The sequence below is a fragment of the Pyrus communis genome, chromosome 15 (assembly GCF_963583255.1).
Source record: "Pyrus communis chromosome 15, drPyrComm1.1, whole genome shotgun sequence".
NCBI lineage: Eukaryota > Viridiplantae > Streptophyta > Magnoliopsida > Rosales > Rosaceae > Pyrus > Pyrus communis.
In genome coordinates, this window is record NC_084817.1 from 9,206,575 (window position 1) to 9,264,009 (window position 57,435).

Here is a 57,435-nt window from a genome sequence, read left to right on the forward strand (position 1 = left end):
GTGTGCGAAGAAACTAGTTATTTGTTATTGAAAATGGACTTGTAGATGAGAAAGAGCGGGTGAAAATATTAGTTAATGGTAATCGCGAATGAAGTTGAAGAAGGAAAACCAAGAATGCAGTTAAAGAAGGACAAGAGGGTGGGAAACAAGGGTAGTGCTAGGGAAATTAATTTTTTAAACCAAATTACATGGTTGTTGATGATTGGATTATTGTTTAACTATTGATCAACATGCTTACTTCCTATTGGTGTTATGTTGTTATTTGGTTTGCAAATTTAGTATAAAAATTTGGTCTCCCTAACATTATCCGGATAACAATCGGAATAGGAGGTGACAAAGCCCATAAAACGCATCGTTTGAATTATTTCTTTCGTCTTTTGAAAATTTGGACGGCTTTGCCATGATTTTGTCCACAAGGTAAAGCACTTTTCTTTTGCTGAAATACAAAATTAAAACAATAAACTCCATTATTGCTCTACTACTGAAATTAACTTACGAAATCCAACGTTAAAAGAAGTGTGTGATTGAAAAAGCCCCTTGCACATGAGTGAGCAAGCAAGTGCGTGCGGAGAAATAAATTTTTGGTCATCCAGCATGCACTTGTATACAAGAGAGCGTGTGCGGAAAAAAAAAAAAAAAAAAAAAAACACTTGTTATTAGTTATAGAGAATGCAGTTGAAGAAAATTTAATTATTAGTCATCGAGAATACACTTGTATATGAGAGTGTGTGCAAAAAAAAAACTAGTTATTAGTTATCGAAAATCAGTTAACGAATGAAAGGTGTGTATCTAACCAAAACAAGAAAAAGAAAGACAAGTGGGTGGGAAACATTGGAGAGTGGCGGAGCCCATAAAATGTGTCTTTTGAATTTGTGGTATCCCGTCCCCAAAATTATTATTTTATTTTATTCTTGACGTATTTCGAAGATTTGATTGGAACTAGTTCTTTATTTCTCCAAATTTAAGAAAACGAAGTGAGGGGTACTTTAGTCATTTCTAATTTTCTCGACCTTTTCGGTCAACTCTTGAATTGGTTAGGTAGAGTTCGATTCCATGAGCGCGTAGGCGCAAATAGATCTTATTTCCGAGTCTGAACGGAGAAGTTAGAGTCGTTTGAAGTTGGTGGCATTTTGGTTATATTACCAAAATGCTATAAATTGGGGGGATTTCAGAAAATGGGAGGGGAAACTGCACAAAACCGTTTTAGGGGGAAATTTGACCCATAAAACCACCAAACTTGACCCGCTTGTATCTTTTTCATCCGAGCTCCGTTTTGGATGATCTTGGTGTCCCTAGAAAGCTCTTGACGAGCTCTACATCTCTGTGATTTTATATTTTCCCATTTCTTTTTCCATCCGGGCAGTTCGAGGTCGCAAAGTCCACGACCTTACCGACGGATTTATCATCTTTCCGGTGATTCCGGCAACGATTTCCTTCGAGTGAGGTATGAAACTTCATCTACTCTTCATAATCTTCAAGTGGGTATGCTTTCGTATTCATTTTAGAGTTGGGTGTTTAGAACAACTAGAAATCCGGTTTTCTCCGGTGAAATTGGACTGTTTCCGGTTAGAATTTATCGCCGGCCTAGTTGTGAAAAGTGTTTCCCTTGTTGAGCTCTAGCTACCACGTAAATTTGAGCTCCTCTAGTTAAGGTTGAAATTCGGGGTTTGTAAACCCTCCATCTTGGCTTCCACCGCGTGTGGCAGTGCGTGGGATCGTTCCCGAGTGTTGTCTAGGTTTTAAATACCTTCTAGTGACCATATGAACCTATGTCTAGCTTGGTTTCCAAAGATTCAATTGTTGGGTGTGTAGATCAAATTTCTTGATCAAGGGTTTGGTTCAAAGGTCAATTTCTGGTTAATTTTGAGTCATGTTAGTTTTGGATGTTGTGTACATGACTTCTGGACTACCGGGAAGTATTTTGGGATGTGTGATATGAATTGGAAGTGGGTTGTTACGTAAGTTGCAGAAAATTGATTTCTTTGCAAAGAAAACTCAAGTTTCGAGTAGCCTTCTTTGGCTCTTAATTTCTAGGCCTTCAAGTGCTCCTTTGGAGAAAATTTTTAGTGTGTTGAAAGTATATATGCTCATGATCATAACCCAATTGGTTTCACTCAATTTCGTTGAGTTTTGGTTGATCAAAACCTTCTTTAAGTTTGGGTCACAGGCTGCCAAACAGCAGCAGAAAATTGGGTTTCCAGTTTCAAGACTCCGTTTTTCCTTTTGGCATAACTTCCAATTTAGAGCTCCGTTTTCTACAAACTTTGTATGCTTTTAAAGTACAGAACACAAGCTTCAAAACCCATATAATATCACATGATTTGGTTTAGTTTGGAATGTCCCAAAGGGAGCCTAAACTTGGTCTAATAGTGCTGTTTTCTGCAGATTTTGTGGAGAAGTAGAGTACTTTTTTTTTGCCACATCTATTTTCTTTTCCAGTTTCCTTTCTAATCTTCTTTACTACTAATTGAGTGATATTATTTGAGTGGTAGATTCCATAATCAGTGTACTTTCTTTAGATAATATTAATTTTGTTTCTTTGAAGAGCCTAATCGGAACACAAAAGTACAATCAAGAGTATAAATACAAGTAGCACACATTACTAACCAAACTAAGCTATTAAAATGTGATTTCTTTTATAATTGGCCATCGATCTATTTTTATTAAATGTGGTTTGATTATGGATGGGTAATATTGTGGAAAAGTGATTCGAATTGCATATTGAAATGTGAATTATATATATACATACGCCATAGACCTATGTTAATTAAATGTGAATTCTATTGAAGTGTTATTTTATTTGTGGCCAGTGATCTATTTTCAGTAAGTATGATTTGACTTGTGGATTGGAAATATGGTTTGTATTGTATGATTGGATTGATGTGATGAAATGCGAGATCTAGTAGTGGACCTTTAATCCATTGTTATGGGGTTTGTTGCTTCGAAACATGTTTCAACCCTCGTGTCATTATTCATTCTCGTTTCATTGAGTCTTTGTACCTTGAGTAACTTGATCCATGTCTTGTTTTATCGATTGGTGTTACACATTCTACTCTGCGAGTTCGTTGAGTGATGGTCCAAAATCGTATCCTGGTTTGGATTCCGTTGAGTGATGGTCCGGAATCCTTCCTACTCCACTCCGCGATTCCGTTGAGTGACGGTCCGGAATCGTATCTTGGTTTGGGTTTCGTTGAGTGGTCCGGAACCCAATGTTGTTGGATTCCGTTGAGTGGTCCGGAATCCTTGCTCTTGTTCATTCCGTAAGGTGATTTAGAATCCTAAATTCGAGTAGATGGGAATTACCCACAATAGATATTGTGAAAATAAATTAGAATTACCATGTTATTATTCTTAACCCAAATTGGGAATTATGTAGAGTTCTTTAATTAAATTCGTGAAATGATATGTTATCTCATTGATTGATTAACGTAATTAAATGTTAATATTGTACTTCGTGATTCCTTGATATGTTACAAGCTATGTATTGAAATATAATGTTGGAAGTATAGTGATTAGTATGATGAAGTGAAATGTGATGTAACTTGGGTATTGGAAATGGTTATGACACATGATTGTAATGCATATTGAATTGCTTGGGAGATGTGAGGCTAGTAAATGACCGATGACCCATTGTGATGTGGATTTTACTCAATTATTGCTTTGTTTCGTTGAGTTTCGTGAATTGGGTAACTTGAATCATGTCTTGTTCCTTCGAGCCGTTGTTATGTTTCTTGGACTTCCGTTCAATTCGGTTGGGTGGATTGGAACTGAGTTCTGTTTGGATTCCGTTGAGTGATGGTCCGGAATCCCCTTTGGAGCCTTGGTCCGTTGTGCAGTCCAAAATCCCCTTTTCCAAAGATGTAGTCTTCAACTGAATTGTGTTGCTCTAGCCTTGCGTTTCGACTTGTTGTATGTGTTATTGATTGATGTGATTGTGGAATGACGTTGGATATGAGTGGAGTTATCATGAGTATTTTAGTTGATTAATGTTTCTAGAGATTAATATGTTCTTTGTTAATTCTTAAATATGTTACTCGCTATGAAACGCGAATTTATGCGGGAAACGTGAGGAATTTATGTGAGGGTTGAAGTGGGATATGTTAATCGTCATGTGGGATTGTTATGTTGGATACCATGGTTATTGTTATGACTAGATTTGTTGATAAATGTGGCTAGAGAATGGTATTATACATCGTTGATTCTTTGAAATGATATATGTTGTGAATTGCGGTATCATGTTGTGACATAATGGCCTATATATTGTTGGAGGGGAAATCATGATTTTCAAATGGGTTGTTATGTAACCCTGAGTCTAGTATTTTCATGCTTGTCAAGTTCTATTGACTGATTGAGAAATGTTATACCTTTCGACTTAATCGGACTGTGTTATATGTCAATTATTGTGCATGACGAACTACGAATGGCTTGATCCCTGTCTAGGGTACGTAGGCAGTCTAACAGGGAGGTTAGATGCAGCCATAAAGCATACGAAAATAACTATGTGATTCGATTACTGAGTTGTGCTGGGCCATATCCCGGAGGTGGGATATGATAGATACGGATTTTTGTTGACGCCACGTGTCAATTCTGGACGTATGTCGGGATTGGGGCGTGACAGAATTACTTTGTTCGTCTTTTGAAAATTTGAGACGTCTTTGCCATAATTTTGTCTGGAAAAAACACTTTTCTTTTGTTCAGATACAAAATTAATTTAGCTTTTTAATGTTAAGTATGTCCCTAAGAAAATGACAAATGAAAAAACACTCTAAACTGGTTTAATAATGGGGTATGTTATTCACACATTCTTATCAATTTTCGACGGTCGAATCAGATAAATTGAAGAAGATTAAATAATAAAAATTAACACGAAGTGTACGAAAAAAAAAAAAAAAGTGTGAATATCACACTCCTTTAATAATTTCTTCTAGGCGAAGTTTCATACTAGATTACATTTCAGGTATACCCGCTGCAACTCGATCAATCTAATACTAATGTTGGTATAATATGATGCATTCGATTTCAGCTTTTGTACATTTGAGTTTCACCTTGAAAATGATCTGAATCTTGCTGTCTTGATCATCTATCCGAATTATCGCTTGTGCAGATCGCATCAATTCATTTGAAATTTACTCTTGCGAACATACTTAAGAGGCGGGTGCTGAGAAGTTCTTCTTTGATTAAAAAAGAAACCCAATGCTATTGGAATTTCGAAGGGCAGAATTTGGTTGTTGGGAGTGAAAGTAGGGGGAAGACGGGGAATATATTGATAAGGTAAAGGTTTCGTCCAAAAATAAAAATTACATAAAAACTAAAAATCTCCAAGTGGTGGATTCCACAAAACGCGTTGCATTTTCCAACTTTAATATTTTAGCATCAAAACAAAACTTATTGAAACATTCTAAGTGAAAAAAGTCGACTGAGATCTAAAAGCATGCGAAAAAATTATTTAGTTTATAGAACATAGTTGAAAATGGGTGGAAAACAGTGGAAAGTAATGGAGCCCATAAAACGCGTATCTTTTTTCGTGTTTTGAAACTTTGGGACGTCTTTGCCACGATTTTGCTCGGAAAAAACACTTTTCTTTTGTTCAGATACATTATTAATTTAAACTTTTTAATGTTAAGCATGTCCCTAAGAAAATGACAAACGAAAAAACACTCTAAACTGGTTTTTTTTTTTTTTTTTTTTTTTTTTGGTCGACACACTCTGACCTAGTCTAGTAGCAAAATCAAAGTAAAAACTCATCCCCAAAATCCACTCTTTCTTCATCTTTCAGTTTCCTATCCAACCCAAGGCGCGGTTGCGAGCATGGCTGAGTTGGTGGGCGGAGCTTTTCTCTCTTCTTTTCTCTCTGTTTTGTTCGACCGGATGGCTTCCCGTCCCGTCGTCGACTTCATCTCTGGGAAGAAAAACAACAACGAGCTGCTCATGAGGGAGTTGAAGATCAAGTTGCTCACTGCTAACAAGCTGGTGGATGATGCCGAGGAGAAGCAGATGACAAGCCCGACCGTGAGGAAGTGGCTCGACGATCTCAAAGATGCTATCTACTGCGTAGGAGAGTTGCTGGACGAGATCAACACTGAAGCTCTTCGACGCCGGCTGGAAGGTGACGATAACCATTCTCCTGCAGCTAGCAGCAGCACAAGCCGGATCATGAGATCAGTATTCAAGTCTTCTTCTCCGTCCGATGAATTTCACAACTCTCTCGAATCGAAGATATCAAACATTCTGCGCGTGTTAGATCTCATTCTCAACGAAAAAGATGTTCTTGGTCTGAAGGAAGGTTCTCCAGATAGACCCCAAGAAAGAACTCGTCAAACTACTTCTCGATTCGATGAGTCTGGCGTCTTCGGAAGGGAAAAGGACAGAGAAACGATCCTTGAAGCGTTACGTTCGGATCATCCGACTGGCCCTAGGATAGGAGTGCTTCCCATTGTGGGCATGGGAGGGATCGGAAAGTCCACCCTTGCTCAACTGGTGTACAAAGATGTAAAGGTTGACTTTGGCGTCCAAGCATGGGTTTGGGTCGGACAAGAATTTGATATTCTTCAAATAGCACAAACAATATATGGGAGGATCACGGATCAAACTTGCGGGATCACAGATCTGGATCTGCTTTCTGAAAAATTGGAGGCGATTTTGACAGGAAAGAAGTTCCTCTTCGTTCTTGATGATGTCTGGAGTGAGGATTATCTTCGTTGGAATGACTTGATGGCTCACTTCAATCGTTGCGGAGTACATGGAAGTAGGATCATTGTTACAACACGCCTCCGACGTGTTGCATCTATCACCGGCACTCTTTCAGCACATTATCTGTTGGAGATATCCGAGGACGATTCTTGGTTGTTATTTGCAAAGCATGCCTTCACGGATGCCAGTGTTATTACTGCACATCCGTATCTTGAAGTCATTGGAAGGCAAATTGTTAAGAAGTGTCAAGGCCTTCCTTTAGCCCTAAAATCATTAGGGGGCCTATTACACTCTGTTTTGAATCCAAAGCAATGGGAAAACATATTGAACAGTGATTTATGGGAGTTGTCAAACAATAGGGTTTTGCCGGCTCTATGGTTAAGTTACCATTATTTGCCTCCGCATCTCAAGCGTTGTTTTGCTTACTGTGCAATATTTCCTAAAGGTTACGCATTTCGATCTGCAAAGTTAATCTTATTGTGGATGGCTGAAGACCTCTTACAACCCCACGATAAGGAGGTATTGGAAGATGTTGGAAGTCACTACTGCGATATTCTATTATCAAGGTCTTTCTTTCAACATTCGGTAAACGAGTATGGTCAGTCATGTTTCACCATGCATGACCTTATCAATGATTTAGCAAAGTTTGTATCTGGAGAGTTTGTTTTGAGATTGGAGGACGACCATCGGACAGTCAATAGAAATATATGCAGAACTCGTCATGTTTCTTTCATGGGGTTTGCCGATCAAAGCATTCAGAACTTCGAGGCGCTATATGAGGCTAAGCATTTGCACACCTTTCTACAACTACGTTCAGCAAGTCCTTCAGTAAGTTTTAATGCCAGCCATAAGTTGATGCTGAGAAACGAACTTGTAGATCTATTGCCAGTTCTACGATGTTTAAGAGTGCTCAGTTTATCAAAAAGCAGTATTGTTGAGTTGCCTAGCTCAATTGGCAACTTAAAACAATTAAGGCATTTGGACGTGTCTTACACTTCTCTAAGAGAATTACCTGAGACGGTGTGCACCTTGTACAATTTACAGACCATATTCTTGTCCTGTTGTTTTCAACTTACTCAACTACCAACTGAACTGGGGAAACTAATCAACTTGCGCCATCTCAGTATCAGAAGAACAAATGTCAAAAAGATGCCTCCAGGGATGTGTAATTTGAAAAATCTCCAAACATTAAGCGATTTTGTGGTGGACAAACAAACAGGTCAAAGGACTGGAGAGTTAAAAGAGCTTCAGCATTTGCGCAAAAGACTTGCAATCTCAGGAGTTGGTAACATTCACCATGAGGGAAATGGTTTGGAAGCAGATATCATGAAAAACAAGGAGTATCTGGACCAACTTGTTTTGAGATGGGGAAGAGGTGATGCATACTTTTTGAGATGGGGAAGAGGTGAAGATAATGACACGAGTGATCATGGTCCAGAAAATGACAGAGAAGTGCTCAACAACCTCCGACCTCATACAAACCTCAAACAACTTGAGATTGAATCTTATGGGGGTTTAAGATTTCCAGGTTGGTTAGGAGATCCATCTTTCTCTAAACTATTTTGTATTCGACTTACAGATTGCAAACATTGCCGCTTATTGCCAGCACTTGGGCAATTACCTTACCTCAAGAAGCTTTGTATTGAAGGGCTGAAGAACGTGGTGGAGATTGGTAGTGAGTTTTACGGTACTGACACTTGTGGGATTACTCCATTTAGATCTCTAGAACAATTGTCCTTCAGAAATATGTTGGAGTGCGAAAAGTGGTCATATTATGATGGAAGCATAGGCAACACCACAATAATGTTTCCCAATCTTCGTCGGCTTGAACTGAAACTTTGTCCCAAGCTGACTGAGATGTTACCGTTGGAGAAGCTGCCAAGGCTTGAAAGGGTAGGATTGTGGGCGCTGAAATCCTTCAATGGTTCACTTTCACATGTGGAATCGACATGCCCTAAATTCCCCTCCCTCAGTTACTTGCACATTGAAGGATGTCCAAATTTTGTATGTTTTCCAGATGGAGGGATGGATGCACCCCAATTGGAGTATCTGCATATCAATGGATGCGAGAAATTGAGGTCATTGCCAGAACAAATGCATACGCTTCTACCGTCTCTTCAGAATTTGATGGTAATTGGCTGTCCAGAAGTGGAATCATTTCCTCAAGGAGGGTTGGCGTCAAATATACAAGACCTTTCTTTTCAGTGTTGTAGAAAACTCGCTGCAAACCGCTCACTGTGGGGTTTAACAAGACTCAACTCTCTTAGACATTTGAAAATCAGATTCAGTGAAGAAGGTGGAGAAGAAATGGGATGTTCGTTTCCGGAAGAGGGTTTGCTGCCCGCCAGTCTCACTCGTCTCTCCATCTACAATCTTCCGAATCTTACAACCATCCAAGGCAAGGTTTTGAGACAACTCACCTCTCTTGAAGTTTTCACGATACACCAATGCCCTGAGCTCCAGGGCTTTCCAGAAGAAGCGCCCAAATCTCTGAAAAGCTTGACTATTTGGGAGTGCCGTAATCTCGGGAGATTGCCAGGAGAATGGCTTCCCAAATCTCTTTCTGGACTGAAAATCCAGCGGTGTCCACTGCTAGAAGAACGATTCCGAAGAGAGACAGGGGAAGATTGGCCCAAGATTGCTCACATCACCAACATAGATATAGAATGTTCTTGAAGTTGGTACTTGCTGAATTCTCTCTCTCAGGTGTATGTATGTGGGTGTCTATATGTATTTACATATCATCTGAATGGCCAAAAACACTTTAGTTGGGTACTATTCTGATGGGGTTTTTTTTAGTATGTTGGGTTAGTGTTCCAACTCCAGGCTCCAGCAGCACATGCTCATTATCATTGTATGTATCAAGCTGTCTCGATCCATCCGATTTGTGCCGTCAGTTAATCAAAGGCTATTTATTTAGACTTGAATCAATTGATAGCATCTTACATTTGACATCTTAATTGGTCAGACTTATTGGGTAAGGCCTTACACACACCCCTTCAGATGCCACATTGGCGGTCCACACCAATAACACAATGTCATGTGTAAGTGACATTGTTACTTTGAGTTTGATCTATGTAATTAGTGAATTTTTTTAGGGCCAAGCCAAACAATGCTACCAAAAGAAAATGATGGAGAATTAGGAATAGAAGCTCCTGCAGTAATTTGTGTAAGGACTTACATGCACCACGTCGGACGCCATGGTGGCATTTCAGACGGCATAACACATTGTCAGGTAGAAGCGTCTCCAAATGGCATTACGTTATTAGTCTAGGATAGCATGGTAGGGGCAAACCCGATGCAAGTAAGTCCTTGTAAGAAGGTAAACCTCGAACACAGAATGAATCCATTGCCCACTAAGTATCACTCTTTGGTTACACTGTTTGCTTTCTTTCCAAGTCCAACAATAATTCACACACTATGCCTACAGCTGAAATCGATCTCTGGATGATCAAACAAAACCAATCATTGAAGGAAATTCGAGAGGACTTGTAATTTTCTCCAAATCTAATGTGGTAAAAATTTCATGATTCACTTACAAAAGCTCGAAGCACCATATTTTGGATCCTCAGCTCGTCGCACTTTTTCAAGGGGTTTGCTTCTGAAACTCCTAAGCAGGTTCATAAAGGCCTAACCTATGCCCAACAAATACATTGCATGGCAGCAACCTGTACCACGAAACTCTTACTAAAATCTCTGCACCCAATGTAGCAATGATATACGAACAAATGATCACAATGGTTTTGTTTAGAAATTTAGTCATCACCTTGCCATGGACTTCATATTTGATAGGGCCATCAAGTTTCAGCTCCTAATGCCATCAACTTGGTCACTGTTTGATTAATGGCTGGCACTGTGAAGGACAAAAGTGAAGAGTTTACATTCGGCATCGCATGATCCCTGTCAAACTTTAACCATCAGCACATGCCAATTTCATTGAAAACGCAAAGCTTAAATCCAATTACTGCTCAACTAAATCCACGTTACCAAACACTAGCAAGAATCATAAATCCGAAAAAAACCCAAGAAATTCGAAGTTTCACGCTTACAATCCACACAAACTTCACTGGGGCTTACAGAAAACACAGCAAACAGTATAATTTGTGGCAAATTATGTATAAAAATCTGGTTTTGACAAATCATCAAACACGTGGTGTGCATCGAGCACCCAGTCTCAGGGAAAGGAGAGCGACCGAGTTTACTTGTGCAGCTGATGATGAATGGGTCCGGATTTACATTCTCAGCTCATAGTGGTTTCACCTCTGAACTGTGTTGATAATTTTTGATATACAAATAATTTTCTTACCCGGACGTTGATGTTTGAAATTCATCCGACTTCCACGGCCGATCAATCGGCTTGTTACATTTTAGGATGAAAGTTACGCTTTAGTGCTCGTTTGGACGTGCTACTTTGTAAAATGCTTTTATTCACGAACGTTTTTTATCGTATCACTTTTACTAGACCTGGCATTCGTGTCGTGTTTCTCGTGTTCGTGTCGTTTTCGTGTTATACCCGATAGCTTAACGGGTCGTGTTGTGTAATACCTGTTAAAGTAAACGGGTAATATGACCCGACCCGAAATCAACCCATTAATATTTTCAGGTAATATGACCCGACCCGTTACCCGTTAAGAAAAATATATTTTAAATCAATAAAAATGAAAATGAAAAACATAATTTGACCCCAAAAAATGTAAAACATAATACTAAATCAATATATGCATACTAAATTTCGGAGTTGACCCCTTAATGAAAGTTGTAAAACTTTTTATTACGAGTGATTACATTTTTCACATTTCTACAATAATTATTATTAATTTTATTAATTTTTCACTAAAATAAATAACATTGTTCATGAGATTTGGAGGGTTTTAAAAATCTAAACAACCATGTAACCTTACCAATGGAACTCAAAGCTTACATGTTATTCCTTTTACAAAATCCTCAATTTTCATAGATCATCATGACATAAGATTTTGTGGTATATATCCACTTCTGTAAATATTTTAAATTGGCGATCAAATTAGTTCATTGTATTCATATAGGATCAAGGAGTGTAGCTGTAAAAAATCATCAAAATCAGAGTTAAACTAACCGTTAAATCGTGATTTTTCGTTTATAACCGTCGAAACATTTTGTCTCGTTACTTGATCTCTGAATGTTTGTTTTTTGCAATTTCTGGCGTATGCGATCTCGAAGCATATATAAACACGTTTGATGGTTGGATCATTGAAATTAGTTTCATATGATGCGTATCCCATTAAAACGATACATTAACTAACACTTAGAGTTTATTTATATTTTCATTAAGTATAACATAAGATTTTGTGGTATCCACTAATGTAAATATTTTAAATTGAAGATCGAATTCATTCATTGTATTCATATAGGGTCAAGGAGTGTAGCTATAAAAAATCATCAAAATCGGAGTTAAAATAACCGTTAAATAGTGATTTTTCATTTATAACCGTCGAAAAGTTTTGTCTCATTACTTGATCTCTGAATGTTTGTTTTTTCCAATTTTTGGCGTATGCGATCTCGAAGCATATATAAATAAGTTTGACGGTTGGATCGTTGAAATTAGTTTTGTAGGATGCGTATCCCATCAAAACGATAAATTCACTAACATTTAAGAGTTTATTTATACTTTCATCAAGTATAACATAAGATTTTGTGGTATCCACTAGTGTAAATATTTCAAATTGAAGATCGAATTCATTCATTGTATTCATATAGGGTCAAGAAGTGTAGCTGTAAAAAATCATCAAAATCGAAGTTAAAATAACCGTTAAATCGTGATTTTTTGTTTATAACCGTTGAAAAGTTTTGTCTCTTTACTTGATCTCTGAATGTTTGTTTTTTGCAATTTTTGGCGTATACGATCTCGAAGCATATATAAACAAATTTGACGGTTGGATCGTTGAAATTAGTTTCGTAGGATGCGTATCCCATCAAAACAATAGATTCACTAACACTTAAGAGTTTATTTATACTTTCATCAAGTATAACATAAGATTTTGTGGTATCCACTAGTGTAAATATTTTAAATTGAAGATTGAATTCATTCATTGTATTCATATAGGGTCAAAGAGTGTAGCTATAAAAAATCATCAAAATCGGAGTTAAAATAACCGTTAAATCGTGATTTTTCATTTATAACCGTCGAAAAGTTTTGTCTCATTACTTGATCTCTGAATGTTTGTTTTTTTTTTCAATTTTTGGTGTATGTGATCTTGAAGCATATATAAACAAGTTTGACGGTTGGATCGTTGACATTAGTTTCGTAGGAAGCGTATCCCATCAAAACGATAGATTCACTAACACTTGAGAGTTTATTTATATTTTCATCAAGTATAACATAAGATTTTGTGGTATCCACTTGTGTAAATATTTTAAATTGAAGATCGAATTCATTCATTGTATTCATATAGGGTCAAGGAGTGTAGCTGTAAAAAATCATCAAAATTAGAGTTAAAATAACCGTTGAATCATGATTTTTAGTTTATAACCGTTGAAAAGTTTTGTCTCGTTACTTGATCTCTAAATGTTTGTTTTTTGCAATTTTTGGCGTATGCGATCTCGAAGCATATATAAACAAGTTTGACGGTTAGATCGTTGAAATTAGTTTCGTAGGATGCGTATCCCATCAAAACGATAGATTCACTAACACTTAAGAGTTTATTTATACTTTCATTAAGTATAACATAAGATTTTGTGGTGTCCACTAGTATAAATATTTTAAATTGAAGATCGAATTCATTCATTGTATTCATACAGGGTCAAGGAGTGTAGCTGTAAAAAATCATCAAAATCGGAGTTAAAATAACCGTTAAATCGTGATTTTTCGTTTATAACCGTCAAAATTTTTTGTCTCGTTACTTGATCTCTGAATGTTTGTTTTTTGCAATTTTTGGTGTATGCGATATCGAAGCATATATAAACAAGTTTGACGGTTGGATCGTTGAAATTAGTTTTGTAAGATGCGTATCCCATCAAAATGATAAATTCACTAACACTTGAGAGTTTATTTATACTTTTATCAAGTATGACATAAGATTTTGTGGTATCCACCAATGTAAATATTTTAAATTGAAGATCGAATTTATTCATTATATTCATATAGGGTCAAAGAGTATAGCTGTAAAAAATCATCAAAATCATAGTTAAAACAACCGTTAAATCGTGATTTTTCGTTTATAACCGTTAAAAATTTTTGTCTCGTTTCTTGATCTGTGAATATTTTTTTTTTGCAAATTTTGGCGTATGCAATCTCGAAGCATATATAAACAAGTTTGACGGTTGGATCATTGAAATTTGTTTCATAGGATGCGTATCCCATCAAAACGATACATTAACTAACACTTAGAGTTTCTTTGGGTTAAATATTAGGCGGGAAATGGATGGATATAGGCTGCAAAATTTCCCAAACATTAGGCGGGAAATGGATGAAACTCTTGAAATATTAGGCGGGAAATTAATTATTATAATTTTTTTATGTGTTTGGTATTTTTATATTACTTGATATTTTTATTTTTAATGTGTTTTATGATTTTTAATCTCAATCTTTGCCTATAATATACTATAAAAATAAATAAATAAAACTTAAAATTTAAAGTTTATATAGAATAATAATTAATAAACAATATATACATATTCATTATATCTATTGCATTTTATAGTAAGTTTTTTTTAGTAGTTTAAAAAATTAAAATCATCAAAATAGCATTTTTCTTATCGTGTCAAAACAGGTTACCCGCGTGTCACTCTCGTGTAAACCTGTTAAGGACCCGTTATTAACGGGTTATTATCGTGTGACCCGATAATGACCCGAAACCCGTTATTTTCGTGTCGTTTACATGTCGTGTTAACGGGTCGTGTAAGAAATTGCTAGGTCTAACTTTTACAATGAAGCAGTTTGTTGTTTGGTAGGCAACCAAGTGTTTTGTATTGTATAAAAGCGCTTTTGAAATTAAAGAGAGTTCTTGTCTGCCAAATGAAAAAGCATTTTCACTAATAATAAATTAATGGCTACTTATACAAACCAACACTGGCAGTTCAACTAAGTAATCTAAGGTGATAATTTTGAGCTATGAATTCAGAGGAGTATGGAGTGGAAGGAGGGAGTGGTAGCCGAAGCGACAGCCATTCTAACCATTCTAGACACAACAATAAGGGCTTGACTCACAATACTCACTTCACTTGTAAGTACAACACCGCCATCATTTGCTCAGGCCTATTCCTCAAAGATCTCGCATGAAACTTGTCCTGCATTACGAAAAAAAATAAGTCAAATAATTAACATACTTGCCAAAATAGTTGTGTCGTGAACAGCTTGTATACTAATGGAAATCAAATAAAGAATTATATTCCTACCGAGAAGATCAGTCGGTATCACTCATAAGCCAGAAGAAGACTACTGTCATTAGTGCAATGTAACCTCCAACTCCAAGGACAATGCCATTAGTAAAGATTAAGGGTGGTTCGGTATGGGATCCATACCAAAATCCTTGTCTTGATTCTCAAACCGAAATTTTTGGGAATCCCAATTTCAATATCGATCCCAAACCAAATTTTCAGGAATCCCAATTTTCGGGAATCCTGAAATAGTGTCGGGATTTCGGGACAAATCGGGAATCCCGAAATGGTTTTGGGCTTTTGGATAAAAATTTGATATATTATGCTTTTGGGCTAAAATTCAACCTTTTATATTGAAAAATTAACATATAGGCAGGCCCAATCTGCCTATTTGTTTCTACTAATCTGCCAATCTGCACAATTGCCTATTCAAAAGCAATGTGCCAATCTGACAATGTTTCTTGCAAGAAATTTCCATGTGGTGCTGAGTACGAGTAGGATGAAAGTCTCAAGAACCAACACCTGCTCTTTAAATGTCAATAATTAATAAAGTACCACTTATTGAACAATTTCTATAAACTAGCAGATGTTAAAGAATAAAATCAAACGAAATAACCAACTATGCAAAACACACAATCTCAACATAACCAAATATGCCTGACGATGCCTGAGGTGGGTTGTGGAAGGCCGAGGAAGAAGTCAACTCTGCAAACAAAATTAATTCCAAACCCTAAATTAAATTTCAAAAGAAAGACAGAAATTAGATTTCAAAACACTAAATTAAATTAATTACCAAATTAGATTTCATAACGAATTGTTCAAATCAAGGTTTCTTTTCTTGTTCTAAATAGTAAAAGAAATCATGATTTCACACCATGAAGGATAAATCATACACAATTCAGAAATAGTGTGGGTTATTTTAGTTCACTTTCAAAAATAGTGTGGGTTATCATGAATGTTACCTATTATTCATGTTTTAAATAGGAATGCATCTTAATAATCAAGCAGCATGAATAAAATCAAATTAATCTTATAGTTCAACTACAAAACAAAAATAGCACATGAAATTAAAATTACATAGTAGCAATATCCCATACAAGTCGCCTTGTTATTTTTTTTTATACAAATCAATTTTGAAATTTTATTATTTTGATTCTCATCCTGCAATGTTGTACGATGATTTGAACTGTTTATCTTTAGGTCATCATTTAAAAACCATCTTTACAAAAAGCTAAATGCATTCAAAGGTTTTTGCTCATATGTAACGGTTATTCAATAATTCTTTTGAACACTAAAATTATGACAATATTATTCTAAAATGGTTTGACGATATCTTGTTTGGTTCTTTTGTTGCAAAGTTGCTCTTTAAAAAATGACATACGGTTTTGATCATTGAGTGACATTGCTTGATCATAAAAAAGAAATGAGAAAGTAGAAAGAGAAAAATTTCACAATAGATTAACCAAAATAAATTAGTTTAAATTTATCTTTGACGAAAATTACGCATAAAAGTTTTCACGTAAAAGCCGTAATACTTGAATGTGAAGTTTTTTGGTAAAAGAAATAAAGGAAATAAAATAGCTGGCATGACATCATACACACCAACCACGATGTATGTGTTCCATACATGTGGGGTCTTGGCCTTTCATTTTTCCGTATCCGGTCTATTATTAGGCTAGGTTAGGTTCGGGCATTGTTAGCAAGTGGTACATTACATTTTCACGGAAGTAATCACGATTCACGAAGAGGAAAAAGGATATAAAAATCTCCAATCATCCAATGGCTTTTGAGTTATAGCACAATCACGATTCACGTATTGCTCTGTTGTAGCAAATCAATTCTTTATACAAGTCACCTTGTTATTCAATTTAGTTTTTAATCAAAACAGTCACTTTTATTTTTTAAAATTTACAACAAATTCATATGATTATTGAAAATTATTTTGTAAAGTACTATGGAGTTGTAATTATTTAAACTTTCATCTCATTCTATAAAATTTGCCAAAGTACTAAAGCTAAATAAATTTACTTATACCTGCCTAGGCCCCAGTCCATCACTCGATAAGCGCCTAGCGTCTTTTAAAACCATGAGAAATAGTGTGTTTTTATTCAATTTCATAAATAGTCTATAATTTTGTGATAGTTTCAACAATAGTGTGCATTATTTTTTGTTCAAATCTAGAATTAGTGTCAGTTATTTTGTATTAGTTCCAGAAATAGAGTTTATTTTGTTATTTTTCAGAAATAGTACGGGTTATTATGCTATAGTTCAAGAAATAGTGTGAGTTATTTTAGTTCACTTTCAAAAATAGTGTAGGTTATAATGTTGTCTTAGAAATAGTACATGTTAGTTTGGTTCACTTTCAGAAACAGTGTGAGTTATTTTGTTGTAGTTCAAGAAATAATGGTTCACTGTTAGAAATAGTTCATAAATAATGTTTATTTTGCTCCCTTGCATAAATATTATGAGTTATTTTGGTTCAGCAATAATGTGCATTATTTTTTGTTCAAATCCAGAATTAGTGTGAGCTATTTTGTATTAGTTTCAGAAATAGTGTTTATTTTGTTATTTTTCATAAATAGTGAGTTATTTTACTTTCAGAAATAGTACGAGTTATTATGCTGTATTTCAAGAAATGGTGTGGGTTATTTTAGTTCACTTTCAGAAATAGTGTGGGTAATAATGTTGTGATTTCAGAAATAGTGCAGGTTAGTTTGATTCACTTTCAGAAATAGTGAGTTATTTTGTGTTAGTTCAAGAAATAGTGGTTCATTGTTAGAAATAGTTCAGAAATAATGTTTATTTTGCTCACTTGCATTAATAGTATAGTTATTTTGGTTTGGTTTTATGAATAGTATAAGTTTTTCGTTGTAGTTCCAGAAATAGTATGAATTATTTTGGCTCACTTTCAGAAATAGTTTTGGTTATTTTGGTGTAATTCCAAAAATAATATGTATTATTTTGGTTTACTTTTAGAAATAGTATTAGTTATTTTGCTGTAATTTCAAAAATAATATTTATTTTGTTACCTTCCATATACAGTGTGGATTATTTTGGTTCATTTCATAAATAGTGTGGGTTTACTTGTTGTAATTCCAGAAATAGTTGTTGTAGTTCAGAAATTAGTGTCTTAACTATTTTCATTGTTGCAGATGGGAAACGAAAAATGTTAGGGTGAAGAGTTGCACAAACATGCGTGTTGAACTTCAGCTCGAACAAATTATCAGAAGGTTTACTAGCTTCCTGAAAAATATAAGGAATAAGATGGGGGGAGTCAACCGGTACTACTTCATAAATCCTATACACACAGACCATTTCCAGTCTAATCTAGCATAACCAAATTTAATAATAAGATCCAATCACATTTCCCCAGAATAATAGAGTTCGATTAGGAGACTTTAATAAGTAAGAGAGTACTCTAATGGTTATAAGGCATAAGTCAACATATACTTTCAACAGAAGACTAGAAAAACAAGTTTCATTAGACAACTTAGAGCTTCCATACAAGAATGCGATTATATGAATGAAATCTGGTAAATCATTCAATTCATATGTGACAAACTGAACTCCATTGTCAATTCAGTTGTGTGTGAATGACTCCCTACTCATCAAAGCATAGTGTACAGAGCCCTCCTAACTGATTAAAGTAAATATCGACCACAATATTTTGCAAGCTTGACCTGCCACAACAAGACCAAATAGTCTTTACAGAGGAAAATCAAAAGTTTTGTTATCTACTATAACTAGAATCAAAACAATGGCTAATGACATAGACACGCACGTAGCAATTTAATTCAAGGGAAATGCAAGTTACAACATAAACTCAGCAAAAAAATTTTACCAGACATAGATGGCAGCATCAACATTAAGTTGTAACTTATACCTATCATCAATCTAATAAAGTGAAAGGCTAAAAACCTCTGCCCAAATCAACTGGACATCTTTCATCATAAACTCAGCAGCCATATTTTGATATTCCCATTCAAGGACAGCACAGACGTCACCACCCAATATCTCCATCAAGCAGATAGGTCTTTACTCATTAGAGGTAAGGTAATCAAATGAATACTGTCATTTATCATTTTTGCTAACTTGAAAGGTCAATAGAAACAGATATATCGCAGCAAGAAAAGTTTCAGCTCTAGAAAACAAATTAACCTAAACTAACAATTTATATGCAAAATTCAAGCTCACCAAAATAAATTTTCATGCCCATTTCACAAACTATACACACAAATATATCAGAAATTGGTTGTTTTGTAGCTCGATATGCACATCAATTTGTATATAAAAAAAAAAAAGTTGAAGACAAAGATTTCTACCTCTGTTTTCTGACATTTTTGCTCAGACCCATGTCGATATAAGATGCATGCACATAAATATCTAAGTCTATAATAACATGAAACAAAGAAAAGAGCTGCACAGAGAGAAACAACATACAGAGTAACAACTTCAAACTGAAGGATCGAGACAGTGAATTTCAGATCGGAGTTGTAGTCCTTGTCAGAAGATCCATTATCATTGGTCCCTTAATTCTTCAAAACGTGCAGCTATGGTCCTTTTCGTTAACTCCGTCAAAATGAGTTATGTTGGAATGACCATTGCTACAATTGATTTAAAGATGAAGGACCATTGCTCTAATTGAGTTAAAGTTGAGGGACCATTTCTCTAGTTGGGTTAAGTTGAGAAATCATTGCTACAATTTTTCTCATTTGGTTTTCCATAATTGCCCCTAATTCAGCCTCATGGCACATGACTCATTTTGATGGAAGTTCTAACGGAGTTGAAGAAAATGACCATAGCCACACGTTTTGAGGAGTTAAGGGATCAATGGTTTTAGATTTTTAGTTGAGAGACCATTACTCCAATTAAGTTAAAGTTGATGGACCATTGCTACAATTTCCTCTTATTTAGACATAAATCAATTGATAGCATCTTACATTAGACATCTTAATTGGTCAAACTCGTTGTGTAACGACTTACATGCGCCCCTTCAGATGCCACATTGCCGTTCCAAACCAATAACACAATGTCATGTGTAAGTGACATTGTTATTTTGAGTTCGATCTATGTAATTGGTGAATTTTTTTGGGTCCAAACTATGCTACCAAAAGAGAATGACGGAGAAGTAGGAATAGAAGCTCCTACAGTCATTTGTGTAATGGGGTAAAAATTTCATGATTAACTTACGAAAGCTCGAATCACCATATTTTGATCCTCAGCTGGTCGCACTTTTTCAAGGGGTTTGCATCCGAAAATCCTATGCAGGTTCGTAAAGGCCTAACATATGCCTATCAAATACATCGAATGGCAGCAACCTGTAACACGAAACTCTTACTAAAATCTCTGCACCCAGTGTAGCAATGATATACGAACAAATGATCGCAATGGTTTTGTTTAGAAATTTAGTCATCACCTTGCCATGGACTTCATATTTGATAGGGCCATTAAGTTTCAGCTCCTTATGCCATCAAGTATCAACTTGGTGACTGTTTGATTAATGTCTGGCACTGTGAAGGACAAAAGTGAAGAGTTTCCATTCTGCACTGCATGATCCCTGTCAAAATTAGTCATTAGCAGATGCCAATTTCATTCAAAACATAATGCTTAAATCCAATTACTGCTCAAATAACACCATATTACCAAAAAAATAGCAAGAATCATAACATCGAAAAAACCCAAGAAATTCTAAGTTTTACTCTTTCAATCGACACAAACTTCACTTGGGTCTCTTTCCATTATACTGTTTTTACGAAAACCACGAGCAAACAGTACAATTTGTGGGAAAGGATGTGTAAGAAAATGGTTTATACAAATCATCAAACACCTGGTGTGCACCAAGCAGAGAGTCTCAGAGAATGGAAAGAGAGAGTTCACTTGGGGTTTTGCATAAGGGAAAGCTTGAACAGGCTGGAATGTAGATCCGTCTATCGAAGAGTGCAGACATTGACGGTGAAGTCCAACCCTTCGGCGTAGAACCGGGCGGCTGTTGGCACGTCCATGTGCAGCTGCAGTAGCCACCTAAACATCGCCGCTGGCATTTTCCCCTCGCTTTCTAAGCTATGTGCTGCTGACTATACTGACTCATCGGTTGTCGTTTCAAGTGTGAGTCGTGACTGATATAAGACGACACGTCGTTTTGAAAGTTTCAAAGTTAAACTGGAGATTAGCATACGATGACTGTGCCCAGATAGTGGTCGCCTACCTCTTGTGTAAAAGTCACACCTCTAAATTATGGTGATAATCCTTGTTATACAAAGTATTTTCTTATTCTAACTTTAATGTTCGAATTTCATTCGAGGTCACTCAATCGACTGGTTACGTGTTAGGATGAAAGTTGTGCCTTTGCTTCACTCGGCTCCTAATTTCATCATTTTTTTTCCTTTCTTTTAGGGTATTAAGAGATTCTACAAGCTTAGGGTCTATATTTGAACTCTCAAGGGAAATTTGGCAAAGTAATCTAAATTTGGATCATGTATAAAATTTTAACTAATTGTTATAATTTTCTATAATTCTAATCAAAACATGACATGAAAATACTACAATGTCCCTTTTTAACGAAAATAATTACAGAATATATATATATATATATATATATATATATATATATATATATATATATCATTCTATTGTTAATTACAATGTTTTGCTTTCTTTCAAAGTCCAACAAGAATTCACATATAGAGCTGCTATAGATGTCAGTGTGGATGGTAAATTATTGAAGGGAATCCGGGAGATGTGGTAAAGCCATTGCCAATCAAGGAGAGTAGTTGTACAGTATTGTCCCTATCCCAGCAAATATAGCTTTTCTAGTCAAGCGGGTCATGATTTAATTCCAATAGGTAAACTTCTGATGATACAATTATATCACTGTGATTGCTTTCTCGATCATTATTCGAATTAAATCACATGCTCCATCACTTGTGTAGACTCCGTCCATTTTGATGAGTTTCACAAAGAGGATTCGGAGAAAATCTTCATTCTTTGCACATATTCTTTCTAAGCAAGCTACTTAATGCGTTACTAAATTTAAAAGTAATGTTAGGAAGGCTAAATTTATAAATTAAGTTTTGTAAACTAAATGACATATAAGTTGATGATTGAATTATTACTTAAACGTTGATAAACGTGCTCATTTCTTATTAGTGACACATCATTTAATTTATAATTTTAGTCTATAAATTTAATTTTCTTAACGTTACACTAAATTTAAACTCAAAGTTTTTCTTCGATTAAAAAAATACAATGCTAATAGAAGTGCAGATTTCGGTTGGAGGAGTAAAAGTAGGTGGGAACACATTGAAGTTATTGATTAGGTAAAATTGCCGGACCCCATACAACGCGTTGCATTTTCCAACTTTAAGTTTTTGGCATCGAAACAATAGTCAGTGAAACATCCCACGTGAAAAGAGTTGAGGGATATCTGAAAACTCTGAACTATAGTACTCTAGTAGCAAAGCAAAACTAGCTCATCCCCACAATCCAAACTATTTCTTCCTTTTTATTTCTTTTCAGATTTGTAGACTTATTTCTTAAGGGTGATGCTATCACTCATTCCTTTTAACTTTTCACAAATTGCCCTTAATTTTTACTTTCCAATTGAATAAATTGAAGATGATAAAGTGTCAGAAATTAACAAAGGAATATATATATATATATATATATATGTATATATAGGGATAGGATCAAGGGACAAATATTTTTACAAATACTTTTACAAATATTTTTAAGCCTTTTGATAACATGACATCCAATGATTCTTATTTATTCATTAAATGACATGGATGCTTATGTGGATTTTAACTAATATTAAATTAAAAAAAACATAAAAAAAAAACATAAAATCTGAAAAATTAAAACTAAAATTAAAAAAAAAAAAAAAAAAAAAAGAAGAAACCCTAGTTGTACGCCCACCTAGCTTACACAAGCACCACAACAATTTGTAAAACCTGTAATCCTCCCTTTCGTAAATGACACACGGTCTAGCAAATTACATATTTTAAGAACTAATCACACTTCTTAATTAAAAATAAAAATAAAATAAAATTGTTTACACACAGAATTTATAGACATCTGCTAGTATATATAGCATTATTCATTATTAAAATTAAAAAAAATGGATGAATAGCACCAACATATACATATATATATATATATATATATCATTCTATTGTTAATTACAATGTTTTGCTTTCTTTAAAAGTCCAACAAGAATTCACATATAGAGCTGCTATCGATGTCAGTGTGGATGGTCAATTATTGAAGGGAATCCGAGAGATGTGGTAAAGTCATTTCCAATCGAGGAGAGTAGTTGTACAGTATTGTCCCTATCCCAGCAAATGTAGCTTTTCTAGTCAAGCGGGTCATGATTTAATTCCAATAGGTAAACTTCTGATGATACAATTATATCACTGTGATTGCTTTCTCGATCATTATTCGAATTAAATCACATGCTTCACCACTTGTGTAGACTCCGTCAATTTTGATGAGTTTCACAATGAGGATTCGGAAAGAATCTTCATTCTTTGCTAATGTACTTTCTAAGCAAGCTACTTAACGCGTTACTAAATTTAAAATTAATGTTAGAGAGACTAAATTTGTAGATTAAGTTTTGTAAACTAAATAGCATATAAGTTGATGATTGAATTATTACTTAAACGTTGATAAACGTATTCATTTCTTATTAATAACACATCATTTAATTTATAATTTTAATCCATAAATCTAATCTCTCTAATATTACTCTAAATTTAAACTCAAAGTTTTTCTTTAATTAAAAAAATCCAATGCTAATAGAAGTGCAGATTTTGGTTGGAGGAGTAAAAAGTAAGTGGAACACATTAAAGTTATTGATTAGGTAAAAGTTGTCGGACCCCATATAACGCGTTGCATTTTCCAACTTTAAGTTTTTGGCATCAAAACAATCGTCAGTGAAACATCCCATGTGAAAAAAGTGGAGGGATATCTGAACACTTTGAACTAGTACTCTAGTAGCAAAGCAAAACTAGCTCATCCAAACTATTTCTTCCTTTTTATTTCTTTTCTGATTTGCAGACTTATTTCTTAAGAAACATCATTTAATTTCTATACTATACCCAAAAGCAATACGAGTAAAAAGAAGAATAAAATTTCCCGACAATACCAACTTTTGTCTTCCTTTTGTTTAATCCACCTCCCAAAAACAAAAAATCCCACAATGACTCACCCTATCACAGCGGGTGGATAGTTTTGAAAGGGTGGTGCTATCACTCACCTTTTTTTACTTTTCATAAAATGCTCTCAATTTTTAGAATGAATTAAAGATGATAAAATGACATAAATTAACAAAAAGGTGTATGAAAAATAAACTAAGATCACCCTTTTGAAAAACAATAATCATATTTGAACTTGTTTAACTTGTAGGGGAAATTTTGATAGCGGGGTGTTTTAACAAATTATGAGGTGTGAACAAAAGAACTTTAATATAATATCATGAATAATTTTATTTGAACTTATATAATATTACTTTTACACTTAACTTGAACTTTAAATGTGAATTGTCTTTTTTATCTTATTGCATAATTATCATCAGTACAAGATAAACTAATAATAAAATTAAAATTTATCAATAAATACAAAATCCAATAAACAAACCCTTACCACACACAATCTTTAACAAATGTTCTATTCTGGCTAAAACTCTAAGACGATCTTATAGAGAAAAACAACCTTTTTCGACCAATATATGATGATTTTAAAGTTTTTGAATCCTCCAAATAAGGTATGAATCGATTTATGCACACAAAAAAAAAATTTATTGATTTCAAGTTTTTTTTTTTAAAGGTTTAGGAGTGTATACCTGCATAAAAAGACTTTGTTAGCCCAAGTCTCTGAGCGAAACAAAAGAAGAGGAAAAAGAAAAATACATTTAGACCCTAGCTTTTAATGTGAAAAAGATGAGGAGTTCTAAAGGAAAAAGGGCCCTTGATTGGTGGAATTATGTTGAAATTAAGGTTGCAGGCATGGGATTTTCCATGGATTGTGCATGCTTAATTCCGCGGATGCAACGTGCATCTTTCTCTTGTAATGCTTGCAAAACTGTTCAGTCAGCAACTACCAAATAAATTAGAACGTAAAAGAAGAGAATGTATGCTTTGAGTTTAGTTTTTATTTTTTAAATGAATGTAAAGATAAATTTACATATTATTGTAAGAATGCTTTAAGTAATAAATTTGTATTTAAAGAGATGAAGGTTGAATAAAAAAATAATATAAGTGTAGAGAGTAAGTTATGTTTAGAATGAAATTTTATAGATTCAAATAAAACTTCTCTAGTATTATGAGTAAGTTTTTTTTCTTTTTTTCCTTTCTTTTCACATGGCATAGCATTATTTAGTTATAATGTGATACAAGTAAATCCTTGAGGAAGATGAAAGTCCCAAAATCCGTTTCCTACTATCTATTCTTGATCTTAGCCAAAAGGTCGAGAAAGGTATTTTCCCACTATCTATACTATTATTAAAGAAAGAGGTTTTGTCAACCTCGTTCTTTCTCAAAATGACAATCATATCCCTATTTTTTTTCTATTTTATCCTTACTTTGAATACACAATATTTACAATATGAGTACAAGACAGTAATTATGCGATATATTAAAAAATAAATAATGCCCACTTTAAAAGAAACAGCCCCATTATTAGGAAATGAATCTTCTCCGAATCCATTATGTGGAGATCCTATGGATCTTCACATCTTAGTCGTTCATTATATATTGTACGGTCAGAAATCATTTGACTTTTATTATTTAAAATTAAACACAAATAGTACCTGACAAAAACTGATCGCACGATATACGATGAATAACTGAGATGTGGGAATCCCTAGGATCCCCACATAAGGATCCGGAGAGGATCTATTTCCCCATTATTATCCCATTTTCATAACTGAAATTTTCTTTTTTAAAATTTTAAAAACTTATCACACTCCTTAATCAAAAATAAAAAATAAAAAATAAATTGTTTACACACGTAAAGTGTGAAGGCATATGCTAATATATATAGGGTAGTGTTCAATTCACACATCCCTCTTACCTCCAACACACCATTGTTAATTTTTATTCATTTCATTCGATTTGAACGGTCGGAAATTAAAAAAGTGTGTAAATAGCATCACCCTATGTATATCATTCTATTGTTAATTACACAGTTATGCTTTCTTTCCAAGTCCAACAACAATTCGTATATATGTAGAGCTGCAATAGATCTCTGGCTGGATGGTTAATAATTGAAGGGAATTCGCGAGAAGTGGTAAAGTCATTTTCAATCAAGAATAGTAGTTGATAGTATTGTCCCTATCCCAGCAAATAAAGCTTTTCTGGTCCAAGATCAGACAATAATAACACACTAGTCAAGCAGGTTATGATTTAACTCCAATAGGTAAACTTCTGATGATACAATTATATCACTGTGAAAAAATTATGTATCTTGCTTTCTCGATCATGATTCAAATTAAATCACATGCTCCACCACATGTGTGGTCTCCGTTAATTTTATTGGGTTTTATTTTTACGAATGTACTTTATAGGCGAGTTACTTAAAGCGTTACTAAACTTAAACTTTGAAGTTTTTCTTCAATTAAAAAAAAAAAAAATCCAATGCTATTAGAAGTTCGATTTCGGTTAGAGGAGGAAAAGTAGGTGGGAACACAGGGAAGTTATTGATTGGGTAAAAGTTGCCGAACCCCATAAAACACGTTGCATGTTCCAACTTTTAAGTTTTCAGGAACAAAACAAAAGTCACTGAAACATCCCATGTGAAAAATAGCTCATCCCCACAATCCAAACTATTTCTTCTTTTTTATTTCTTTTCACATTTGCATACTTATTTCTTAAGAAACATCATTTAATTTCTATACCAGACCCCAAAGAAATACATGTAAAAAGAAGAACAAAATTTCCCGACAATGTTTAATCCACCTTCCAAAAAAAAAAAGTCCCACAGCGACTAACACTATCGCTGCGGGTATATAGTTTTGAAAGTGTGGTGCTATCACTCACACTTCTTTTTATTTTGTATACAATGCTCTTAATTTTTTACAGTTGAATTAAACGCATTGAAGATAATAAAATGATAAAAATTAACAAAGAGTATACGTTGCCAAAATTAGATTAACCGAAATCAACCCAATTAAGTCCAAATTTTAATGCTCGCAAGTGTACCAATCGTTAAGTAGTGTAGTAGGCAAGCACAAGATCGTTCCAACTAAGATTGAAATAATTCTATCTAACTTAATTTGTATTGCACTTGAATTTCCAGGTTTAGAAAAGCCTAAAAAATGCCCTTGCTCTGCTGTTGCCTTCTTCTTCTTGTTCTGTCACATCCTGGCCCGGGCCCTCACTATATCCTGGGCTCGACTCCACCGTAACATGATATTGTCTGCTTTGGGCCCCGACCACGCCCTCACGATTTTGTTTTTGGGAACTCACGAGCAACTTCCCAGTGGGTCACCCATCCTGGGATTGCTCTAGCCCAATCTCGCTTAACTTCGAAGTTTCTATGAATTCCAAAGCTAGTGAGCTCCCAAAAGGCCTTGTGCTAGGTAGAGATGAGAATATACATATAAGGCTTACAGGATCCACTCTCTTGAACGATGTGGGATATTACATGTTCCGCCGATACTTTTCTCTTTTCTTTTCTTTTTTTCTTGAATGATGATCAGTTTCCTCCCTTTAATTCCTCTTCTTTTTCTCTTTTTTCCATGAATAATGACCAACCAATTAACTATATTAACCAACTGTTTTTTCCTTCTTTGTCTTGCCCACTTTTGCTTCCTTCTTCTGCTTGTCTTATTCTTCCTTTTCTTCTTCCCACTTTCATTCATTTCTTCCATAATGAGCAACCCCAACTATCTCCAAATTAATGCCAATTGAACTCCAACTGCTCCTTTTGGTTTCTTTTGTCTTTCCCCTTAACTTCCTTCTTTCATTCTCCGTAACTGACGAAGGTTTAAAACCACAACCATGACCTTCATATTGCCCTCTTAAATTCTCTACTTGATTCAAAACGGTAATTGTATTTTCCAAATGGACATCCTCCAATTTTATTCCAATGAGTATCCTGCAAAGAGATTGAAGTAAAACAAATTAAGTCACATGTATTTTCTAAATCGTAAATCCATAGTCCACACTTCAATCATGGTCGTAGGCATTTAACATAGCACATGATTATATTAAAACTAAACAGGAGCTGCTCATGGGAGAGTTGGAGATCAAGTTGCGAACTGCTAACAAGCTGGTTGACGATGCCGAGGAGAAGCAGATGACATGCCCGACCGTGAGGAAGAATCATAAAATGCTTCTTGTGGATTACTTTTTTCGTCTTTTGAAAATTTGGCACGTTTTTACCATGATTTTAAGCTCGTTTAGATATGCTTTTAAAATGACTGAAAAGCTCTTTTGTTGAAAATGTTTTTTGAATCTATCTTTAGTAAAAATGCAAGTGAGACCTGGTTTGGTACTGAGGTGATTCTGAAAAAAGCTGCTATAAAAAAAAGCTGTGAGCTGTTTTTGTGTTTGGTAAACACTCAGCTTCAGCTTTTTTTCACAGTTTTGGATGAAAAAAAGCCAAAAACAAGAAGCTGCAAAACCTAGCTTTGAAAAACTGGCTTTTTTTCACATCTGTTTTACATAAAAGTTTACCAAACACTCTAATACTGCTTTTTTTTTTTCAAAAGCACTTTTACAAAAAAGTTTACCAAACACTCTGCTGCTTTATTTCACAGCTGCTTATTCTCACAGCACAGCAGAAGCAACTTTTTTTCAAAGCACAGCAATACCAAACCAGCCCTGAATCCTAGAAAAAACACTTAAAGTGCTTTCTGGAAGAAGCATATAACTGGTGCTTCTTGCAGAAAACACTTCAAGTACTTTTGAAACACAAAACCATTCTCTAAAATCGTTTTTTCTTTTGCTCAAATACGAATTCAATTAAGAAACAGTACTATTGCTCCACTACTGAAACTAGCTTACGAAATTGAACTTGAAAAGGAGTGATTGAAAAAGCCTTACACATGAGAGAGCGAGCGCGTGAGGAGAAATTAGTTATTAGTCAGGTAGAATGCATTTGTATAAGAGAGAGCGTGTGCGGAAAAAAAAAAAAAAAAAAAAAAACTAGTTATTAGTTTTCAAGAATGCAGTTAAGGAAAAATTAATTATTACTCATCGAAAATGCACTTGTACATAAGAGAGTATGTGCAAAAAAACTAGTTATTAGTTATCGAGAACGCAATTAAAGAAGGAAAAATAGGTGAGAAACATTGAAGAGTGGTAGAGTCCATAAAACGCTTTGTCTGAATTACTCTTTTTTTGTCATTTGAAATTTTGAGATGTCTTTGTCATAATTTTGTCCACAAGGGAAAAACACTTTTCTCTTGGGCTTATTTTTAACAACGCGTTACCTGAAACTCGATTTTAATCTCATTTTGTCCCTTGTAACTCAAAAATCGTTATTTTATTTCCTGAAACTCAAAATTCGCTCGACTTTGTCTCATGAAACTTGATTTTGGATCCTATTTTGCTCCCTAAAAGTCAAAAGTTGTCATTTTACTCTATAAAACTCAAAATTCATTCCACATTGCCTTAATTATGTTAATTCTGTTATGCGGGATGTTAACATGTAGTGGTGAATTTTAATATTTTCTGTTAATTTCGTCATTTTACTCTATAAAATTCAATTTTAATATTTTTGGATTGTTGGATACTGACATGTTATTTCATTAGCACATGCAACCTAGTCTTATTGAATGGTGAGTTCCACATATGTTTAAGGGATGACTTTTGAGTTTCAGGGAGAAGAGGGAGTCCACAAGTCAAGTGGAAAGAATTTTGAGAATAAAATGATGATTTTGAGTTGCAGAGGATAAAGTAAAATTAAAATTAAATTTCATAAAGCGTAGTTAAAAATAAGCATTTCTTTTGATCAAATATAAAATTAAATTAATAAACTCCATTAGTGCTCCACTATTGAAATTAGCTTACAAAATTCAACGTTAAAAGAAGCGTGTGATTGAAAAAGTCCCTTGCACTTGAGAGAGCGAGCGCGTGCAGAGAAATGAGTTTTTGATCAGCAATGTGGAAGTTATTATAAGTGATCGAGTTTATAGACATTCTAACCGGATCCAACCTAATGATCGCATTATGGAAGTTTCAAGCTGAAGAAAAGTTTTAAATTTTTAGGATTCTTTTTTTTTCCTTCCAAATCCCTATTAATTAGTTAAATTATTTCTTTGTGGAAGTTTTTTGTCCGCTTGACTAGTATTGCTTTTGGGTCTAGTATAGAAATTAAATGAGGTTTTTTTTAAGAAATATCTGCAAATCGAAAAAGAAAGAAAAAAAAAATGAAGAGGACATTGCTTCACTTGAAATTTTTTTTTTGAGAAAATTGTAACAATGGCCTCTTAACTTTAATCTAATTGGAGCAATGGTCCCTCAACTCAAAATTCATGACCATTGATCCCTTAACTCATCCAAATGTGCATCTATGGTCCTTTTCATCAACTCTATCAAATTTCCGTCAAAATGACTCACTCATGTTGGAAGGATCATTGCTACAAACTCAAAATCCATGACCATTGATCCCTTAACTCATCCAAATGTGCAGCTATGGTCCTTTTCATCAACTCCATCAAATTTCCGTCAAAATGACTTATGTTGGAAGGATCATTGCTACAACTAAGCTAAAGTTGAGGGACCATTGCTACAATTTTTCATTTAGTTTTCTATATTTGCCTCTTGATTCAGCCTCACGTGCGTGGCACATGACTAATTTTGACGGAAGTTTTAACGGAGTTGACGAAAATGACCATAGCTACACATTTTGATAAGTTAAGGAACCAATGGTCATGAATTTTTAGTTGAGAGACCATTGCTCCAATTGAGTTAAAGTTGAGAAATCATTGCTACAATTTCCTTTTTTTTAGAACTCCTATCAATTCTAAAATGGTGTATCATTTAAATTTTGCCCGGGGCTTAAGGACAGGCATTTTTCAGTAGTTCATGAGAATCAGACGGACCGATGGTGAGAACGCAAGGATATTATGAGGAGAACGGAGATGAATTAGAATGTAAGAAGCTATCAAAGTCTAAATGATCTTGATTAAAATGATGGTACAATTCAGATGGATCAAGACAACTAAATACAAATTTCTAGTGGCGATGAGTAGGTGAACCTCAAATATACAAATTGCCGAAATTTAATATATTCCTACTTTCTGGTGGCAATGTGTAGGGATGAGTTTTACTTTGCTTTTGCTACTAAGACTAGTTCGTGGTGTTTTTTCATTTGTCATTTTCTTAGGGGCATTGCTTTACAGTTAAAAAGTTTAATTTAATTTTGTATTTGAGCAAAAGAAAAGTGCTTTTCCCTTGTGGACAAAGGACATGGATCCTCTCCTGATCCAATTGTCCTAATTCTGGGAATTCATGAATCCGGACCGTTGAAATTTGATTTAACGGTTAAAGATATTATAACTTTTAAAGTGGGCCTCTGTTTGTAGCCGTTAGATCAAATTTCAACTGCCTGGATTGATGGATCCCTAAGATTAGGACAATTGGATCCGGAAAGGATCCATGTTCGTTAGGGCTGGGTTCGGTTCTAATCGGTTCGGTTTTTTCTCAAAACCGAAACCGAACCGAAATTTCGGTTCGGTTCGGTTCGGTTCAATTTTTTTTCGGTTTTTTTCGGTTCGGTTTTTCTCGGTTCGGTTTCGGTTTTTTTTCGGGTTTTTTTTTTTCTCCCTCCAAAATTATTAAAAAAAAAAAAAATTTATGAAAGTTCACATTCAAAGCCACCAAGTTTGTATTAAACCAACCAATTTCACCCCCCACCAAACCAACCAAGAAGCACAACCCAGAAAGATCAATTCACTCAGTTTCTTTAACCAACATTAGTTCTAAGTGTCCCCATTTATTGGCATCCCCTCAACAATAACTTGTATGAAAAAAACAAATATTGAACTGAAATGCTCCAGGAATTTGCTTCAAATATTGAATGAACAAAACAATAAGCAATTGTGAAAAAATAAAAAACCCAAACCCCATACAATGATGCTGCAAAACAGATCCACTACCACACATGATGCTGCAAACCAACCTAAATTCATTCTGACTTAGTTTATCCCAAATTGTTGTCCATATTGACAACAAGCACAGTTTTACAACATTCATTCTGATGTTAAAGTCTTTAACATCAATATTACAACAAGGAAATAACCAACAGGTTCTCAAAATCCCAGTATAACCAACAGGTTCTCAAAATCGAATATTACGAATTCAGAAATCGAATATTACAGTATAACCAAAACCAACAGGTTCTCAAAAGTCAAAATCCCAGAAAACCTTTCATTGTTTACCTCACTACATTGTTCAATGAAAAAGAAAGAATTTGGATTGACAATTTCTGAATTTCATAAATTTAACGACTTCAACACCACCATGAAAATAGAGGAGATATGATTAACATCAAATGTGTGGAGAAATCGATCTTGTGATTTGTGTTCTAAAAAACGAAATGTGAAATAGAAGGGGGAACGGGTAAAAGTATCCCTTTTGTACCTAAAAAACGAAAAAATAAAAACTTGAAAGAGCAATGACTCACTCCGAGCATCCCAAAGACGAACCGTGTGAGAGACAGAGACAATTTGAGAGTGAGAAAGGTCCGCCGGTCGCGAACTCGATGTCGCCTGGGATTCAAGACTGAGAGAGACAGAGAGTTTGAGAGATACAGAGAGTGATTGAAGTTGAAGTCTTGAAGACCGAGAGAGAGAGAGAGAGGAGGCTAACCTTTTGCTGTCGACCGTCGCGAGTCGCCTGAGAGATTGAGAGAGACAGAGCGAGAGAGAGATGAGGCTCAGGGCCTCAGGCTGCGCGAGACTGAAGAAGAAGAACTGCGGCTTTAGTTACAGGGAGTCAGGCTGCGCGAGACTGAAGAAGAAGAACTGCGCTAGACTGAAGGCAGGGAAGGGAAGTAGGGAACGAGAGAGAAGAGGCTTAAGGGTTAGGGTTACAACGGCGGCTTTAGATACTAGATAGTTACAGGGAGTCAGGGACCAGGGTTTTGTTAAAACTTAAAAACATTAAAAAATTAAAAATAACCTCACAAATTAAAAGTTACAGGGAGTCAGGCTGCGCGAGACTGAAGAAGAAGAACTGCGCTAGACTGAAGGCAGGGAAGGGAAGTAGGGAACGAGAGAGAAGAGGCTTAAGGGTTAGGGTTACAACGGCGGCTTTAGATACTAGATAGTTACAGGGAGTCAGGGATCAGGGTTTTGTTAAAACTTAAAAACATTAAAAAATTAAAAATAACCTCACAAATCCTGGAGGCATGAGGGTTCGAACCCATGCCTCCAACTTGTAAAGTTTCATTGAAACCAACTTGGCAACAGGTTCTGTTTTGTTATGATTGTATGACTAAACTATTTATAAATATTCAAAAAAATTATATATATATATATATATATATATCGGTTCGGTTCGGTTCGGTTTCCGAGCCTCAAAAACCAAAACCGAACTGGTCAGATTCGGTTCGGTTCGGTTTTACTCCTTTCGGTTCGGTTTTTTTTCGGTTCGGTTTTTTTCGGCCTCGGTTCGGTTCGGTTGTCGGTTTTTTTCGGTTTTCGGTTTTTTGAACCCACCCCTAATGTTCGTGGACAAAACCATTGTAAAGACATTCCTAATTTTCAAAAGATGAACAAAATAATTTAGACGATGCGTTTTATGAGCTCCGCCGCTCTAGTGTTTCCCACCCACGGTTCCTTCTTTAACTGCAATCTCGATTACTCATAACTAGTCTTTTTGCACGCTATCTCATATACAAGTGTATTTTTTACGACTAATAACTATTTTCTTCAACTGCATTTTAGATAACTAAAAACTTGTTTGTTTTTTTGGGTTTTTTTTTTCCGCACATGCCCTCTCATATACAAACTTAATAATAAACTCTATTATCGTTCCACTGCTGAAATTGGCTTACGAAATTCAACGTTAAAAGCATGTGATTGAAAAAGGCCACTTGCAGATGAAAAAGTGAGTGCAGATAAACTAGTTGTTAGTTATTGAGAGTGCACTTGCAGATGAGAGAGTGTGTGCAGAAAAACTAATTATTAGTTATTGAGAATGTACTTGAGGAAGGGAAAGTTGGTGGGAAATATTGGGAAGTGGCGGAGCCCATAAAACGTATCGTTTGAATTACTTTTTTGGTCTTTTGAAAATTTGGGATGCACCATGATTTTGTCCACAAGGGAAATGCACTTTTCTTTTGTTTGAATTACTTTTTTTTGTCTTTTGAATAAGTTAAGTGATAAACTCAATTATTGTTCCACTACTGAAATTAGCTTACAAAATTCAACGTTAAAAGGAGCATGTGATTGAAAAAAGTCCCTTGTAGATGGAAGAGCGTGTGGGTGAGGAAGCTAGTTATTTGTTATTGAAAATGGACTTGCAGATGAGGAAGAGCGAGCTAAAATATTAGTTATTGGTTATCGCGAATGAAGTTGACGAAAGAATACCAAGAATGCAGTTAAAGAAGGACAAGCGAGTGGGAAACAAGAGTAATGCTAGTGAAGAAAAATTATTAGTCATTGAGAATGCACTTGTATATGAGAGAATACGTGCAAAAAAACTAATTATTAGTTATCAAGAATCAGTTAAAGAAGCAAAATTATGCATCCGACCCAAAAAAATAGAAGAAAAAGTGGTGGGAAACAATTGAAAGTGGCGGAGCCCATAAAACGCGTCATCTTTTTGAAAATTTGGGACGACTTTGCCATGATTTTTATCCACAATGGAAAAATACTTTCTTTTGCTAAATGCAAAATTAAATTAAACTTTTTAGCTGTAAGGCAATGCCCCTAAGAAAATGACAAATGAAAAAACACTATGAACTCATCTTTTAGTAGCAAAAGCAGAGTAAAACTCATCCCTACACACCAAAAGCAGAGTAAAACTCATCCCTACACACCAAACTCTTCATCTTTCGGATTCCAATCCGACGATGACATAGTTGTGACCGTGGCCGAGTTGGCAGGCGGAGCTTTTCTCTCTTCTTCCTCTTTGTTTTGTTTGACCGGATGGATCGCATTTTCCTTACTCAGAAAAACTAATCACACTTCTTAATTAAAAATTAAAAATAAAAAGAAATATTAGTTAAAAATCTGAATGGTCAATTATTGAAGTGGCAAGGTCAATTTTCAATCAAGAATAGTAGTTGTATAGTATTGCCCCAATCCCAGCAGGTAAAAGTGTCGTTCCAAAAAACCGCGTTGCATTTTCCCAACTGGCCGACCCCATAAACCGCGTTGCATTTTTCCACTTTAATATTTTAGGATCAAAACAAAACTGATTGAAAAATCCCATGTGGAAAAAGTTGACGGATGTCTGAACGATCTGAAAGCTCTGAACTAGTAGCAAAGCGTCATTCAAGCAAAACTAGCTCATCCCCACAACCCAAACTCTTTCTTCACCTTTCAGATTCCTATCCGACGGCGACTCAGTTGTGACCATGGCTGAGTTGGTGGGCGGAGCTTTGCTCTCTTCTTTCCTCAATGTTTTGTTCGACCGTATGGCTTCCCGGCGCTTCCTCGATTTCATCTCTGGGAAGAAAAACGACAACGAGCTGCTCATGAGGAAGTTGAAGCTCAAGTTGCTCACTGCTAGCAAGCTGGTTGACGATGCTGAGGAGAAGCAGAAGAAAACACCGGAGGTGAGGAGGTGGCTCGACGACCTCAAAGATGCTATCTACTGTGTAGGAGAGTTGCTGGACGAGATCAACACTGAAGCTCTTCGACGCCAGCTGGAAGGTGACGATGAGCATTCTCCTGCAGCTAGCAGCAGCACGAGCTGGATCACGAGATCAGTATTCAAGTCTTCTTCTCCGTCCGATGAATTTCACGACTCTCTTGAACCGAAGATATCAAACATTCTGCGGGTGTTAGACCTCATTCTCAATGAAAAAGACGTTCTTGGTCTGAAAGAAGGAGTTCAACATAGACCACAAGATACAACTCGTCAAACTACTTCTCGGGTCGATGACTCTGGCGTCTTCGGAAGGGAAAAGGACAGAGAAACGATTCTTAAGTCATTGCGTTCGGATGATACTGCTGGCCCCAAGATAGGAGTGCTTCCCATCGAGGGCATGGGAGGGATCGGGAAGTCAACCCTTGCTCAACTTGTGTACAAAGATGTCAGGGATGACTTTGATGTCCAAGCATGGGTTTGTGTCGGAGAAGAACTTGATATTCTTCAAATAGCACAAACAATATATGGGAAGATCAGGGATGAAACTTGCAAGATCACAGATCTGGATCGGCTTTCTGAAAAATTGGAGGAGGTTTTGACAGGAAAAAAGTTCCTCTTCGTTCTTGATGATGTCTGGAGTGAGGATTATCTTCTTTGGGAAAACTTGATGACTCACTTCAATAGTTACGGAGTTCACGGAAGTAAGATCATTGTCACAACACGCCTCGGAGGAGTTGCATCAATCACGGGGACTCTTTCACCACATTATCTACAGGAAATATCCGAGGACGATTCTTGGTCGTTATTTGCAAAGCATGCCTTCACGGAAGACAGTGTTATTCCTGCCCATCCGCATCTTGAAGCCATTGGAAGGCAAATTGTTAAGAAGTGTCAAGGCCTTCCTTTAGCTATAAAATCAATGGGGGGCCTGTTACGCTCTGTTTTGAATCCAAAGGAATGGGAAAAGATATTGAATAGCGACTTATGGGAGTTGCCAAATGATAAGGTTTTGCCGGCTCTATGGTTAAGTTACCAATATCTACCTCCGCATCTCAAACGTTGTTTTGCTTATTGTGCAATATTTCCTAAAGGTGACGACTTTGAAGCTTCAGAGTTAATTTTATGGTGGATGGCTGAAGACCTCTTACAACCCCACGGGAAGGAGGCATTGGAAGATGTTGGAAGGGATTACTTTGATATTCTAGTATCAAGGTCTTTCTTTCAGCATTCAAAAGAGTATGGGGAGTCATATTTCACCATGCATGACCTTATCAATGATTTAGCAAAGTTTGTATCTGGAGAGTTTTGTTTGAGATTGGAGGACGACCATCTGACAGTCGACAGAAATAGATGCAGAGTTCGTCATGTTTCTTCCATGAACTTCTGCAATCAAAGAACTCAGAATCTTGGGGCGCTATATGAGGCTAAGCATTTGCACGGCTTTCTACGACTACATTCGGTACATTTTATCGGATTGGGAAACAAACCGATTGATCTATTGCTAGTTCTACCATATTTAAGAGTGCTCAAATTACAAGATCGGGATATTGTTGAGTTACCTAGTTCAATTGGCGACTTAAAACAATTAAGGCATTTGGACGTGTCTTGGACTTCCATAACAGAATTACCTGATAAGGTGTGCAACTTGTACAATTTACAGACCTTGTTATTGGAAGGTTGTCATCGGATGATTCAACTACCTTCCGAATTGGGGAGACTAATCAACTTGCGCCATCTCAATATCAGAGGAACAAAGATCAAACAGATGCCTGCAGGGATGTGTAACTTGAAAAATCTCCAGACATTAAGCTATTTTGTGGTGGACAAACAAACAGGTCAAAGGATTGGAGAGTTAAAAGAGCTTCAGCATTTGCGCCAAGATCTTACAATCTCAGGAGTTGATAACATTGACCATGAGGGGAATGCTTTGAAAGCAGATATCATGAGCAACAAGGAGTATCTGGACAAACTTGTTTTGACATGGCGAGAAGGTGATGATGATGCTAGTAATCATGATCCAGAAAATGACAGAGAAGTGCTCAAGAAGCTCCAACCTCATACAAACCTCAAACAAATTGAGATTAGATCTTATGGGGGTTTAGAATTTCCAGGTTGGTTAGCAGATCCATCTTTCTCTAAACTATCTCATATTGTACTTATAGATTGCGAACATTGCTGCTTATTGCCACCACTTGGGCGACTACCCTTCCTCAAGGATCTTTGTATAGAAGGGATAAATAACGTGGTGGAGATAGATAGCAATTTTTACGGTAATGATTCACTAGCTCCGTTTAGATCTCTAGAAAAATTGTGCTTGCGAGATATGTGGAACTGCCAAAAGTGGTTATATTATGATGGAAGCAGAGGCAATACCACAATACTGTTTCCTAATCTTCGTAAGCTTGAACTGAGCACATGTCCCAAGCTGACTGAGATATTACCGTTGGAGAAGCTGCCAAGGCTTGAAAGGGTAGAATTGTGGAACCTGAAATCCTTCAGCGGTTCACTTGCACATGTGGAATCTGAATGCCCTAAATTCTTCTCCCTCGTTCACTTGGAAATAGGAAACTGCCCAAATTTTGTATGTTTTCCAGATGGAGGGATGGATGCACCCAAATTGAAGGAGCTGTGTATCTCTGAATGCAAGAAATTGAGGTCGTTGCCAGAACAAATGCATACCCTTCTACCGTCTCTTCAGAATTTGAAAGTGTTGCGCTGTCCAGAAGTGGAATCATATTACGATGGAAGCAGAGGCAACACCACAATACTGTTTCGTAATCTTTGTGAGCTTGAACTGAGCAGTTGTCCCAAGCTAACTGAGATAGTACCGTTGGAGAAGCTGCCAAGGCTTGAAAGGGTAAAATTGAGTCACCTGGAATCCTTCAGCGGTTCACTTGCACATGTGGAATCTGAATGCCCTAAATTCCTCTCCCTCGTTCACTTGGAAATAGAAAACTGCCCAAATTTTGTATGTTTTCCAGATGGAGGGATGGATGCACCCAAATTGGAGGAGCTGCGTATCTCTCAATGCAAGAAATTGAGGTCGTTGCCAGAACAAATGCATACCCTTCTACCGTCTCTTCGGATATTGAAAGTGTTTGAATGTCCAGAAGTGGAATCATATTACGATGGAAGCAGAGGCAACACCACAATACTGTTTCGTAATCTTTGTGAGCTTGAACTGAGCAGATATCCCAAGCTAACTGAGATAGTACCGTTGGAAAAGCTGCCAAGGCTTGAAAGGGTAAAATTGAGGCACCTGGAATCCTTCAGCGGTTCACTTGCACATGTGGAATCTGAATGCCCTAAATTCCTCTCCCTCGTTCACTTGGAAATAGAAAACTGCCCAAATTTTGTATGTTTTCCAGATGGAGGGATGGATGCACCCAAATTGGAGGAGCTGCGTATCTCTGAATGCAAGAAATTGAGGTCGTTGCCAGAACAAATGCATACCCTTCTACCGTCTCTTCGGATATTGAAAGTGTTTGACTGTCCAGAAGTGGAATCATATTACGATGGAAGCAGAGGCAACACCACAATACTGTTTCGTAATCTTTGTGAGCTTGAACTGATCAGATGTCCCAAGCTAACTGAGATAGTACCGTTGGAGAAGCTGCCAAGGCTTGAATGTGTAAAATTGTGCGGACTGGAATCCTTCAATGGTTCACTTGCACATGTGGAATCTGAATGCCCTAAATTCCTCTCCCTCATTCACTTGGAAATAGAAAACTGCCCAAATTTTGTATGTTTTCCAAATGGAGGGATGGATGCGCCCAAATTGGAGAACCTGTATATCAGTGAATGCAAGAAATTGAGGTCGCTGCCAGAAGAAATACATACCCGTCTACCGTCTCTTCAGAAATTGAAAGTGTTGGGCTGTCCAGAAGTGGAACCATTTCCTCAAGGAGTGTTGCTGTCAAATTTACGAGACCTTTCTTTTGAGTGTTGTAGAAAACTCGCCGCAAACCGCTCACTGTGGGGTTTAACAAGACTCAACTCTCTTAGAATGTTGGAAATCAACTTCACTGAAGAAGGTGGAGAAGAAATGGGATGTTCGTTTCCGGATGAGGGGCTCCTGGCCACCGCTCTCACTGATCTCGCCATCCGCAAACATCCGAATCTTACAACCATCCAAGGCAAGGTGTTGAGACAACTCACCTCTCTTCAATACCTCACAATACAAGGATGCCCTGAGCTCCAGTGCTTTCTTGAAGAAGCGCCAAAATCTCTAAAAACCTTGTGTATTATTGAGTGCCCTAATATCAGGTGCTTGCCAGGAGAATGGCTTCCCACGTCTCCTTCTACACTGCAAATATGGAGGTGTCCGCTGCTAGAAGAACGATTCCGGAGAGAGAACATTTCTTTCTGGCCCCCCCCCGGGCAGATGTGGTCCCTACTCCAAATATTAACATACATGACGTAATTTATGGGTCATGTTAAAAGTTTAATGACGCATGGATTTAGCGTCATCTTTGTGGATGTCATTAAAGATACTTTTTATGACGTTGAAAAAGTGTCATGTATTACTTCTAAGGACGCCTAACAAGCGTCATTGAATTAAGAACTTGTGTTATCTATAACCATTTAAGACGCAGATTAAGTGTCATATACAAAGAAATGAGCATCATGGTATACTAAACATGACATATGCACAGTGTCATGTGTAGCTTCTACAGACACCTAACAAGTGTCATTGATTTAAAAAAGTATGTCATCTATTTCAATTTGAGATGCGGATAATGTGTCATAAACAGAGGAATGAGTGTCATGGTCACCTAACAAGTATGATTGATTTAAAAAAAAATGTCATCTATTTCTATATAGCATCATGTACTATAGCACTGAAACCATTTGTAATGTCATTGAATATTAGCAATGACACACAAAGCGTGTCATAAACCATTCAATACATGTCCTGAAATATGTTTGATGACATATATAATGTATTTTTAATTTGAAAGCACGACCTACATAATTCATCCAGAGAGCAAGATATTGACCTCAAATGAAACAATATTGCTTCATAAATTTGAAATTTATCCACCACCGAAGTATTACAAAAGACAATATAATGTATAGAGCTTTCCTACTAATAAAACTGTAAGTTCACTTAATTTAAAATCTGGTTCTTCTCAAAATTTGGTTGAGCATAAGATCACCAACAACAAATATCCTCCTCCCTTGACGCAGGAGAGACTCCCACCTTTGCTACACAAAAATTATCAACATTAATTAAAAAAATCAATAAGAATAACAATTCTTACTTTCACATGCTAAAACCAAAAAATAAACTGCAAAGGGTCATTCTGATTATCTCCAGAATCTTGGAAAATTTGAACTTAAAATCATTATTTCCGTATCCTGCACAAATGAATCAGGTCAAACAAAAAGATCAACAAAAGTGCAGTGTAGTTTTGAGATCACATGGAAGAAAATAAACGAAAACAATAAATTCTCTCTAACCATTCTAGTATAAAATCAAAGGTTGATTTAAAGTAACCGTGCAATAAAAATAAAAAAAGGCATCCATTAATATGTGATAATCTAGAAAATAGGACAGCTGTACATACAAGTAACAAAAGCATCCAGTAATCATACTGTTTCATAAAAAACTAGCACAAAAAATTAAAGGCAAGAAGAGAAAGAATCTCACTTGCATAGGATTTGCATGAACGGAGGATTGACTGGTAGCAGGGGCAAGGGCACTTGATTTGGATGAGGCCTCAGACTCTTTATTTGTTTGACTACTTAATGCGGAAATCTCTGGGACTAATGAGCCTTTCTTCACATGTTTTACACCAGCAGTTGTTGTAACCTACAATTTACATAATTAAACTGCCCACCAGTGCCAGCCTCAGTAAATTAACAATTAGAAAAACAAAACCAATATAAGTTCACAGCAAAATCAAATGTGAATCGACATTACCACCGAATTGGCTCCAAATCCATCCAAACCTACTCAAACAACAAAATACCCAATTCAAACTAGATAACAGATTGAACATGAAAACCACAAATAGCACCAAACCTAGATAAACTCACACTAAATCATACAAAATCCATATCACATAGATCTCAAATCATCAATTAACTTATGTAAATGAGAATAAGGGATTTACCTAAACATTGACGATGGCCGGTGATGGCTGACGAAAGCGTGGAGCCGTGAGGGGCGACGACACATGGTGTTTAGATGGCTGGATGGTGGTGGCACGGGAGGGACTTTTGCTGGCTTGCAGCCTTGCTATTGAATATCGCCATCTTCAATGGCAGAAAAAAGTCCTGATGGGGAACGAAGTCCCACTCCACCTTTTATGTTATATTTTTCTTTACGAGCATATTAAAGAAAAAGGATGAGATTTAGGCTGAACAGGTTAACTGTTCAAACGTGCAATTGTAGTGGGTGTGAAACTGATCTCTTTTTTATAATTGTCTCTTGGTTTTCTTATCTGTTTATTTTAATTTATTTATATTTTTTAAGTTGCGTCATAATTTTATTTTAGTGACACTTTTAATAAAAGAATGTCATTAAAAAAATTTCTAAATGTCATGAAAGCCCTATTTTGTAGTAGTGTGATTCTTGAAATTGGTCCAAGATTGCTCACATCCCCACGTGGTCATGTTATAGATGTTCTTGTTATAGACGGGAAGATTGGCCCAAGATTGTAGTTATATTATAGATGTTCTTGAAATTGGCTCCCTCTCTCTCTCTCAGGTGTAAGTGTATATCCAGCAGCACATGCTCTTGTTGTGCAGTGTTGAATTTGCCACAAACTCTTCCTAATGCAACAACAAAGGGGGAGCTGGTATAGCCCTTGTTGTTTTGCGATGGAGTAGTACTGTGTACATGATTACTAGGCTAAAACAATTTCATTAGCAGATCCCAATTTCATTCAAAACGCAAAGCTTAAATCCAACTACCGCTAAAATAAAACCACACCAAAAACTAAAAAGAATCATAAAATCGAAAAAACCCAAGAAATTCGAAGTTTTACGCTTTCAATTTGCGAAAAACAAGAACAAGCAGTATAATTTGTGGCAAAGGATGTGTAAAAATATGGTTTACACAAATCATCAAACATCTGGTGTGGATCGAGCACCAACCGCGAGGCTTTTGCCATCTAAACGACGCCGCTGCCATTTTTTCCCTCGCTTTCTAGGCTATGTACTTCTGACTGAAGGAAACTGCCTCACTGGTTGTTGTTTTAACAGTGAGTCGTGACTGATATTAGACGACATATCGTTTTAAGGGTCTCAAAGTTAAATTGGGGGATTAGCTTATGATGCGTGGACCCGGATCACCTCTAAACTATGCTGATCATTCTTGTTATACAGATAAATTTCTTATCCGGACGTAAATGTTAAAATTTCTTTCGAGGCCATCATTCTATTTGTTACGCTTTCGGATGAAAGTTGCGCCTTAACTTCGCTTGATTGTTGCTTTCATAATTTTTTTTCTTTTTCAATTTTGGACCTAATTTTAGACATGATTGCTTCTTTTTGTGTATTAAGAGATTCTACAAGCTTAAACTTTATGATTGAACTCTCAGAATGTTCAGTGACTGAAATGTAAAACCTAAGTGAGGAATTGGTGTTGATCAACTAGAAAGATAGACCATGTGACAAAATTGATATCGACACAAAAAATCAAACATTAAAATCCGAATAAGAGACGAACTACTTTGTTGTATATATTGTTTAATTAGAATCAATTACTCCGGAATCATCTCCACGATTATTGCATATATTATAGAAATGTAATTTCTAATTGTAACTTGTGTAGGATTCCTATCTAAAAAGGAATTGATATTGTGAAAACTACCAAAATGGAGTATGGTAGGGGTAGAGGAAATTTTCGATGGAGAGATGAAATGCATAGCGATCGAAAAGTACTCTATATATTATAGTGATTTATATAAAGTAATACAAAGAATCATATTTCTACGCATATTAAACAATTGCCTCTATTTGGTTTGTCATCTCCACTCCTCGTTTGAAGTTGTTACAATTTTTTTAAAATCCTTTCTAGGGTAGGAAATATGAGAAAGGTTGCTTTTTGGCGTAAGATTGAACAATAATAAGATTAAGAACTGAACCATGTAGGCTGTCCTATATTCAAACAAATTAATATATACCTCACCCCAGAACTCAAGGTAAATATTTTTAGTAGATATTTTCGTGTCTAGAGCGTCACGGAACTGACTAAGCTTGGACAAGTTGAGGTTAAGACTGGGAAGCCGGTGAGATTAAACATGATTGTATTGATATGAATTAGATTATTGCGTATACAATAATACAGCTACAATAATTTAGTATCAAACTCGTCTTTCTTGAGAACCTAACGTAGAAATTCCAACACGAGTTTTGCAAATTTCATATTGGATCCTTCCTTGTTACTTGTTTTGTAGTATCCTACTCTGTACAGGAAATAATGCAAAAGCATACGCAGCAGCTTTCACATTGAAAAGCCGACATGTGAGTAAAAACAACCAAACTGTAAACTTCATGTTATTTGGCTACAAAAGAGGATAATCCTCTGCCCAAATTTAACATCAAAAGTAAACTAGTTGCAACCTAATCTAAAGACACAAGGTAATTGCCAAGCGCTTCATCATCATCGTCATTAATTTTTGCTACTCGCTCTTCACTTCAAGGTACAAACTTAAGTCTCTCTCTGTGTTTCCCTTTTGAAAAGCTCATCAAACTGTATAATGTTGTTGAATTGTATCGATGTCAAGTCCTTTCAGCTTCACAACTGACTCAACATGACCCTTCAGCGTATGCAACTCCCGAAGCCTGCAACAAAAACGAAAAGCTCTTTTAGAACTCAATTCTCACGTGGAACAAGTCCAACCAGCAAAGGAAAACAATGCAAGATGAAGCATTTTCCAGGAAACAAGAAACAGAACCGGCAGACATCATTACGGAGACAAGCATGATTCTATATCTATGTATGAGTGCAAATGGTCCTTACCTTGCAACCTCAGCCCTCCGCTTCGCTTGTTCTGCAATCTCGGAAAGCTCCCTGTAACTGTTCTTCTCATTGAAAAGGTTGTTCGTTTCAGGTGGCTGAAGACCGTGAAGGGTCCTCTGTGCTGCAGCCCACTGTGCTTCTCTCTCCTCTTTCCCATAAATCTTTCTTTGTAGTGAAGGCAATATGGTGGGAAGACACAATAAAGCAAATTGTGGCAAGAAACATGAATCTAACTTATATTGTTGAGTAGCGCGGAATGCAACATACCTTATTCTCCAAAAGATTATTACACGCTTTTCCGCTTTGAATGTATCGGATTGCGAATTTAAGAAAGTCAAGAGGGACATATGTCACTATACTGTGAAGCCAGATGACACCAGCCCACCCCCAGCCAGCTCCTTTTATCCGTGCAAAACACCAGTTTGCATAGTCTGCTATGAGAGTTGCAACCTGCCATTTTGCGGAAAGAGTTATTATAAGAAAAAAAGGGAATATTATTTCGTCATACGCATACCAGAGCAACCAATTGAAACATCAAACAGGTTTTTAACCTCGCTAACAGAGTAACATTCTTACTTTGAAAATGTACAAATTTCTAGATTAATCACCTTAACATTATTGGAAATTACTACAAATTATAAAACTTCAACACATCCAGGTGTATGTGTGTCTATCCAGCAGCACATGCTCTTGTCATGCAGTGTTGAATTTGCCACAAACTCTTCCTAATGCAACAACAAAGGGGGAGCTGCTATAGCCCTTGTTGTTTTGCGATAGAGTAGGTACTGGGTACATGATTACTAGGCTAAAACAAGAGCAAATTTGATTTCTTCAATTTGTTTATTCGAATATATATGTATGACCTTGCTCATTATCATTGTACGTATCATGTCGACTACAAATTCGATTAATGTCTGGCACTGTCAAGAACAAAAGTGAAGACTTTCCATTCTGCATCGCATGATCCCAGTCAAACTTTAATCATTAGCAGATCCCAATTTCATTCTAAACACAAAGCTTAAATCCAATTACTGCTCAAATAAAACCATATTACCAAAAACTAGAAAGAATCATAAAATCGAAAAAACCCAAGAAATTCAAAGTTTTACGCTTTCAATTTACGAAAAACAAGAACAAGCAGTATAATTTATCGCAAAGGATGTGTAAAAATCTGGTTTAGACAAATCATCAAACATCTGGTGTGCATCGAGCACCCAATCTCAGAGAAAATCGAGAGAGAGAGAAAGAGAGAGAGAGAGAGAGAGAGGGTTACTTGGGGGATTGCATCGAGCACCCATCTGGTGTGCCCAACTGTAGCTCCCCCCATCGAATAGTGCAGACATTAACGGCGAAGCCCAACCCTTCGGCGTTGAACCGGGCGGCTTTTGGCACGTCCTTGTGCAGCTGCAGTAGCTACCTAAAAGACACAGCTGCCATTTGTTCCCTCGCTGTCTAGGCTACGTACTGCTGACTGACTCACTGGTTGTCGTTTTAACTTGGAGTCGTGACTGATATTTTGGACATGTCCTTCTGAGGGTCTCAAAGTTCACAACTTAAATTGGGGATTGGCATACGATGCATCGGCCCGGATATACATACAAGCTTATATTGGTCTCACCTCTCAACTGTTATGATAATCCTTGTTATACAAAATAATTTCTTATCCGGACGTTAATGTTAAAATTGCATTCAAGTTCAGTCATTCAGTTTGTCACATTGTAGAATGAAAGTTGCGTCTTAGCTTCCCTGGACTCATGTTTTCATAATTTTTTTTTTTTTTCTTTCAATTTTTGACCTAATCTTAGACATAACTGCTTCTTTTAGGGTATTAAGAGATTCTAGAAGCTTATGTTTTATGATTGAACTCTCAAAGTGTTTGGTGACTGAAATCTAAAACCTAAGTGAGAAATTTGTGTCGATTAATTGGAAAGATAGACGATATGACAAAATTGATGTCCACACGAAAAATCAGATATTAGTGTTTGGATAAGAGATGAATTGCTTCATTGTACTTATTGTTAAATTAGAGTTCATTATTTAGGAATCATCTCCGTGATTATTGCATGTATTATAGAAATGTAATTCTAATTGTAACTTGTGTAGGATTTCCTATCTAAATAGGAAGAGGGATTGATATGACTCGACAAATATTATAGTGTTTTGTATAAATTAATAAAAAGAGTCCCTTAACTTTAAGAAATTTGAAAATATACCATTTTGAGAACCATCTAATGAAATATAGCCTATCTTTTCTAATTCTTATAAAACTAGCCAAAATTGAAGTTAAAAAGACTTAATTACCCGTATGTCAAAACTCTCCCGTCTTCTCCAACCTCTGGAGCTCTAGCGTTTGTTTCTTTAACTCTTCATCTCTATTCCAATTGGTGAAACACTACCACCACACTTCTCTTTACTCAGAGGCAATTGAACCAAGTGATTACTACATCAAACGCATAATTGCTGGTTTTTGTGTTGATCTTAAATTTGTTGTTAGGTTTCTTGGGTAGCAGTGGAACATCACAGTGCATCACTCTCAAACACCCACTCTTTGGAATCGACCTTCTATGCTGGGTTTCTCGAATGTCTCTCTTATTTTGTTTTTAATGTTTTTTTTTTTTTTTTCAAAACAAATCTGATTACATCTAAAGCTTATTTGGTGTTTTTCTAAGAAAAAAATAAACGGGTTTATTGTTCTGATTTTATTTAATTGTATGGATTGCAAGTTAATTAATTTGTTCCTTTTATGGACCAAGAATGTAAAAGGTATGGATCTGGCAGTTTTTTTTTTTTTTTTTTTTTTACGAATTGAAGAATGCAAAAGGCATGGTTTTAGCAAGTTGTATTGGAAGATGCAAGACACAGGGGAGGAAAAGATAAAGAAAGGTATTCATGCATTAGTGTTTAATATTGATCAAATAGTGCATGAATTGTGTGGCAAGTATGCTGGGAAGAGAAACACCGATGGAATTTGGGGATGCAAGGATTGTGGAAAAACTGAAGGTAGCACTGCTAGTTCTTAAACCGTTAAAAGAGCAAAAGAGGAGGATTTTAGTAATTAAGGGTATATTCCTACTTTCATTCAACTTTTGGTTATAATTATCAACGACTTAAAAAGGTGGTTATAATTCCCCTTAACTTTAACTCAATTGGAGCAATAGTCGCTCAACTAAAAATTCATTACCATTGGTCCCTCAACTCATCAAAACGTGCAACTATGGTTCCTCAACTAAAAATTCATTACTATTGGTCCCTTAACTTTAATCCAACTGGAGCAATGGTCTCTCAACTTTAACCCAATTGGAGCAATCGTCCCTCAACTTTAACCCAATTGTAGCAACGGTTCTTCCAACATAACTTATTTTGACAAAAATTCTAACAAAGTTGACGAAAAGGATCATAGCTACACATTTCGATGAGTTGAGGGACCAATGATGTTGGATTTTTAATTAAGAGACCATTATTCTAATTTGATTAGAGTTGAGGAACCATTGCTACAATTACTCTTGTTTTGTCATCTCCACTCCTCTTTTTGAAATTGTTACTATTTTTTAAATCCTTTCTTGGGCTGCCCTATATTCAAACAAAATAATATATACCTCACGCCCAGAACTTGAGGTAAATACTTTTAGTACATATTTTTGTTCCAGAGCGTCACGGAAACGACTAAGCTTGGACGAATTGGAGTTAAGACTGGAAAGTCAGATCAGATTAGGCATGATTGTATTGCTGTGAATTAGATTTTTGCATACACGGTAAGATAGCTGCAATAATTTAGAATCAAACTCATCTTTCATTAAAACCTAACGTAAAAATTCCAACACGAATTTTGCAAATTTCATATCGAATGCTTCCTTATTACTTGTTTTGTATTCTCCTACTCTGTACAATAATAATGCAAAAGCATACGCAGCAGCTTTCACATTGAAAAGCCGATATTTGAGTAAAAACAACCAAACTGTAAACTTCAAGTTATTTGGCTACAAAAGAGGATAATCCTCTGGCCAAATTTAACATCAAAAGTAAACTAGTTGTAACCTAATCTAAAGACACAAGGTTATTGCTACGTGCTTCATCATCATCGTCATTAATTTTCGCTACTCGCTCTTCAAGGTACAAGCTCAAGCCTCTCTCTCTCTGTGTTTCCCTTCTGAAAAGCTCATCAAACTGTATAATGCTGTTGAATTGTATCGATGTCGAGTCCTTTCAGCTTCACAACTGACTCAACATGACCCTTCAGCGTATGCAACTCACGAAGCCTGCAACCAAAATGAAAAGCTCTTAAACAATGCAAGACGAAGCATTTTCCCGGAAACAAGAAACAGAACCGGCTGACATCACTACTGAGACAAGCATGTTTCTTTATCTATGTACGAGTGCAATTGGTCCTTACCTTGCAACCTCAGCCCTCCTCTTGGCTTGTTCTGCAATCTCGGAAAGCTCCCTGTAACTGTTCTTCTCATTGAAAAGATTGTTCGTTTCAGGTGGCTGAAGACCGTGAAGGGTCCTCTGCGCTGCAGCCCACTGTGCTTCTCTCTCCTCCTTTCCATAATCTTTCTTTGTAGTGAAGGCAGTCTGGTGGGAAGACACAATAAGGTAAATTGTGGCAAGAAACATGAATCTAACTTATAATGCCGAGTAGCGCTTATAATGTAGCAGAAAGCAACATACCTTGTTCTCCAAAAGATTATTCCACGCTTTTCCGCTTTGAATGTATCGGATTGCGAATTTAAGAAAGTCAAGAGGGAAATATGTCACTATACTGTAAAGCCAGATGACACCAGCCCACCCCCAGCCAGCTCCCTTTATCCGTGCAAAACCCCAGTTTGCATAGACTGCTATGAGAGTTGCAACCTGCCATTTTGCGGAATGAGTTATTATAAAATAAAAATAAAAGGGAAATTATTTTGTCATACGCGTACCAGTGCAACCAATTGAAGCATCAAACAGGTTTTTAAGCTTGCTAACAGAGTAAAATTCTTGCTTTGAAATGTACAAATTTCTAGATTAATCGCCTTAACATTAGTGAAAATTACTACAAATTATAAAACTTCAACACATCCAGTAGAGCAATTAGGTAAAATTGTAAAGGTACTCGGTTGGCAAAAATGCTTACCAGTTGAGCAACCATGAAAGCTCCAAGTAAGAGAAGTCCAGGGCGTTCAACAAAAGACCAGCTACGAGACCTTGTGACGAAAATAAGAGCTTGGCTCACAATACTCACTTGTAAGTACAACGCCGCCATCATTTGCTCAGGCCTATCCCTCAAAGATCTCACATGAAACTTTTCCTGCATTATGAAAATAATTTGCCAAAGTACTAAAGCTAAATAAATTTACTTATACCTGCCTAGGCCCCAGTCCATCACTCGATAAGCGCTTAGCGTCTTTTAGAACCATGAGAAATAGTGTGTTTTTATTCAATTTCATAAATAGTATATAATTTTGTGATAGTTTCAACAATAGTGTGCATTATTTTTTGTTCAAATCTAGAATTAGTGTCAGTTATTTTGTATTAGTTCCAGAAATAGAGTTTATTTTGTTATTTTTCAGAAATAGTACGGGTTATTATGCTATAGTTCAAGAAATAGTGTGAGTTATTTTAGTTCACTTTCAAAAATAGTGTAGCTTATAATGTTGTCTTAGAAATAGTACATGTTAGTTTGGTTCACTTTCAGAAACAATGTGAGTTATTTTGTTGTAGTTCAAGAAATAATGGTTCACTGTTAGAAATAGTTCATAAATAATGTTTATTTTGCTCCCTTGCATAAATATTATGAGTTATTTTGGTTCAGCAATTTTTTGTTCAAATCCAGAATTAGTGTGAGTTATTTTGTATTAGTTTCAGAAATAGTGTTTATTTTGTTATTTTTCATAAATAGTGAGTTATTTTACTTTCAGAAATAGTACGAGTTATTATGCTGTATTTCAAGAAATAGTGTGGGTTATTTTAGTTCACTTTCAAAAATAGTGTGGGTAATAATGTTGTGATTTCAGAAATAGTGCGGGTTAGTTTGATTCACTTTCAGAAATAGTGTGAGTTATTTTGTGTTAGTTCAAGAAATAGTGGTTCATTGTTAGAAATAGTTCAGAAATAATGTTTATTTTGCTCACTTGCATTAATAGTATAGTTATTTTGGTTTGGTTTTATGAATAGTATAAGTTTTTCGTTGTAGTTCCAGAAATAGTATGAATTATTTTAGCTCACTTTCAGAAATAGTGTTGGTTATTTTGGTGTAATTCCAAAAATAATATGTATTATTTTGGTTTACTTTCAGAAATAGTATTAGTTATTTTGCTGTAATTTCAAAAGTAATATTTATTTTGTTACCTTCCAAATACAGTGTGGATTATTTTGGTTCATTTCATAAATAGTGTGGGTTTACTTGTTGTAATTCCAGAAATAGTTGTTGTAGTTCAGAAAATAGTGTCTTAACTATTTTCATTGTTGCAGATGGGAAACGAAAAATGTTAGGGTGAAGAGTTACACAAACATGCGTGTTGAACTTCAGCTCGAACAAATTATCAGAAGGTTTACTAGCTTCCTGAAAAATATAAGGAATAAGATGGGGGGAGTCAACCGGTACTACTTCATAAATCCTATACACACAGACCATTTCCAGTCTAATCTAGCATAACCAAATTTAATAATAAGATCCAATCACATTTCCCCAGAATAATAGAGTTCGATTAGGAGACTTTAATAAGTAAGAGAGTACTCTAATGGTTATAAGGCATAAGTCAACATATACTTTCAACAGAAGACTAGAAAAACAAGTTTCATTAGACAACTTAGAGCTTCCATACAAGAATGCGATTATATGAATGAAATCTGGTAAATCATTCAATTCATATGTGACAAACTGAACTCCATTGTCAATTCAGTTGTGTGTGAATGACTCCCTACTCATCAAAGCATAGTGTACAGAGCCCTCCTAACTGATTAAAGTAAATATCGACCACAATATTTTGCAAGCTTGACCTGCCACAACAAGACCAAATAGTCTTTACAGAGGAAAATCAAAAGTTTTGTTATCTACTATAACTAGAATCAAAACAATGGCTAATGACATAGACACGCACGTAGCAATTTAATTCAAGGGAAATGCAAGTTACAACATAAACTCAGCAAAAAATTTTTACCAGACATAGATGGCAGCATCAACATTAAGTTGTAACTTATACCTATCATCAATCTAATAAAGTGAAAGGCTAAAAACCTCTGCCCAAATCAACTGGACATCTTTCATCATAAACTCAGCAGCCATATTTTGATATTCCCTTTCAAGGACAGCACAGACGTCACCACCCAATATCTCCATCAAGCAGATAGGTCTTTACTCTTTAGAGGTAAGGTAATTAAATGAATACTGTCATTTATCATTTTTGCTAACTTGAAAGGTCAATAGAAACAGATATATCGCAGCAAGAAAAGTTTCAGCTCTAGAAAACAAATTAACCTAAACTAACAATTTATATGCAGAATTCAAGCTCACCAAAATAAATTTTCATGCCCATTTCACAAACTATACACACAAATATATCAGAAATTGGTTGTTTTGTAGCTCGATATGCACATCAATTTGTATAAAAAAAAAAAGTTGAAGACAAAGATTTATACCTCTGTTTTCTGATATTTGTGCTCAGACCCATGTCGATATAAGATGCATGAACATAAATATCTAAGCCTATAATAACATGAAACAAAGAAAAGAGCTGCACAGAGAGAAACAACATACAGAGTAACAACTTCAAACTGAAGGATCGAGACGGTGAATTTCAGATCGGAGTTGTAGTCCTCGTCAGAAGATCCATTATCATTGGTCCCTTAATTCTTCAAAACGTGCAGCTATGGTCCTTTTCGTTAACTCCGTCAAAATGAGTTATGTTGGAATGACCATTGCTACAATTGATTTAAAGATGAAGGACCATTGCTCTAATTGAGTTAAAGTTGAGGGAACATTTCTCTAGTTGGGTTAAGTTGAGAAATCATTGCTACAATTTTTCTCATTTGGTTTTCCATAATTGCCCCTAATTCAGCCTCATGGCACATGACTCATTTTGATGGAAGTTCTAACGGAGTTGAAGAAAATAACCATAGCCACACGTTTTGAGGAGTTAAGGGATCAATGGTTTTAGATTTTTAGTTGAAAGACCATTACTCCAATTGAGTTAAAATTGATGGACCATTGCTACAATTTCCTCTTATTTAGACATAAATCAATTGATAGCATCTTACATTAGACATCTTAATTGGTCAAACTCGTTGTGTAAGGACTTACATGCACCCCTTCAGATGCCACATTGCCGTTCCAAACCAATAACACAATGTCATGTGTAAGTGACATTGTTATTTTGAGTTCGATCTATGTAATTGGTGAATTTTTTTGGGTCCGAACTATGCTACCAAAAGAGAATGATGAAGAATTAGGAATAGAAGCTCCTACAGTCATTTGTGTAATGGGGTAAAAATTTCATGATTAACTTACGAAAGCTCGAATCACCATATTTTGATCCTCAGCTGGTCGCACTTTTTCAAGGGGTTTGCTTCCGAAAATCCTATGCAGGTTCGTAAAGGCCTAACATATGCCCATCAAATACATCGAATGGCAGCAACCTGTAACACGAAACTCTTACTAAAATCTCTGCACCCAGTGTAGCAATGATATACGAACAAATGATCGCAATGGTTTTGTTTAGAAATTTAGTCATCACCTTACCATGGACTTCATATTTGATAGGGCCATTAAGTTTCAGCTCCTTATGCCATCAACTTGGTGACTGTTTGATTAATGTCTGGCACTGTGAAGGACAAAAGTGAAGAGTTTCCATTCTGCACTGCATGATCCCTGTCAAAATTAGTCATTAGCAGATGCCAGTTTCATTCAAAACATAATGCTTAAATCCAATTACTGCTCAAATAACACCATATTACCAAAAAATAGCAAGAATCATAACATCGAAAAAACCCAAGAAATTTTAAGTTTTACTCTTTCAATCGACACAAACTTCACTTGGGTCTCTTTCCATTATACTGTTTTTACGAAAAACACGAGCAAACAGTACAATTTGTGGGAAAGGATGTGTGAAAAAATGGTTTATACAAATCATCAAACACCTGGTGTGCACCGAGCACAGAGTCTCAGAGAATGGAAAGAGAGAGTTCACTTGGGGTTTTGCATAAGGGAAAGCTTGAATAGGCTGGACTGTAGATCCGTCTATCGAAGAGTGCAGACATTGACGGTGAAGTCCAAACCTTCGGCGTAGAACCGGGCGGCTGTTGGCACGTCCATGTGCAGCTGCAGTAGCCACCTAAACAACGCCGCTGGCATTTTCCCCTCGCTTTCTAAGCGATGTGCTGCTGACTGAAGGATACTGACTCATCGGTTGTCGTTTCAAGTGTGAGTCGTGACTGATATTAGACGACACGTCGTTTTGAAAGTTTCAAAGTTAAACTGGAGATTAGCATACGATGACTGTGCCCAGATAGTGGTCGCCTACCTCTTGTGTAAAAGTCACACCTCTAAATTATGGTGATAATCCTTGTTATACAAAGTATTTTCTTATTCTAACTTTAATGTTCGAATTTCATTCGAGGTCACTCGATCGACTGGTTACGTATTAGGATGAAAGTTGTGCCTTTGCTTCACTCGGCTCCTAATTTCATCATTTTTTTTTCCTTTCTTTTAGGCCCTGTTTGGCAGATCGGATAGGATTAGTTATACGAACTTGGGTGTTTGGCGTTCACTCGTACTAAATAAGCGCCGGATTAATTTAACCGGTCGGATAGGATAACACGGTATACACCCACTTAATAAAACCAACCAAAACGTTCGGATTATTCAGTTGGGGAAGAAGAATATGGGAGAGAAAGGGAGGGAGTTTGGGGGGTGTGGCGGAGAGAGCTGGGGAACAATTATTTGGGATTCTTCTGCAGTCGGGGAAGAAGAAGGGAGAGAGAGGGAGGGTGTTTGGGGGGTGCGGAGAGATCTGGGAACAAAAAAATGATTTCACTTTTTAAATTTTTTTTTTTTTTAAGTTTGATTCCTCCTATCTAGTATAATACCAAACACAATATAAATAATACGGTCACTAGTCCGATACTACACCAAACACCCAACTAATTTAGTCAGTACTATCTGGTGGCTATTTATCTTATCCGACAGAAATAGTCAGTACAGTCTAAGCTGCCAAACGAGGCTTTAGGGTATTAAGAGATTCTACAAGCTTAGGGTCTATATTTGAACTCTCAAGGGAAATTTGGCAAAGTAATCTAAATTTGGATCATGTATAGAATTTTAACTAATTGTTATAATTTTCTATAATTCTAATCAAAACATAACATGAAAAATACTACAATGTCCCTTTTTAACTAAAATAATTACAGAAGAAAAAAAAAATATATATATATTTTTTTTTTCTTTGTCCAGTTTTTCTCCCCTAATCATTTCTGTTACCTCACTTCTCTGAGAATTCCTTATAAGTTTTTCTCTAAGCACCACAACAATTTGTAAAACCTGTAATCCTCCCTTTCGTAAATGATACATATTTTAATAACTAATCACACTCCTTAATTAAAAAATAAAACTAAAAATAAAATAAAATTATTTACGCACAGAATTTATAGACATCTTCTAGTATATATAGCATTATTCATTATTAAAATTAAAAAAAATGGATGAATAGCACCAACATATATATATATATATATATATATATATATTGTTGAAAATACTAGTGGGTAATGAATGCCCACAGTATTGAATACCTGCCACAACATTGAAAACATTGCCAAAGGGTTGAAAACCTTGGCAGAATATTGATATGTAGAGATTATATTGTCAAAGATGTGTGCTTGGAGTTGCTCTATAAATAGAGCACTCCGTATGCTTTGAAGATAGAGCACAGAAAAAAAGAGAGAGAGAGGAAGAGAAGAGGAGAGAATAAATAAAGTTATCTTTGTACTCTTATTATTCAAATTATAATGAAAGCACTACTGCGGCCCGATGACGTACTCCAGTCACACTGACTGTAGAGGATCCTCGTAAATTTTGTGTCTTATTTTATTTATTCCATTGTACACACATCGTCTATTTTACAACACGTTATCAGCACGAAAAGCTCTCATGTCAGTGGAAAGCACAACGCCATAAATCCGGTGAAGCACTATCCACCTCTCACCTCCGTCATCTAAAATCTCACAGAATAAAAGGTATGTCCATTTTTCGTCTCTCCCACTGCGCCAGAAGCGCCCCACCGAATTCCGGTGAGAATTGAAATTTTACGACCTGAAGTCGTCACGAGATGAGAAAACTCGTACTTGACAACTGGTTTCCAGAGATCCAGAAGAATCTCATCAGACTTGGAAACCCAGATCACGTTGTTTTCGACGGATCTTGAGAACTCCCATGAATATTTGGTTGTTTGAGATGGTGATGGCAAGAATGAATCCACACAGGCCTCCCTCTGTTGTGCCTCCGTCAACCCCACTATCATCTATGTCTCTGTAAGGAGGTTCTTACTTAACGATGCCATGTTCCCTGGGTCATGCAAGAACAACGCCAGTCTCTGAATTGAATTTGGGCAACCTCCATAACTACCCAGCTGGCCTTTTGTTTCGAGACTGGCAGAGACAGAGAAGGAAGAAAAATAATAGAAAATGGGGATTGATGGAATGGCAAGGCACATGTGAAGAAGAAAAAAAAAAGGAGATGTTGACTGCAACCTAAGAAAAAAAATATTTATATATAAAAAGGATTTGAATGGTGCAGAATGGTGCATGACACCATTTAGTCAAAATGATATAAATGGTTTCTGTTGGTGCATGGCACCATGCTATAGAAATAAGAAAAGTAAAGTTTGAATAAGTGCTGACAAAAGAAAGAAAAATAATAAATAAAAGGAGGTATAATACTTCTTGTTATTTATGTGAATTGGTGTTGATTTAAAACCCTTTCACAAGTTCTATTTCCTTTAAAGCAATTTATTTATCATGGACGGTTTTACCGCCTACCGTTTTAAGTTTTGATTTATGTGAATGGTGCTGAATTAAAGCCCTTGTCACAAGCTTTATTTACTTAAATGCAATTTATTCATTATGGCTGGAATTACCGCATATTGCTTTAATTTATTTATTGTACTTCTTTTTGTTACGATGAGTACATACTGGACCCGAAGTTCCTTGATCAGATCAGAACCTATAGTTTCTTGATCCTCATCAAATAAAAATGATTGGACCTGAAGTTCTATCAAACAAAAAGATCAGGACATGAAGTTCCTTGATAAGTACCTTAAGTTTGAAGTGCCGCAGTGCCTCAACTTAATTGCAATAAAAGCCATAAGAGTCTCAGTCTGCAGACTATTAAATAAGGACCAGAAATTCCTTATGTCCATACTCAAAAATGGTTTAGCAGAAGCATTTATTAAGCGGATGAAATTGATTACCCGCGTTCTGCTGATGAAAATAAAATTGCCAGTTTTTACATGGGTACATGTCATTTTACATAATACATTATTGATTTGGTTGAGACATGTTGACAACCATCAATACTTCTTAGTACAACTCGTGTTTGGGAACCAGCCAAACATTATACATTTACGAGTTTTTGGTTGTGTTATCTATGTGCCTATTGCACTGCCACAACATACTGAAATG

At 35.9% G+C, this 57,435-nt stretch overlaps 4 protein-coding genes, 2 long non-coding RNA genes and 1 pseudogene across 6 annotated transcripts; 2 read left to right on the plus strand and 5 right to left on the minus strand.

Annotated features, from left to right (window-relative positions):
* The first annotated feature begins 5,719 nt into the window (after window positions 1-5,719).
* Window positions 5,720-9,616, plus strand: LOC137717725 (putative disease resistance RPP13-like protein 1). The gene has a single exon (XM_068457183.1). The coding sequence runs from the start codon at window positions 5,809-5,811 to the stop codon at window positions 9,364-9,366; it is 3,558 nt and encodes a 1,185-aa protein (XP_068313284.1). The 5' UTR covers window positions 5,720-5,808; the 3' UTR covers window positions 9,367-9,616.
* A 184-nt stretch (window positions 9,617-9,800) lies between these two features.
* LOC137717286 (uncharacterized) lies at window positions 9,801-11,061 on the minus strand. Its single transcript, XR_011065767.1, has 3 exons — window positions 10,997-11,061; window positions 10,457-10,590; window positions 9,801-10,358 (listed from the first exon to the last, which is right to left on the minus strand). It is a non-coding gene; the product is annotated as an uncharacterized lncRNA (long non-coding RNA).
* Window positions 11,062-19,393: 8,332 nt separating this feature from the next.
* LOC137716889 (uncharacterized) lies at window positions 19,394-21,115 on the minus strand (annotated as a pseudogene).
* Window positions 21,116-35,386: 14,271 nt separating this feature from the next.
* Window positions 35,387-40,233, plus strand: LOC137717023 (putative disease resistance RPP13-like protein 1). The gene has a single exon (XM_068456342.1). The coding sequence runs from the start codon at window positions 35,575-35,577 to the stop codon at window positions 40,231-40,233; it is 4,659 nt and encodes a 1,552-aa protein (XP_068312443.1). The 5' UTR covers window positions 35,387-35,574.
* A 3,818-nt stretch (window positions 40,234-44,051) lies between these two features.
* LOC137718759 (plasma membrane ATPase 4-like) lies at window positions 44,052-46,251 on the minus strand. Its single transcript, XM_068458297.1, has 4 exons — window positions 46,058-46,251; window positions 45,052-45,234; window positions 44,785-44,949; window positions 44,052-44,606 (listed from the first exon to the last, which is right to left on the minus strand). The coding sequence occupies exons 2-4, from the start codon at window positions 45,129-45,131 to the stop codon at window positions 44,510-44,512; spliced, it is 342 nt and encodes a 113-aa protein (XP_068314398.1). The 5' UTR covers window positions 45,132-45,234; window positions 46,058-46,251; the 3' UTR covers window positions 44,052-44,509.
* A 2,303-nt stretch (window positions 46,252-48,554) lies between these two features.
* Window positions 48,555-50,080, minus strand: LOC137717418 (plasma membrane ATPase 4-like). Its single transcript, XM_068456785.1, has 4 exons — window positions 49,898-50,080; window positions 49,453-49,635; window positions 49,175-49,356; window positions 48,555-49,040 (listed from the first exon to the last, which is right to left on the minus strand). Exons 1-4 carry the CDS (start codon window positions 50,075-50,077, stop codon window positions 48,944-48,946), a joined length of 642 nt encoding a protein of 213 aa, XP_068312886.1. The 5' UTR covers window positions 50,078-50,080; the 3' UTR covers window positions 48,555-48,943.
* Window positions 50,081-53,149: 3,069 nt separating this feature from the next.
* Window positions 53,150-54,251, minus strand: LOC137716878 (uncharacterized). The gene is made up of 3 exons (XR_011065757.1): window positions 53,899-54,251; window positions 53,501-53,629; window positions 53,150-53,397 (listed from the first exon to the last, which is right to left on the minus strand). It is a non-coding gene; the product is annotated as an uncharacterized lncRNA (long non-coding RNA).
* Between the last annotated feature and the right edge of the window lie 3,184 nt (window positions 54,252-57,435).

Bases quoted from the DNA above. Each gene is read 5' to 3' on its own strand.
- LOC137717023 (XM_068456342.1), top strand. From the start codon at position 35,575: ATGGCTGAGTTGGTGGGCGGAGCTTTGCTCTCTTCTTTCCTCAATGTT.
- LOC137717418 (XM_068456785.1), bottom strand. From the start codon at position 50,077: ATGCAGGAAAAGTTTCATGTGAGATCTTTGAGGGATAGGCCTGAGCAA. The intron at 49,357-49,452 runs GTATGTTGCTTT...TCTTCCCACCAG, and splicing joins ATAATCTTTTGGAGAACAAG to ACTGCCTTCACTACAAAGAA. The intron at 49,041-49,174 runs GTAAGGACCAAT...TTTTGGTTGCAG, and splicing joins AGGAGGGCTGAGGTTGCAAG to GCTTCGTGAGTTGCATACGC.
- LOC137718759 (XM_068458297.1), bottom strand. From the start codon at position 45,131: ATGTCCCTCTTGACTTTCTTAAATTCGCAATCCGATACATTCAAAGCG. The intron at 44,950-45,051 runs GTATGTTGCATT...TTCACTACAAAG, and splicing joins ATAATCTTTTGGAGAATAAG to AAAGATTTATGGGAAAGAGG. The intron at 44,607-44,784 runs GTAAGGACCATT...TTTTTGTTGCAG, and splicing joins CGGAGGGCTGAGGTTGCAAG to GCTTCGGGAGTTGCATACGC.
- LOC137717725 (XM_068457183.1), top strand. From the start codon at position 5,809: ATGGCTGAGTTGGTGGGCGGAGCTTTTCTCTCTTCTTTTCTCTCTGTT.